Source organism: Pelophylax lessonae (genome assembly GCF_965119305.1).
Source record: "Pelophylax lessonae genome assembly, contig: HAP1_SCAFFOLD_108, whole genome shotgun sequence".
NCBI classification, from domain to species: Eukaryota; Metazoa; Chordata; class Amphibia; order Anura; family Ranidae; genus Pelophylax; species Pelophylax lessonae.
In genome coordinates this window covers 402,993-475,081 of record NW_028120139.1, presented here as the reverse complement: position 1 = coordinate 475,081, position 72,089 = coordinate 402,993, and the positions used below count along the sequence as shown (strand labels likewise).

Below are 72,089 nucleotides of genomic sequence, written 5' to 3'. Positions count from 1 at the left end.
TGGTGAACATAGAAGTAGGAGACATTTGGTGAACATAGAAGTAGGAGACATTTGGTGAACATAGAAGAAGGAGACATTTGGGGAACATAGAAGAAGGAGACATTTGGGGAACATAGAAGAAGGAGACATTTGGTGAACATAGAAGAAGGAGACATTTGGTGAACATAGAAGAAGGAGACATTTGGTGAACATAGAAGAAGGAGAAATTTGGGGAACATAGAAGAAGGAGACATTTGGTGAACATAGAAGAAGGAGACATTTGGTGAACATAGAAGAAGGAGACATTTGGGGAACATAGAAGAAGTAGACATTTGGTGAACATAGAAGAAGGAGACATTTGGTGAACATAGAAGAAGGAGACATTTGGTGAACATAGAAGTAGGAGACATTTGGTGAACATAGAAGAAGGAGACATTTGGTGAACATAGAAGAAGGAGACATTTGGTGAACATAGAAGAAGGAGACATTTGGTGAACATAGAAGAAGTAGACATTTGGTGAACATAGAAGAAGGAGACATTTGGTGAACATAGAAGAAGGAGACATTTGGTGAACATAGAAGAAGGAGACATTTGGTGAACATAGAAGAAGGAGACATTTGGGGAACATAGAAGAAGGAGACATTTGGGGAACATAGAAGAAGGAGACATTTGGTGAACATAGAAGAAGGAGACATTTGGTGAACATAGAAGAAGGAGACATTTGGTGAACATAGAAGAAGGAGACATTTGGGGAACATAGAAGAAGGAGACATTTGGGGAACATAGAAGAAGGAGACATTTGGTGAACATAGAAGAAGGAGACATTTGGGGAACATAGAAGAAGGAGACATTTGGGGAACATAGAAGAAGGAGACATTTGGTGAACATAGAAGAAGTAGACATTTGGTGAACATAGAAGAAGGAGACATTTGGTGAACATAGAAGAAGGAGACATTTGGTGAACATAGAAGAAGTAGACATTTGGTAGACATAATTATGTGGCAAACATTTGGTGAACATAGAATTAGACATTCAGTGGTCATATAAGAAGTAGACATCTGGTAGACATAATAAGGTGGTGGACATTTGCTGAACATAGGAGAAGCAGACCTTTGGTAGACATAATAAGGCTGTGGACTTTTGGTGAATATAGAAGAAGTAGTAGACATGTTGGTGCACATAGAAGAAGGAGACATTTGGTGAACATAGAAGAAGTAGACATTTTCTTAGACGTAATAAGGTGGTGGACATTTAGTGAACATAGAAGGAGAAGTAGACATCTGGTAGACACAATAAAGTGGTGGACATTTGGGGAACATAGAAGAAGAAGCAGACGTTCCTTAGACATGTTGGTGAACATAGAAGAGATGTAGACATTTGGTAAATATAATAATGTGGCGAACATTTGGTGATCATAGAATTAGACGTTCAGTTGTCATATAAGAGGTAGACATGTTGTAGACGTAATAAGGGGATGAACGTTTGATGAACACAGAAGTAGACATTTGGTAGACATAATAAGTTGGTGGACATTTGGGGAACATAGAAGAAGTAGACAAAATAAGGTGGTGGACATTTGGCGAACATAGAAGTAGATATTTGATAGACATAAGGTGGTGGACTTTTGCTGAACACAGAAGTAGACATTTGGTAGACATAATAAGGCTGTGGACTTTTGGTGAACATAGAAGAAGTAGACATTTGGTGGACTTTTGGTGAACATAGAAGGAGAAGTAGAAGCCCAGAAAGTGTCTCATCAACAACGTTGAAAAAGAATTAAGAAAAAAGGTGCTCAAATCAGCCCAGGGGGAAGGTTGTGGAGCCGTTGTGGTGCTACCATAATGCCACTCTCTTTTCTACTGGACATTCCAGGCCCGGAATCTTCCCTCTTCAGCCCTTGGTCAACCACTTATGATGTACTATAAGTGTGTGTGCTGGATCCCTGATCTTAGGAGTACACTGAACTGTAACAACTTTGATCACACTTCTAAATTCTGGTCCATGCTATCGATAGTTATATTTTAGTTTAGCTTTAAGCAGCTTTTCATCCCTCTGGCGTCACTGACCCCATTACACCTCCATAGCGGGTCATCTTATGGCAAGTATTTCATCCCGTGCTTTCCTCCTCTCACACACCTTCACTGGTTGGAGCCACCTGATATTCTTTTGCCTTTATACATTTTCTATGTGCTTTGTATATGTGTTGCACAAGTATGCGATAAAATACTACAGTGTGGATGGGGCCTTAAGTGTTCGCCACTTCCCACTAAAATATGTGACCTCCTCTATGGACTCGTACACGCGGCCTTCAGCTTGTATAAGGGTGGTGCCTACAGCCAGATTTTTCAACCATTACCAAAGTATTCAGCCAGGATCACGCAGCGACGTTTTTAAGCTTCTGTTGCGGTGCGTTAAAGCACACGCATTATTGTGCACAATGGCATGCATTAACATACGTTGCGTTAAGGCAGTCCAATCAACCAACCTGCAGTATAACCCCTCCTCTACCCAACATGCCTTGGTTTTTGCTAGCGCCCTAGGAGGTTGGATGCCTTTTCTTCACCTCTGCTAGAATCGTTTTTGCCAGCCTTCAGCCAAGATTCATCACTGTCATTGCTGCCTGAGCTGGGCTCTGTATAGCAGATTCTGGATCTTCCCCAGCCTAACCTGGAATATGACTTCGAGGCACTGGTCTCACTGGTCTCAGCATGGTGGTGCATTCCAGACCTGAGTGTATGGTGTTAATCAGCTGTGGAGCTCTCTCCAGGTGCAGAGCTTTGGCACAGTCCCAGGTGTGACGCTGGAAGATTATTCCAGTAGAAGCTACCTTGCTGTTTACATCACTGGGTGCATTTTAAAAACTCCCATCACTGCCAGCTTTACTGTGGTGAGGGTTGAGGCTGATGGACCGAGTGCTGACATCATCCAGTGGGTGGTCAGGGTGCGCATTTGTGTGCTCAGGACCAGGGGCAGACTGGCAACTTTAGGCCCAGGGGGCAAGTACAAACCAGTGGCCCATGGTGCAGCGACTCGGCCCCCCCACCCACTCTCCCTCTTCCCATCCTCCTCCTGACCCCCATTCCAAGGTGAATCGCTGCTCCAGGTACTCTCTACTTACTGGCTGAATCAGGGGGCAGTTGGGGGGAGCTGGGACAGCTCGGTCAGGGCTTTTTACTTCTCTTCACCAGGAATCTTTTAGGCATGTCTGGGGTAGAAGTGGTGCAGCCTTTTTACCGGGCATCAGAGCGGCCCAGGGGGCAATTGCCCCCCCTGCCCCCTGGCCCAGTCCTCTCCTGCTCAGGACACCCTTTTTACCCCACAGGGTTACTCCTTGTGTTTAGCACTTCTTCAGTTCTGTCCTTCACTATCTTTCTTGTGCTACTGTACAAACCAATGCAGCTTCCCAGATCTTCCTGGGCTCCTTGCACCCTGGGACCCCTTGTCCCTTTGACCCCTTGACCCTGTATGAGTGGGGACTCTGCTTCTGCAGTTGGATTCGATAAAGTACCAATAGGGGCTTCCACCTCCTTCTACTGGAGAATTCTGTATCTTTTTCCAGGGTAAACCTATGTCCAGAAGTTCAATCGTTCTCCTGAACAGATGGTTCCCTCCTCATTGGAGATCCAACTGTGAGTTGGACATCACTTAGGTGTTGCAGGAACATCACCTCCAAGAAGGTATAGAAGTTCCCCCTGTGATAGGTCAAGTGTCCTGGTCCCTACATTGGATGACACTGAGAACACTACTTTCACCTGCACTGTCTTGATTAGAGACAACCCATTGGCATTTGGCTCTCCTCCGTGGGTGGCTCTCCTCCGTGGGTGGCTCTCCTCAGTGGGTGGCTCTCCTCCATGGGTGGCTCTCCTCAGTGGGTGGCTCTCCTCAGTGGGTGGCTCTCCTCAGTGGGTGGCTCTCCTCCATGGGTGGCTCTCCTCAGTGGGTGGCTCTCCTCAGTGGGTGGCTCTCCTCCGTCGGTGGCTCTCCTCCGGGGGTGGCTCTCCTCAGTGGGTGGCTCTCCTCAGTGGGTGGCTCTCCTCCGTGGGTGGCTCTCCTCAGTGGGTGGCTCTCCTCAGTGGGTGGCTCTCCTCAGTGGGTGGTTCTCCTCCATGGGTGGCTCTCCTCAGTGGGTGGCTCTCCTCAGTGGGTGGCTTTCCTCCGTGGGTGTCTCTCCTCCGTGGGTGTCTCTCCTCAGTGGGTGGCTCTCCTCAGTGGGTGGCTCTCCTCAGTGGGTGGCTCTCCTCCGTGGGTGGCTCTCCTCCGTGGGTGGCTCTCCTCAGTGGGTGGCTCTCCTCAGTGGGTGGCTCTCCTCAGTGGGTGGCTCTCCTCCGTGGGTGGCTATCCTCAGTGGGTGGCTCTCCTCAGTGGGTGGCTCTCCTCAGTGGGTGACTCTCCTCCGTGGGTGGCTCTCCTCAGTGGGTGGCTCTCCTCAGTGGGTGGCTTTCCTCAGTGGGTGGCTCTCCTCAGTGGGTGGCTCTCCTCAGTGGGTGGCTCTACTCAGTGGGTGGCTCTCCTCAGTGGGTGGCTTTCCTCAGTGGGTGGCTCTCCTCAGTGGGTGGCTCTCCTCAGTGGGTGGCTCTCCTCAGTGGGTGGCTCTCCTCAGTGGGTGGCTCTCAGTGGTGGCTCTCCTCAGTGGGTGGCTCTCCTCAGTGGGTGGCCCTCCTCAGTGGGTGGCTCTCCTCAGTGGGTGACTCTCCTCAGTGGGTGGCTCTCCTCAGTGGGTGGCTCTCCTCAGTGGGTGGCCCTCCTCAGTGGGTGGCTGTCCTCAGTGGGTGACTCTCCTCAGTGGGTGACTCTCCTCAGTGGGTGGCTCTCCTCAGTGGGTGACTCTCCTCAGTGGGTGGCTCTCAGTGGTGGCTCTCCTCAGTGGGTGGCCCTCCTCAGTGGGTGGCCCTCCTCAGTGGGTGGCTCTCCTCAGTGGGTGACTCTCCTCAGTGGGTGGCTCTCCTCAGTGGGTGGCTCTCCTCAGTGGGTGGCTCTCCTCAGTGGGTGGCTCTCCTCCGTGGGTGGCTCTCCTCAGTGGGTGGCTTTCTTCAGGGTGCTCCTCATCTCCTACACTGCAAAGATAAATTGTCCCTGTAAGAGATCTCTGCTCCCCTGGCTTGTCAGAACATGCTCTAACCCTCCTGGAGGTACTCCCTGTTACGGATAGAGCAGATCTGGAAGCATTCATGGAACTCGATCGCCTGGAGATAAGTCCCCCCCCCCCCCTCTCTCTCCGTGGCCAATCCACGATCTCTTGAGGAAGTTCCTCCAGATCCCTTCCTCAGTTCTGCTCTGAACCAGGTGGATGTTTTTCCCGTGAAAGGCTAAGGTCCCTTCCCTTCATTCCTAGACTACAGACACTTCGCTGGATCGGTGTGGGATTCTTAGCGCCATTGTCTGTGCTCTGGGTCAGGGGATTCTTAGCACCATTGTCTGTGCTCCAGGTTAGGAAGGCCTTGCAGAGTTTCCATGTCGGGCCCTTCACACACCTCGGGTTGGTAAAGTGGATGGGTTTTGCTCCTCTTGTTCTTCTGGTATCTTTTTCACCAGTCTGGGGGTTGCTTTATACCAGGGGTCTTCAAACAATGGCCCTCCAGTTGTTAAGGAACTACAATTCCCATCATGCCTAGTCATATCTGTGAATGTCAGAGTTTTACAATGCCTCATGGGATGTGTAGTTCTGCAATAGCTGGAGGGCCATAGTTTGAGGATCCCTGCTGTATACCTTTATCCCTGCCCTGGCCCAGGACAAGGGATGGGCAGGAGGGGCAGCTGCCCTGGGCACAATGGAGCAATAGGAAAGACAATGGACAAAGAGCAGTAGACCCATTTGAAAGCATGCATTAAATTTGGGGAAGGGGGTTCAGTTTCTCATCCTTGCCTTGGGCGCTAGACCAGCCTGTCCTGGGACTGTCTCTGTCTACCATCATAGGGGTACTTTTCATGCACCCTACCCCCTGTTTTAGTCAGGCTGACTTCAGGGTTGGTTTTCCACCAGTCCGGGGGTCACTTGGCTATCCTATGTATATATGAGGGCTTTTATGTTTCTTGGATATTGCCTTTATTTGGTTGCCTGGTCAGGATCCCTGAATTCTTCCTTACCTAAATTCTAAGGTTTGGGAATGTAAGGCTTGGGCTTTCACATGTAGACTGGCTGGTCTTCTCTTATGGACTTATTTGTGTGTAGAGTTCCCTGTGGAGACCTGGTTCTTCTCGTATCCCTTGCCTCAGTCTTGAGTTGCAGGTTACCTTTTAACCCTGACTAGCATCGTAGGGGCACTTCTCATGCATCCTACCCCCAGGGTGACTTCAGGGTTGGTTCTCTACCAGTCCTAGGGGTCACTTCGCTATCCTAATAAGATCATACGCTGATAGGACTTTCATATATCTTGGATATCTCCAATATGAGATTGGTTGCATGGCCAGAACTCTTCCTTGCTTAAATCCAAGTGTTGGGAATGTAAGGCTTGGGCTTTCACATGTAGACTGGTCTTCTCTTGTGGACTTATTTGTGTCCAGATTTCCCTCTGGAGACCTGTTTCTTCTGGTATCCCTTGCACCAGTCTTGAGTTGCAGGATACCCTTTATTTCTGACAACCATTTGTAGGGGTACTTCTCATGCAACCTACCCTGTTTTCAGTCATTGTGAATTCAGGGTTGGTTTGCCACCAGTCCTAGGGGTCACTTAGCTATCTTGATGGGATCAAACGCTGATAGGACTTTCATAATTCTTGGATATCTCCATTGTGAGATTGGCTGCCTGGCCAAGATCCTTAGATCCTTCTTTGCCTGAATCCAAGGGCTGGGAATGTAAGGCTTTTACATGTAGACTGGCTGGTCTTCTCTTGTTGACATAGTTGTGTCCAGAGTTCCCTCCGAAGACCTGTTCTCCCAGGGTTTTACATGTAGACTGGCTGGTCTTCTCTTGTTGACGTAGTTGTGTCCAGAGTTCCCTCCGGAGACCTGTTCTCCCAGGGTTTTACATGTAGACTGGCTGGTCTTCTCTTGTTGACGTAGTTGTGTCCAGAGTTCCCTCCGAAGACTGGTTCTCCCAGGGTTTTACATGTAGACTGGCTGGTCTTCTCTTGTTGACGTAGTTGTGTCCAGAGTTCCCTCCGGAGACCTGTTCTTCCAGGGTTTTACATGTAGACTGGCTGGTCTTCTCTTGTTGATGTATTTGTGTCCAGAGTTCCCTCCGGAGACCTGTTCTTCCAGGGTTTTACATGTAGACTGGCTGGTCTTCTCTTGTTGATGTATTTGTGTCCAGAGTTCCCTCCGGAGACCTGTTCTCCCAGGGTTTTACATGTAGACTGGCTGGTCTTCTCTTGTTGATGTATTTGTGTCCAGAGTTCTCTCCGGAGATCGTTTCTCCCAGGGTTTTACATGTAGACTGGCTGGTCTTCTCTTGTTGACGTATTTGTGTCCAGAGTTTCCTCCGGAGACCTGTTCTCCCAGGGTTTTACATGTAGACTGGCTGGTCTTCTCTTGTTGACGTATTTGTGACCAGAGTTCCCTTCGGAGACCTGTTCTCCCAGGATTTTACATGTAGACTGGCTGGTCTTCTCTTGTTGACGTAGTTGTGTCCAGAGTTCCCTCCGGAGACCTGTTCTCCCAGGGTTTTACATGTAGACTGGCTGGTCTTCTCTTGTTGATGTATTTGTGTCCAGAGTTCCCTCCGGAGACCGGTTCTCCCAGGATTTTACATGTAGACTGGCTGGTCTTCTCTTGTTGATGTATTTGTGTCCAGAGTTCCCTCCGGAGACCGTTTCTCCCAGGGTTTTACATGTAGACTGGCTGGTCTTCTCTTGTTGACGTATTTGTGACCAGAGTTCCCTCCGGAGACAGGTTCTCCCAGGGTTTTACATGTAGACTGGCTGGTCTTCTCTTGTTGACGTATTTGTGTCCAGAGTTCCCTCCGGAGACCTGTTCTCCCAGGGTTTTACATGTAGACTGGCTGGTCTTCTCTTGTTGACGTATTTGTGTCCAGAGTTCCCTCCGGAGACCTGTTCTCCCAGGGTTTTACATGTAGACTGGCTGGTCTTCTCTTGTTGACGTATTTGTGTCCAGAGTTCCCTCCGGAGACCTGTTCTTCCAGGGTTTTACATGTAGACTGGCTGGTCTTCTCTTGTTGATGTATTTGTGTCCAGAGTTCCCTCCGGAGACCGTTTCTCCCAGGGTTTTACATGTAGACTGGCTGGTCTTCTCTTGTTGACGTAGTTGTGTCCAGAGTTTCCTCCGGAGACCTGTTCTCCCAGGATTTTACATGTAGACTGGCTGGTGTTCTCTTGTTGATGTATTTGTGTCCAGAGTTCCCTCCGGAGACCGTTTCTCCCAGGGTTTTACATGTAGACTGGCTGGTCTTCTCTTGTTGACGTAGTTGTGTCCAGAGTTTCCTCCGGAGACCTGTTCTCCCAGGGTTTTACATGTAGACTGGCTGGTCTTCTCTTGTTGACGTATTTGTGACCAGAGTTCCCTCCAGAGACCTGTTCTTCCAGGGTTTTACATGTAGACTGGCTGGTCTTCTCTTGTTGACGTAGTTGTTTCCAGAGTTTCCTCCGGAGACCTGTTCTTCTGGTATCCCTTGCACCAGTCTTGAGTTGCAGGATACCCTTTATTCCTGACAGCCATTGTAGGGGCACTTCTCATGCATCCTACCCTGTTTTTAGTCAGGGTGAATTCAGGATTGGTTTGCCACCAGTCCTAGGGGTCCCCTCCGGAGACCTGTTCTCCCAGGGTTTTTCCCCAGTGTTTTCTGCTGTGGACCACATCACCTTGTTGGTCTATTTCTCACAAATCCGGTATTTCTTCCACCGGCTTTGGTTGGTTGCTGGTTCAGACTTGGTGCTCCTCTAGTGTCCTTCTTCTTGGCATTGATCCCTTCTCTCCTGGTCTTTACCATTAGGGTGACCCTGTCTTCTTTGGTTGGTCATTGGCATCTTCTCCTATTTTGGCTTCAGATTCGGGCGTTGATCCTTCATGTAATCCTGAACAGTTCCCAGTCCCTTTTTATGGGCCTATCGGCTTTTTCCCGTGCCTCAGTTGGGACTTCTCCTGGACATTCCTCCTTTTTCTGAAGTCTTGTGTTCCTCAAGGGACAGAATGAGGATAATATTTTTGTATTCGCTATAAAATCTTATTTCTTTGAGTCCTTCGAGGGACTCGGGTCCCAACCCCTCTAGGTTTTTTTCCCTTTGGCCTTATTACTGCTTTTCCACAAAACTGAGGCATGCTGGGAAGAGGAGGGGTTATATAGGCTTATGCTGTACATTTTTGGTTTTTCCAGTGTCTCAGACTCCTGTAGGCGGCACTTTAACCTGTTTTTGAATCCCTGCGTCCCTCAATGGACTTAAAAAACAACAAAAAAATGTGAGTACAAAAATCCTATTATTTTTTCAACTCTCCTCTTTCCTGCAGAGAAGTTCTACACGAGGTTTGTGGAATTGCTGCACGCTCCACTCTGATTGGACGGAGATATTCCAGTCATTAAACAAGAAGACCGTTCTCCAAATTCAAAGAACAGCAGAAGGGAAAGAGACCGCGATGGTGGAAACTTCCAAGCCTCAACCCGTTATTACAGCCATAGACCCTGAGACGGTTCTACTGCCACCGTCAGATGAGAATAGATTGTCTATAGGGAGCGCTGAGCAGGGGATCTACAGACCGCTAAAGTGACCCTGGCAGCCTGTCTTTTAATAAAAGAGAAAATGTATTCACCTCCGGTGTCCTGTGTCTCCTACCTCCCCTCCATTCCCTGTAATAGAAGAGGTATTATACCCCCCTCTCCGGTGTCCTGTGTGTCCTACCTCCCCTCCATTCCCTGTAATAGAAGAGGTATTATACCCCCCCTGTCCTGTGTCTCCTACCTCCCCTCCATTCCCTGTAATAGAAGAGGTATTATACTCCCCTCTCCGGTGTCCTGTGTCTCCTACCTCCCCTCCATTCCCTACAATAGAAGAGGTATTATACCCCCCTCTCTGGTGTCCTGTGTCTCCTACCTCCCCTCCATTCCCTGTAATAGAAGAGGTATTATACCCCCTCTCCGGTGTCCTGTGTCTCCTACCTCCCCTCCATTCCCTGTAATAGAAGAGGTATTATACCCCCTCTCCAGTGTCCTGTGTCTCCTACCTCCCCTCCATTCCCTGTAATAGAAGAGGTATTATACCCCCCTCTCCGGTGTCCTGTGTCTCCTACCTCCCCTCCATTCCCTGTAATAGAAAAGGTATTCTACCCCCCTCTCCGGTGTCCTGTGTCTCCTACCTCCCCTCTATTTCCTGTAATAGAAGAGGTATTATACTCCCTTCTCCGGTGTCCTGTGTCTCCTACCTCCCCTCCATTCCCTGTAATAGAAGAGGTATTATACCCCCCTCTCCGGTGTCCTGTGTCTCCTACCTCCCCTCTATTTCCTGTAATAGAAGAGGTATTATACTCCCTTCTCCGGTGTCCTGTGTCTCCTACCTCCCCTCCATTCCCTGTAATAGAAGAGGTAGTATACCCCCTCTCCAGTGTCCTGTGTCTCCTACCTCTCCTCTATTTCCTGTAATAGAAAAGGTATTATACCCCCCTCTCCGGTGTCCTGTGTCTCCTACCTCCCCTCCATTCCCTGTAATAGAAGAAGTAATATACCCCCCTCTCTGGTGTCCTGTGTCTCCTACCTCCTCTCCATCCCCTGTAATAGAAGAGGTATTCTACCCCCCTCTCCGGTGTCCTGTGTCTCCTACCTCCTCTCCATCCCCTGTAATAGAAGAGGCATTATACTTCCCTCTCCGGTGTCCTGTGTCTCCTACCTCCCCTCCATTCCCTGTAATAGAAGAGGTATTATACCCCCTCTCCGGTGTCCTGTGTCTTCTACCTCCCCTCCATTCCCTGTAATAGAAGAGGTATTATACCCCCTCTCCGGTGTCCTGTGTCTCCTATCTCCCCTCCATTCCCTGTAATAGAAGAGGTATTATACCCCCCTCTCCAGTGTCCTGTGTCTCCTACCTCCCCTCCATTCCCTGTAATAGAAGAGGTATTATACCCCCCTCTCCGGTGTCCTGTGTCTCCTACCTCTCCTCTATTTCCTGTAATAGAAGAGGTATTCTACCCCCCTCTCCAGTGTCCTGTGTCTCCTACCTCCCCTCCATTCTCTGTAATAGAAGAGGTATTATACCCTCCTCTCCGGTGTCCTTTGTCTCCTACCTCCCCTCCATTTCCTATAATCTAACACCAAGCACTTCTGTATACTTCCCTTTCTTGTGATTTAAATCACTGACTTTCTGTCCTCCAGTGTGTCCATCCAATCTGTCCTCCAGTGTGTCCATCCAATCTGTCCTCATGCCTGCCCATACAATCTGTCCCCAGCGTTTCCATCCATATATGTCCCCAGTGTGCCCATACAATCTGTCCCCAGAGTTTCCATCCATATATGTCCCCAGTGTGTCCATCCATATATGTCCCCAGTGTTTCCATCCATATATGTCCCCAGTGTGTCCATCCATATATGTCCCCAGTGTTTCCATCCATATATGTCCCCAGTGTTTCGATCCATATATGTCCCCAGTGTGCCCATCCATATATGTCCCCAGTGTGTCCATCCATATATGTCCCCAGTGTGTCCATCCATATATGTCCCCAGTGTGTCCATCCATATATGTCCCCAGTGTGTCTATCCATATATGTCCCCAGTGTGTCCATCCATATATGTCTCCAGTGTTTCCATCCATATATGTCCCCAGTGTGTCCATCCATGTATGTCCCCAGTGTGCCCATCCATATATGTCCCCAGCGTGTCCATCCATGTATGTCCCCAGTGTGCCCATCCATATATGTCCCCAGCGTGTCCATCCATGTATGTCACCAGCGTGTCCATCCATATATGTCCCCAGCGTGTCCATCCATATATGTCCCCAGTGTGCCCATCCATATATGTCCCCAGTGTGTCCATCCATATATGTCCCCAGTGTGTCCATCCATATATGTCCCCAGTGTGCCCATCCATATATGTCCCCAGTGTGTCCATCCATATGTGTCCCCAGTGTGTCCATCCATATGTGTCCCCAGTGTGTCCATCCATATATGTCCCCAGTGTGTCCATCCATATATGTCCCCAGTGTGTCCATCCATATATGTCCCCAGTGTGTCCATCCATATATGTCCCCAGTGTGTCCATCCATATATGTCCCCAATGTGTCCATCCATATATGTCCCCAGTGTTTCCATCCATATATGTCCCCAGTGTTTCCATCCATATATGTCTCCAGTGTTTCCATCCATATATGTCCCCAGTGTTTCCATCCATATATGTCCCCAGTGTGTCCATCCATATATGTCCCCAGTGTGTCCATCCATATATGTCGCCAGTGTGTCCATCCATATATGTCCCCAGTGTGTCCATCCATATATGTCCCCAGTGTGTCCATCCATATATGTCCCCAGTGTGTCCATCCATATATGTCCCCAGTGTGTCCATCCATGTATGTCCCCAGTGTGTCCATCCATGTATGTCCCCAGTGTGCCCATCCATATATGTCCCCAGTGTGCCCATCCATGTATGTCCCCAGCGTGTCCATCCATGTATGTCACCAGCGTGTCCATCCATGTATGTCACCAGCGTGTCCATCCATATATGTCACCAGCGTGTCCATCCATATATGTCCCCAGTGTGTCCATCCATATATGTCCCCAGTGTGTCCATCCATATATGTCCCCAGTGTGTCCATCCATATATGTCCCCAGTGTGTCCATCCATATATGTCCCCAGTGTGTCCATCCATATATGTCCCCAGTGTGTCCATCCATGTATGTCCCCAGTGTGTCCATCCATGTATGTCCCCAGTGTGCCCATCCATATATGTCCCCAGTGTGCCCATCCATGTATGTCCCCAGCGTGTCCATCCATGTATGTCACCAGCGTGTCCATCCATGTATGTCACCAGCGTGTCCATCCATATATGTCACCAGCGTGTCCATCCATATATGTCCCCAGTGTGTCCATCCATATATGTCCCCAGTGTGTCCATCCATATATGTCCCCAGTGTGTCCATCCATATATGTCCCCAGTGTGTGGATCCAATCTGTCCCCAGTGTGTCCATCCATATATGTCCCCAGTGTGTCCATCCATATATGTCCCCAGTGTGTGGATCCAAATCTGTCCCCAGATTAATATTCTCTGTGCAGCCAATTCTGGAACTTGCACACTTTTTACTTTGTTCCCCCTGTAAAGTGTTTGTGTCCCACGTTGTACCGGCAGCATTTATACTACAACATCCAGTATTCCAGCATGTCTGCATTACCTAACCCTAGCGCCATGCAGAGTTTGACACCGCGCTGTATAAAGGGGACCTGTCAGAGCCGCGTTGATGATATGCTGACACAGGGGCCAAGGTCAGTGCCCCCCCACCCACAACTCTTGCAGCCACGTCTATGGGACAATTGTTAATAAACCGGATTGCTGGTGGTTGGGACAATGAGGGCCTGTGAGGTGCAGATACAGATCTGCCACATCAAGGCACCCCGGGGAGAGGGGCGGAGAGGGGGACCAGGATTGGGCTTGGCACACGCAGATGGCAGAAGACCTCAGAATTGGCTCCAGTCCCGTAAATGACACAATTATGGTCCTCATTCTTTCCACCCGTCTCCGGTGCTCTCTGACCGCAGCCCATTCACTGAAATGTGTGAATAATCCCAAATAATTACAGCGATTGTTCAACTCTGAGCAAAGTGCGCCAAACTCAAACCCAAGGAAAGAGAGGAAGGGAGGAAAGAGAGAGAAGAAAGAAAGAGAGAAGGGAAAGGCGGGAAGAAGAAATGGGAAAGGAGAGAAAGGATGGGACAGAAACAAGAGAAGGACGAAAGGAAATGGGGCGACAGAGAGAAGGGAAAGGAGGGAAGAAGAAATAGGAAAGGAGAGACGAAGGAAAGGGAGAGAAGGGAAAGGCGGGAAGAAGAAATGGGAAAGGAGAGACGAAGGAAAGGGAGAGAAAGAATGGGACAAAGCAAAAGAAGGACGAAAGGAAACAAAGTGACAGAGAAGGGAAAGGAAGTACAAATATATAGAAAAGGAGAGAAAAAGGAAAAGAAAGAAAAAAGAGTAAGGGAGGAGAGAGAGAGAAGGGAGAGAAGAAAGAAAAGGCGGGAAGAAGAAAAGGGAGAGACAGGATGGGACAGAAGTAAAAGGATGAGAGGAAAGGAAAAGACAGAGAGAAGAAAGATGGGAGGGAAGAAGGAAAAGGAGTAAGGGAGGGAAGAAAGAAAGGGAGAGAAGGGAAAGGCGGGAAGAAGAAATAGAAAAGGAAAGGAAAAGAAAGACAAAAGAGTAGGGAGAGAAGAAAGAAAAGGAGGGAAGAATGAATAGGAGAAAGGAGAGAAAAAGGAAAGGGAGAGACAGGAAGGGACAGAAGCAAAAGGATGAGAGGAAAGGAAAAGACAGAGAGAAGAAAGAAAGGGAGAGAAGGGAAAGGCGGGAAGAAGAAATAGGAAAGGAGAGACGAAGGAAAGGGAGAGAAAGAATGGGACAAAGCAAAAGAAGGACGAAAGGAAACAAAGTGACAGAGAGAAGGGAAGGAAGTACAAATATATAGAAAAGGAGAGAAAAAGGAAAGGAAAAAAAAGAAAAGAGAGGAAAGAGAGAGAAGAATGAATAGGAGAAAGGAGAGACAAAGGAAAGGGAGAGACAGGATGGGACAGAAGCAAGAGGATGAAAGGAAAGGAAAAGACCGAGAGAAGAAAGAAGAGAGAGAAGGAAAAGGAGTAAGGGAGGGAAGAAGGAAAATTATGGAAGAATAAAAGAGATAAAAACAAGGCAAGAATGTAAGGAAAGAGGAAGCGAAGGAAGAAGGACAGGGAGAGAAGAAGAAAACAGAGAGAATAAAAGAGAAGAGACACAAGCAAGCCGAGGAAGCAAAAATGTAAGAAAGATGGAAGAATCCTCTATAGACTCCAGGAAACGAATTATGAAATCCTCTGAAGATAGTACAGAACCCCTGAACCCCGATATTCCCCATACCTGCTGGTGTCACCGCTCGGAGAAGGGCTCGCTCCTCTGCATATTTTGGTCTTGCCGAAACTGGCCCATTTCTGGACCAAAGTATAAGAGATCTCCCAGAACTTCATGGATTTCACTCTTCAGGACGATGCGACCTTCTTTCTGTATCGTCATTCTTCAATTCCCGCCATACCCAAAATCTATCCTCCGTCATCACTCGAATGCTTCTTCTAAGTCATGCATCGTTTTAAAATGGGAAGACACCAATCCTTCTATGGTCTCCCCTTAGTTATGAAGAGTTAATATTTTTAATATGGAGTTCTTTATTGTCTCCTCCCAGAATAAATATGAAGCCTTCTAGAAGACCTGGTTTTCCTGGCTAGACTTCCCATTTACAGAAGAAGGTAAAGCTCCCATGTTAGAATCTGCTCTTTATCTATCCCACCACCGGGGGAGGTGTTTTTTTTTTCTTTTCCTTCTCATCCTGACCCCTGTAATGCCTTATATTTACACTCCTTATCACTTACATAGATGGCCCTCCTTTCCCCTTTCCATTGTACCCCATGTCCTTTTTTCCATTCCTCTCCCCCCCCCCCCCCCCCGTCTTGGTCAATTTTTAAGGCACCTCCCCGTTTGATCGCTTATTAGATATTCATGGCATTTGTGATTGATGCCATCATCTATGCAGAATGTGATTGTTCTGGACTTTCTTGCTTGGTATACCCTTCATAAAAGGAACATCTTACCTTTCTGGTGTACTGTGTAAAAATTATTGTTTTTGAAAATAAAGAATTAAAAAAAATAGAAATAAAAGAAGGTAGAAAGAGGGACAAGAAGAGAAGGATAGGGGAGAGGAGAAGAGAGGGGTCAAGAAAAGGATGGAAGGAAGAGGGATGGTGGACTGGGTGTGCAAGGAGGAAGTTATGAAGTCCAGGTTTCATGTTTTGGGTGTTCACCCCCCCCCCCTTCATTTAAGGATGGTACTACTGAACAAAGTGTGTACTGGATTGATGCAGTTAGAGGGATCCTGAGGGGTAATTCGTTTGATGATCCAGATACCGGCACAATCATCCGACTAATCACCAATTCTGGCTCCAGATACCGGCACAGTCATTAGACTGATGACCAATTATGGCTCCTGATACCGGCACAACGATCAGACTGATCACCAAGTATGGCTCCAGATGCCGGCACAACGATCAGACTAATGAGAAATTCTGGCTCCAGAGACCAGCACGATCATCAGACTGATCACTAAATATGGCTACTGATATCGGCATGATCATCAGACTGATCACCAATTATGGCTCCTGATACTGGGACAATCTTCAGACTGATCACCAGATATGGCTCCAGATACCGGCACAGTCATCAGACTGATCACCAATTATGGTTCCAGATGCCGGCACAGTCATCAGACTGATCGTCAATTAAGGCTCCATATACCGGCACAACGATCAGACTGATGAGCAATTATGGCTCCAGAGACCAGCATGATCATCAAACTGATCACCAGTTGTGGTTCCTGATACCGACACAATCATCAGACTGATCACCATATATGACTCCAGATACCGGCACGACGATCAGACTGATCACCAATTATGGCTCCAGATACCGGCACAGTCATCAGACTGATCATCAAATATGGCTCCATATGCCGTCACAGTCATCAGACTGATCCACTAATTATGGCTCCTGATACCGGCACAGTCATCAGACTGATCATCAATTATGGCTCCAGATACCGGCACAGTCATCAGACTGAACACTAATTTATAAAGACTTCATGAGTAGAATTGGATTTTTTGCCTGGAGTTCAGGGTTCAAACCCATAATCCTTCTATAATATAAACATTCTTTATTTGGTGTACCCTAATCAGAGACACAATGATATATTAATATTCTTTATTAGGAAATCATGATAGAGAAAACAGCGGCTACGAGGCGAATAACAGGAACACAGCGATCTGAATGCGGACAATACACAAACCATGGAACCCTGAGTTAGATGCTGATGGATGAGTGGATAAAATATCGGACTTCTTTCGTCTTCTGCTATAACACCTTCCTTTCATACTTCTTTTATTCTAATCCTCTCCTCAACATTTTTAAAGTGCCCATAGATGTAAGACCATTGTGGACCAATCTCGTTAACAGTCTTATCGGGAAAGGACTGTATGTCTATGGACTTCCCCAATTTGTCCAGACACCCCCAGGCTAAGTGGGAAGGTTTCTTTTGTTTGCCAGAACTAAGCCGGGCCATGGGATGTCTGCGATAGGTAAACCGGTATGCTTGACCGATGTGTATGTTAATGTCACCTTCTGTCCATAGAAAATCTTACAACTACGGGCACCTACATGTATTTATCCATGAATACTATTAATGCCTCACTTACACAGATCTATAAAAATATACATAGTGGTCTTTACACCAGAAAGAGATGTGTGTGTTCAAAAAAGTGTAACAAACAGACAGCTGTATTCCTGTGGTCTGACATATCAAATAAAACATAAAAATTCGGCAAACTAGGCCAAGCGACATGAGCAATCCATGAGGGTTTCATGAGAATTTAATGAGAGAGGTCCATGGCCCTTCTTTGAGACTTCCACTAAGATTCCTTGAGGGTACGCTGAAGGTTTTATGAGGCTTCCACAAGGATTTCATGAAGGTTTTTTGAGGGCTCCCTAATGATTCCATGAGGGTTTACTAAAGATTAGATGAGGGTTTTATGAAAGTTCCTCATGAGGGTTTTTATAGGGGTTGCACAAGGATTTCGAGAAGGTTTTATGAGGGTTCTACAGTGATTCTATGAGGGTTTTATGAAATTTCCACAATTATTTCATAAATGTTTTATGAAAGTTCCATGACGATTCTTTGAGGGTTTTTATGAAAATTCATGGAGGGTTTTATTAAATATTTCATGGGGATTCATTGAGGCTTTTGTGAGTAAGTTCCTTAAAGATTTCATAAGGGTTTTATGAAAGTTCCGCAAATATTTCATAAGGATTAGATAAAAGTTCCATAAATCTGTCATGAGGGTTTTATGAAAGTTCAATGAGGATTCCTTGAGGGTTTTATGAAAATTTCATGAGGATTTATTGAGGGGTTTATGAAAGTTCCCCAAGGATGTATTGAGGGGTTTGTGAAAGTTCCATGAAGATTCCTTGAGGATTTTATGAAAATTCCATGAGGATTCTTTGGGGGTTTTATGGAAATTCCATGAGGATTCCATGAGGGATTTATGAAAATTCCACGAGGATTCATTGAGTGATTTATGAAAATTCCACGAGGATTCATTGAGGGATTTATGAAAATTCCACGAGGATTCATTGAGGGATTTATGAAAATTCCACGAGGATTCATTGAGTGATTTATGAAAATTCCATGAGGATTCCATGAGGGATTTATGAAAATTCCACGAGGATTCATTGAGTGATTTATGAAAATTCCACCAGGATTAATTGAGGGATTTATGAAAATTTCACGAGGATTCATTGAGGGTTTACTGAAGATTCCATGAGGATTTTATAAAAGTTCCTCAAAGATTTCATGAGGGTTTTTGTTTGAGTTCCACAAGGATTCCAAGGTTTTATGAGGATTTCACAATGACTCCATGAGGGTTCCCTGAAGATTTCATAAAGGTTTTATAAAAGTTCCTAAAAAATTTTGATATTTGTTTTCCTGAAAGTTCCACAAATATTTTCATGAGGGGTTTATGAAAGTTCCATGAGGATTCCTTGAGGATTTTATGGAAATTCCATGAGGAGTCATTGAGGATTTTATGGAAATTCCACGAGGGGTCATTGAGGGATTTATGAAAATTCCATGAGGATTTTATAAAAGTTCCTCATAGATTTCATGAGGGTTTTTGTTTAGGAGGTGCACAAGGATTCCAAGGTTTTATGAGGGTTCCACAATGACTCCATGAGGGTTCCCTTGAAGACTCCATAAGGGTTTTATAAAAGTCCCATGAGGTTTCATTGAGGGTTTTATGAAAGTTCCAGGAGGATTCATTTGGGATTTATGAGGGCTCATAAAAATTCCTGGAGAGAACCTAGACGGTTTTATTACATGATGGATAAAGTAGCTTATCAGTGACACCCCCAATAAATATCTTTTATCTGATGACGCTTGTTAAGCAGTGAGAAAGTCACTTCTCATCTCTTTCTCCTAAGTCCAGAATCCACTTGTCTTTAGATGTGCTCAAAGAATTGGCCTTGATTTTTGCACTCCATATTAATGAAAGACAATTTTTCTGTTGTATCATCTTGAATGCGTACAAGAGAACTGTGATGGTATTTCAGTTTTCTGTTCCCTTGGAAAGTGCCTGCCGACTCCTTGTAGAGCCCCGTGTATGGTAATACAAGTCACTCTAATTGCTAGATGCCAACTGTGTTTGGTAGCCTGAGATAGAAGTCATTCATTGCTCTACTTTCGTACTTCAAACTTGGGCTGAGACCAAATGGGTAGATTGGAATCACTGCCACTGATTTAGTATTTGGCACCAGTTGGGAAATGCCTGCTCTCAATAGTGCACACGTGTTGTAACAGAGTACCTGTATCTATGGTTAGTACCTGGTGCTTCTTCGGTAAGACCCCCCTAAATGCCCTGAAGTTAGACAGTATGTACATTTCTATGTCGGAGCTGTGGAACCCCTAACCCCCCTCCTGTGTCCTTCAAAAGGAACACCTCTCTATAAATCACCATGCAGTATACATATTGTGGGCTATTAAACATTTTATTGTGGCCGATTAGCTCTCTACCAATGGCTGGCTCACTTTAGAGAAGGACTCCTATGTAAGCAAAATTCGTCCTATTCGTCCTGGGTATTTTATTTATGGAAATGTTAAAATAGTTATTTATATGCAGTTACTAGTTTGGTTTAATTTTCTTTAGCTGAGGAAGCCACTAACATTCCAGACTCAGATATAGACTCCTACTGCCTTGTCGCTGGGGGGTAAGGACACTCGATCTGTGCACCCTTACCTCACCTCCATAGACAGCTGAGCACCAGGCCAGTGACACTGTGAGATGTACATGCAAGAAGTCGATAGGAGCTGCTGTTCCATGAAATCCATCAGGCGTAGCTTTCTGGAGTCCCCTTCATCCCAATATTTGTGGAGCGCAATATCACATAAAAGCAGAAGAAAGTCCCTTTTGTGCCTTCTAAACTTGACTGGTGAGGAAAACCGAGGAGCCATGATGGAGGGATACCGAGGGTGGACAATTCTTTGTTTGGTATACCAGGAGCAAGAGGAGCTCATAAGTTCTCTTCTTCATACCTGATCACTTACGGCATGCTGTACACAGGTAGTGGCCATTCTGATGTTAGAATTCTTCCTCATAAATCTTGAGTGTTGGAGCCATAGGGACCCCCAAACTACAAGCAGTTTTTCACGGGTTGTTTTTTGCATTGGAGTTACAATATATGACTAGTTTAGATGCAAATAGCGTCAAGCAGAGTTCTTCCAGGTCTTCAAGCTTCACATATTGTAATATGGCTGCTGGTTTCTTCAAGAAGCAAAAAATAGTACTTAAAAAGAAAACACAATTTATGTTGAAAAAAAAATTGTAAAAATGCGGCATTGCGATAAAAATTTCTCATAATGTAAGAAGAATTTGCATAGTTCTGTACTTTCTATAACCTCAGCAATCTCAGGTGGTGTCACACAAGACAGGAGACATCTTCTTATATTCCAGGAATGTTCTGAGGTGCGAAATTTCGTGCCCAACACCGGAACAGACAAAACCCTTTGGTGGTGTCTGAAATATTAAGCTCCATCTGGGGTATCTTTGGTCTAATGAACATTTTATATAAGGAACACATAGAAGAGTCTTTCATTTCAATCCTTGAGGTCTACGTAGGTTGTGGTTCTTCGGGACAAAGTCACGTAATCTGAGATCAACACAAGGAGGTCACAGCGACCAGATTTTCATCTTTGAAGACATTTCTTTTCACAGTAAGAAGCATGGACTCTTCTTTTTTACTGGATTTGGGTTGAGAACGGCTCTCACTGACTCTGAGAAAACTTCTTTGATGCCTTCTTGGTTCAGCGCTGAGCACTCCATGTACTTCACTGCGTGGATTTGCTTGGACAAGCTGACCCCTTGTTGGTGGGTGATCGGTAGCTGGTTCTGCTCTTTTAGCTTTTTGATGACATCCGGGTTGGTTCTTAGATCCTTCTTGGTGCCCACCAGGAGGATGGGAACATTAGGACAATGGTGGCCCACTTCAGGATACCACTTGTGCTTGACGTTCTCGTAAGATGGCGGACTCGCAATGGAGAAGCAGATGATGAAGACATTGGTCTGGGGGTAAGACAATGTCCTTAGTCGATCGTACTCTTCTTGGCCAGCTGTGTCCCACAAGTTCAGGCTCACGGTTTTTCCATCCACTGTACTTTGGGCACTGTAGTTGTCAAACACTGTGGGGATGTACTCCTTGGGGAAAGCATTGGTTGTGTAACAGATGAGAAGACAAGTTTTCCCTACAGCTCCGTCCCCGACTACCACACACTTAATGCTCTGCATGGTTTCTGTTGTGTCCAATTTCAGCAACCTGGAAAAGAAACAAAATAAGTCAGACGTACGAAACTTCAACATCGAACAAATCTGTCAAGGAAAGAAATACCTAAAACCAATTTTTCATTTAGGCGGGGGATGGACAACCAACTGTCTTCCTTATAACCATCAAGGACACCAGCTGCAAGATCTCCCCAAATGACTGCAGAGACTTTTGCCTCTTGTAGAATTCTGAATAATCTAAATAAAGGAGAACCCCAACTCTTCAAAGACAGGAGAAGACCCCATCATAATGGCTTCAGCTTTTAGCTGGAAGACCAGAGCTTTGTAGAAAATTTTACCAACCTTCATCCATCAGTTTGGGTGTACGGACTCTTGAACATGCGTTCTGTTTAAGCTGACGTTCATATCATAGATTTATACAGTACCACCGCTAAAAAGACTTAACATTAAACCTTGGCAACAATACAAATTTTCAGTAGTAAAAAATGTATCGGCACTTCCATGGATAAAATTTCAACATCGTTGACTTGGATTTACGGATTCATCAAGGACAAGGAGATAGAAGCGCTGGTGATTGTCATTTACAGGCTGTGTAATGTTCTGGTACCTCTGGTACCCTTTATTTCACTTCCTATTCATGTATGCGTCCCACCATTCTCTTCTGGTAGGTGCGCATACACCTTTAAGACTGATGCTGTCATCACTGAGCGCCGCAGAGCGGCTATTTCAACCGCCGGCGTTCTCACTCACATGTTCGTTCAACCTGCCTTGAAGCTCATATGCTCACAAGCATACCTCGCTGTTGGAACCTCGCTACTGATCCCTGTATCCCGCTACCGGATCACTCGCTCATACCGAACCTCTCTACTACTGCTTGCTATTAGTGATAAGTATCCCGCAGGGGAATCCTTCATAACCTTCCTACTAAGCTTACACTATCTAGCTCTGCATATTAAGGACTGTTACTATCATCTGCACTATTATTTAGATTGCTAGCTCTTGAGCCTACTTACATCTATCCTTGCACTGGGTTAGTCTCTCCTGTATGTCATCTGCTATCCTACCACCTACTACCATACATGATTGCTAACCTATCTGCATCCTACCTGTTACCATCTATACTCTCATGAACATTTCTCTCAAGTGCTGTTCACCTATTGTCACTGTTCATACCTGTCTCTTCAGCTCATCACCACTATACTGCTATATACATCTATCACTCCAGGAACATCTTATTGAGTGTGTATATTTGTATGCTGAATCAGACAGACCACAGTGATGAGTCTTGGGAGTTGGAATTGGTATTTCAACGTATCTCTACATGACTACTGAGTGGAGTTTTTCTGCAGCTGCAAATCCATCTTGTTTCAGAAAACGCAGGAGCGTTACAGATTGAACGAACCTAAAATGGATTTAGCAGATTTACCCACTCAAGTGACACAATTAAAACAACAAGTGACTGCGTTAATACACGCTCTTACTGAATTAAAAGAAGACAATCAGGCTCTGAAGCAGCAGGTAACCCGTCTATCACAACTTGCCGCTGCTCAGCCCCCTGAACCCAAAATAAATCCTCCTCTAGTGTTTACAGGTGATCGCAAAAAATTTCGTGAATTCAAAAATGCCTGTCAGTTACTTTTCTTGCTAAAACCTCGTACCTACCTTACTGATCATATCAAAGTCTGTACTATTATTTCATACCTAACGGGTGATCCACAGGCCTGGGCAGACTCTCTCTTTGAGAAAGATGATCAGATTCTCAACTCCTATGCTTTATTCCTAACGGAACTCGCTAGTTTATATGATGACCCCAATAGGCAGAGTACTGCCGATATTCAATTGAGGTCCTTGAAACAAGGTGGGAGACCTGTAGAAGACTTTCAGAGTTCAAAAGATGGACCCTTGATTCAGGGTGGAATGATACATCTCTGAGAACTCAATTTAGACTCGGCCTATCAGAAGCCGTTAAAGACGAGCTCGCCCGAGCGGATTTACCGGACACCCTGGATGCTTTGATACAACTCAGTATCAACATAGACAGGAGGCTGCGAGAAAGAAAGGCTGAAAAAATGGGAATGGCATTGTCCAGTCCTTCTCGGATTTCGGCCGTTGACCCTACTCCTATGGAGGTAGGAACCATACGCCCACCTTTATCAACTACTGAAAGAGCTAGGAGACGATCCAGTAATCTTTGCTTGTACTGCGCATCCCCAGATCACATGATAAGCGTCTGTCCCCTTGTCCGCAAAAAAGAGGGTGAGTGTTCACATGTCCTCCTAGGGGGATTGACAACTTCATTTACTAAACCTTATCTTTTTGTTCGTTTGACATTGCAGTGGGACCAGACTAGGATTACCACTAAGGCCATGATCGACACAGGATCTTGCGGAAATTATATCGATATACGTTTTGCTACTTTAAATAAAGTACCTATTATTTCAAAACCTAAGCCTGTCTCTGTGAGTCTTATTAACGGTATTCCGTTATCTTCTGGCCCAATCACTAATCAGACACAAGCACTCCTAGTCACCACTAACGAGTCTCATACGGAGACCACTACCTTCGACCTATTATCTTCGCCCCACTTTCCCATTGTTTTGGGACTTCCCTGGTTACACACACATCAACCAACCATAGATTGGAAGAAACGGACCCTGGCCTTCCTCTCTTACTATTGCGAGAGTACGTGTAACCTCCCGTCTTATGGAAAGATCCTGTCTGTGGTGTCAGATGAGATTGCACCACTATGCTATCAGGATCTGTCTGAAGTTTTTCTTGAGAAAAATGCTCAAATACTGCCTCCCCATAGGGATTATGATTGCACTATCGATCTACTCCCAAATAGTAAACTACCTTTTGGTCATGTTTATCCTCTTTCGCAGGATGAACTTTCCCATCTCAAGGAATACTTGGATGAGAATTTGACAAAAGGTTTTATTAGACCTTCCACTTCTTCCACAGCTGCAGGACTTTTTTTTGTCCGCAATAAAGACTCAAGTCTCAGGCCTATTATCGACTATAGGCAATTGAACGCCATTACAGTAAAAGATCGCTATCCTTTGCCGCTTATCCCTGAACTCATTGAACAAGTGCGTGGAGCTACCTACTTTTCAAAATTGGACCTGAAAGGGGCATACAATCTAATCCGAATCCGTGACGGAGATGAGTGGAAGACTGCATTCAGAACCAGATACGGATTGTTCGAATATCTTGTAATGCCATTCGGGCTATGCAACGCCCCTGCAGCCTTTCAACGATTCATAAACGATATCCTTAGAGACTTACTAGATGTCTGTGTTGTGGTATATCTGGACGATATACTTATTTATTCACGATCCTTGTCTGAACATATAAAACATGTAAGACTTGTGTTATCCAGATTACTCACACACAATCTATACGTGAAACTAAAAAAATGCTTATTTCATAAAGAAGAAGTATTATTCCTAGGATACATCATATCCAAAACAGGAATCAAGATGGATATGAGTAAGATATCCTGTATTCAGGATTGGCCTACACCAACTACACGCAAAGCACTACAGCGATTCCTTGGATTTTCAAACTTCTATAGGAAGTTCATCAAGAACTTCTCTGCCATTGTGAGACCCCTCACACAACTCACAAGTATTAAGAAACCATTTAAATGGTCAGATGAAGCAAATGAAGCTTTTCGCTTGTTAAAAACAAACTTTACCTCTGCTCCCATACTACGCCATCCAGACCCATCCCTCCAATACATTCTGGAAGTAGATGCGTCAAATATGGCAGTAGGAGCAATACTCTCCCAACGACCAACAAATACTTTACCACTCCACCCAGTCGCCTTCTTCTCTAAATCTCTAAGCAGCCCAGAGGTGAATTACCCCGTGGGTGAAAAGGAACTGCTTGCTATAAAACTGGCTCTGGAGAATTGGCGACATCTACTTGAAGGCACCCGATTACCAATACTCATATATACAGATCATAAAAATCTTCAATATCTTCAGACTAACAAAACCCTCTCCCACCGGCAGGTACGATGGTCACTATTCTTCCTAAGATTTAACTTCCTAGTGACCTACACACCTGCAGACAAGAATAAAAAAGCGGATGCGCTATCACGATTAACTGAAGATAATTGCTCCGAAATCCCTTCCGTTCCTATAATACCCTACAAGCGTATTATTGGGGTTGTCCGTTCCTTGAAAGAAGAGATTCTGCACAGTATAGGTTTGGATTCACCTCCACCACAACTAAGTGCTGATGCAGAAGGCTTCCTCTACTACAACGACAAACTCTACATAATCCCTACTATGCGCACCAAGATCTTGGAATTGTCACATGATGTGCCTATGGCAGGACATATGGGTATGACGAAAACCCTTAATTTGCTTACCAGGCAGTTTTGGTGGCCTGATATGAAGACATCTATACAAAAATTTGTCTCTTCATGCAACGTCTGTGCCAGGTCCAAAATTGACACTACAAAACCATCCGGTCTACTATGCAGTCTACCAATACCCCAGACTCCATGGGAAGTTGTGTCCTTGGACTTTATAGTAGAACTACCACCTTCCAAAGGATTTAATACCATTTTAGTGTCAGTGGACCATCTGACAAAGATGGCACATTTCGTTGCTATTCGCAGACTACCTTCGTCCAAACAAACAGCGGAACTACTGATGAAACATGTCTTTAAGTTACATGGTATTCCAAAAACTCTTTTGTCTGACCGTGGATCACAATTCATCTCCAAGTTTTGGCAAGAACTATGTCACATACTACGAATTGAGCGAAAGCTCACTTCTCCCTACCATCCTTAGACTGAAAGAGTCAACCAGTGCATCGAGCAATATTTAAGTTGCTATACATCATACCTACAGGATGATTGGGTGGATCTCCTCCCTCTGGCAGAATTTGCCTACAACAACGCAACCCACAGTACGACCAAACAGAGTCCGTTCTACTTGAACTATGGGTTTCATCCCACTATTCTTCCACCACGCATCCTTCCATCAAGTAACCCAGTAGCCTCAGACTATCTTACCCAAATAAAAGACTCTCTGGGTTTACTTAATACCACTATATCACACGCTCATAGTCAACAAAAAAAGTACTATGACCTTCGTAGAAGACCTTCTCCTCAGTATGCTATTGGGGACCTCGTTTGGCTATCAACAAAAAACTTAAGATTAAAGATCCCTAGCAAAAAGCTTGGGCCTCTATTCTTGGGACCCTTCCCAATCAGGAAACTTATTGGAAAAGCTGCAGTACAGCTCACATTACCAACAGACCTCAAGATACATCCCATCTTCCATGTGTCGCTACTGAAGCCCCATGTTCCTGACCAAGGAATAAGGCCTACCATCCCACCTCCACCTCCTGTACAAGTTGAAGGCGGAGAAGAATATGAGATAAAGGAGATTCTGGATTCTCGTATCCACAGAAGAAGACTCCAATATCTAGTACGATGGAAGAACTATGGGCCCCAAGACGACACCTGGCTGGATACCTCTGATATACATGCCCCTAGACTGATTCGCAATTTTCATGCGAAATACCCGGAAAAACCAGCTCTAGAGGCCTTCAGGAGCCGGCCTTAAGGGGGGGGGGTACTGTAATGTTCTGGTACCTCTGGTACCCTTTATTTCACTTCCTATTCATGTATGCGTCCCACCATTCTCTTTTGGTCGGTGCGCATACACCTTTAAGACCGATGCTGTCATCACTGAGCGCCGCAGAGCGGCTATTTCAACCGCCGGCGTTCTCACTCACATGTTCGTTCAACCTGCCTTGAAGCTCATATGCTTACAAGCGTACCTCGCTGTCGGAACCTCGCTACTGATCCCTGTATCCCGCTACCGGATCACTCGCTCATACCGAACCTCTCTACTACTGCTTGCTATTAGTGATAAGTACCCCGCAGGGGAATCCTTCATAACCTTCCTACTAAGCTTACACTATCTAGCTCTGCATATTAAGGACTGTTACTATCATCTGCACTATTATTTAGATTGCTAGCTCTTGAGCCTACTAACATCTATCCTTGCACTGGGTTAGTCTCTCCTGTATGTCATCTGCTATCCTACCACCTACTACCATACATGATTGCTAACCTATCTCCATCCTACCTGTTACCATCTATACTCTCATGAACATTTCTCTCAACTGCTGTTCACCTATTGTCACTGTTCATACCTGTCTCTTCAGCACATCACCACTATACTGCTATATACATCTATCACTCCAGGAACATCTTATTGAGTGTGTATATTTGTATGCTGAATCAGACAGACCACAGTGATGAGTCTTGGGAGTTGGAATTGGTATTTCAACTTATCTCTACATGACTGCTGAGTGGAGTTTTTCTGCAGCTGCAAATCCATCTTGTTTCAGAAAACGCAGGAGCGTTACAGGCTGCTACTACAGAGACGTAGGGGAAGGGAAGTAACCAAGTTTTTGTGGAAGGTAGAAGATGGCAGAGCCCTGTATGCCTTGTTGTCTTCATTAGTGAGCCAGTTATAGTGTAGTAATTGGTCATTTGTGTCACATGGGGGGCATCAATCCAGGTCCAATCACTGTTACTGCCCAAACTGAATTCTTAAAATGTTACATAGTTACATAGTGAGGTTGAAAAAAGACATCAGTCCATCCAGTTCAACCTATGATGTGTGTGTTTGCTGTTAACCACACATTGTATACCCCTGTATGTTGTATATTGTATACCCCTGTATGTTGTACATTGTATACCCCCTGTATGTTGTACATTGTATACCCCTGTATGTTGTACATTGTATACCCCCTGTATGTTGTACATTGTATACCCCTGTATGTTGTACATTGTATACCCCTGTATGTTGTACATTGTATACCCCCTGTATGTTGTACATTGTATACCCCTGTATGTTGTACATTCTATACCCCTGTATGTTGTACATTCTATACCCCCTGTATGTTGTACATTGTATACCCCCTGTATGTTGTACATTGTATACCCCCTGTATGTTGTACATTGTATACCCCCTGTATGTTGTACATAGTATACCCCCTGTATGTTGTACATTGTATACCCCTGTATGTTGTACATTGTATACCCCTGTATGTTGTACACTGTATACCCCTGTATGTTGTACATTGTATACCCCCTGTATGTTTTACATTGTATACCCCTGTATGTTGTACATTGTATACCCCTGTATGTTGTACATTGTATACCCCTGTATGTTGTACACTGTATACCCCTGTATGTTGTACATTGTATACCCCCTGTATGTTTTACATTGTATACCCCTGTATGTTGTATATTGTATACCCCTTTATGTTGTACATTGTATACCCCTGTATGTTGTACATTGTATACCCCCTGTATGTTGTACATTGTATACCCCTGTATGTTGTACATTGTATACCCCCTGTATGTTGTACATTGTATACCCCTGTATGTTGTACATTGTATACCCCTGTATGTTGTACATTGTATTCCCCTGTATGTTGTACATTTTATACCCCTGTATGTTGTACATTGTATACCCCTGTATGTTGTCCATTGTATACCCCTGTATGTTGTACATTGTATACCCCCTGTATGTTGTACATTGTATACCCCTGTATGTTGTACATTGCATACCCCCTGTATGTTGTACATTGTATACCCCTGTATGTTTTACATTGTATACCCCCTGTATGTTGTACATTGTATACCCCTGTATGTTGTACATTGCATACCCCCTGTATGTTGTACATTGTATACCCCTGTATGTTTTACATTGTATACCCCCTGTATGTTGTACATTGTATACCCCTCTATGTTGTACATTGTATACCCCTGTATGTTTTACATTGTATACCCCCTGTATGTTGTACGTCGTATACCCCTGTATGTTGTACGTTGTATACCCCTGTATGTTGTACATTGTATACCCCTGTATGTTGTACATTGTATACCCCTGTATGTTGTACGTTGTATACCCCCTGTACGTTGTACATTGTATACCCCCTGTATGTTGTACATTGTATACCCCTGTATGTTGTGGTTTCTAACGTGCCCATCTAATCGTTTTTTGAAACTATCAATGCTCCCTGCTGATACGACTGCTTGTGGAAGAGAATTCCACATCCTCACCGCTCTTACAGTGAAGAACCCCTTACGCACTTTAAGGTTAAACCGTTTTTCCTCTAGTTTTAGTGAGTGGCCACGTGTCTTATTGTATCTCCTTTCTCTGAATAGTTTGTTCCTTATGCTAGGGTCACCAGTACAGTATTTGTACATTGATATCATATCCCCCCTCAATCGTCTCTTCTCCAGAGAGAATAAGTTCAGTGCTTGTAGTCTTTCCTCATAGCTGATGTCCTCCATTCCCCTAATTATTTTTGTTGCCCTTCTCTGGACTTTCTCCAGTTCCAGCACATCCTTCCTGAGGACCGGTGCCCAGAACTGGACAGCATACTCCAGATGTGGCCGGACCAGAGTCTTGTAGAGTGGGAGAATAATCTCTTTATTTCTGGAGTGAATCCCCTTTTTTATACATCCCAGTATTCTGTTGGCTTTGCTTGCAGCGGCTTGGCATTGCATGCCACTGCCAAGCCTGTTGTCTACCAGTACCCCCAGGTCCCTTTCCATCCTAGACTCACCCAGAGGTTCCCCCCCTAGTGAGTAGCTTGCTTTCTGGTTTCTGGCCCCCAAGTGCATTACTTTACATTTTTCAACATTAAACCTCATCTGCCATGTAGTTGCCCCTCCCCACCCCATTATTTTGTTCAGGTCTGCTTGTAAGGTTTCCACATCCTGCATAGAAGATATTGGCATGCTTAGTTTAGTATCATCTGCAAATACTGAGATTGTACTAGATATCCCCTCCTCTAGATCATTTATGAATAAATTAAACAGGATTGGTCCCAGGACAGAACCCTGGGGGACCCCACTTTCCACACCCGCCCAATCCGAGTACTCCCCATTAATCACCACCCTCTGTACTCTCCCCTGGAGCCAGTTCTCTATCCAGGTACTCACCTTATGGTCCATACCTACCTTCCTTAGTTTGTACAGTAAGCGTTTGTGGGGAACGGTGTCAAAGGCCTTTGCAAAGTCCAGATACACCACATCCACAGGCCTTCCTTTATCCAGATACACCACATCCACAGGCTTACCTTTATCTAGGTGGCAGCTCACTTCATCGTAGAAGGTTAATAGATTGGTTTGGCATGAACGATTTTTCATGAATCCATGCTGATTACTACTTATAATACCGTTTTCATTACTAAAGTCTTGTATGTGGTCCCTTAACATCCCCTCCAAAATCTTGCAGACTACTGATGTTAGGCTGACCGGCCTATAGTTACCCGGGATATATCTCGGCCCTTTTTTAAATATTGGTACCACGTTGGCTTTTTTCCAATCAGCTGGCACCATACCCGTCTGTAAACTATCCTTAAAGATCAAGAATAACGGTCTGGCAATCACCTGGCTGAGCTCTTTAAGAACCCTCGGGTGCAAGCCATCCGGTCCCGGGGATTTATTTATGTTAAGTTTCTCTAGTTTAGTTCTAAGTCTATCTTCTGTTAGCCATGGCGGCACTTCCTGAGGTGTATTATTTAGTTCGGCCTTACAAGCTGGGTTCGTGTAGCCCCCCGATTCTTTTGTGAAGACTGAAGAGAAGAAATTATTTAACACTTTCTCTGTCCTCAGTGGCCAAAACTCCCTTATCGTCTTTTATGGGGCCAATGTGTTCTGGCCTCGCTTTCTTACTGTTTATTTACTTAAAGAATTTCTTGGGGTTCTTTTTACTCTCCTCCGCTATATGTCTCTCGTGTTCTATTTTAGCTGCCCTGATTTCATCTTTACATTTCTTATTACACTCTTTGTAATGCTTGAATGCTGCCAATGACCCCTCAGTCTTGTATTTTTTGAAGGCCTTTTCTTTAGCACTAATATACATTTTTATGTTGGAGTTTAGCCACCCAGGGTTTAGTTTTGCTCTTTTAAATGTATTTCCCTTTGGAATGCACTGGCCAATCCCTTTGTTTAGTATGCTTTTGAAGCACTCCCATTTTTCCTCCGTGTTCTTTGTTCCCAGGGTTCTATCCCAATTGATATTTTCTAGCAGTGAGCGCAGTTTTGGGAAATTGGCTCTTTTGAAATTCAGTGTCCTTATATTACCCTTGTGTTTCCTATTACTGTAATTAATACTGAAACTAATTAACCTATGGTCACTGTTCCCTAAGTTGTCCCGTATTTCTATATATCCGTGAGCAGGTCTGTATTGTTGGTAATCAGTAGGTCAAGTACCCCATTGTTTCTTGTCGGTGCATTCACCATCTGACCCATGAAATTGTCCTGCAAAACATTTAGGAACTGCCGAGCCTCTGCTGAATGAACTGTGTCATTCATGGTTGGGAGATCCTGTGCTATCCTGGGATTGAGGGGGGGGGGGGGGTCGTTGAACTGTGTCATTCATGGTTTTGAGAACCTGTGGTGTCCTAGCCATGGGGGTCAGTGAACTCTCTCATTCATGGTTGGGAGATCCTGTGGTGTCCTGGGATTGGGGGGGTCAGTGAACTCTCTCATTCATGGTTGGGGGATCCTGTGGTGTCCTGGGATTGGGGGGGTCAGTGAACTCTCTCATTCATGGTTGGGAGATCCTGAGGTGTCCTGGGATTGGGGGGGTCAGTGAACTCTCTCATTCATGGTTGGGAGATCCTGTGGTGTCCTGGGATTGGGGGGGTCAGTGAACTCTCTCATTCATGGTTGGGAGATCCTGAGGTGTCCTGGGATTGGGGGGGTCAGTGAACTCTCTCATTCATGGTTGGGGGATCCTGTGGTGTCCTAGGATGGGGGGTCAGTGAACTCTCTCATTCATGGTTGGGAGATCCTGTGGTGTCCTGGGATTGGGGGGGTCAGTGAACTCTCTCATTCATGGTTGGGAGATCCTGAGGTGTCCTGGGATTGGGGGGGTCAGTGAACTCTCTCATTCATGGTTGGGAGATCCTGAGGTGTCCTGGGATTGGGGGGGTCAGTGAACTCTCTCATTCATGGTTGGGAGATCCTGTGGTGTCCTGGATTGGGGGGGTCGTTGAACTGTGTCATTCATGGCTTTGAGAACCTATGGTGCCCTGTAACTCGGTTTCATCAGTTCAGCTTTCCAGAAATGTTTTACCAGTAAAGAATGTGAAGAAATTCCCTTCACTATTTCCTGACAACCACAAAGAGGAAGTTCCATGTGACTCTTCCTCATTTCACACAACTTCCTCCTGGCTATCGCCTTTACCCGTCACACCAGATCTTCCTGACTCTTCAAAAATAGAATCTCCAGCTCTATATATAAAACCATGGAGGAAACCCCCATCCGCCCGTCTCCTTGTGATGGCAGCTTTGGTGGATCTTGCTTAGTGGTTGGTATGCTTGCCTTGCTGCACTGGGTTCCTAAACTCAGTTCCCAGCAGGAATCATGAAACATCGATGATGTGGCATTGACGCCAGTGGTCACTGTGCAGGCTAACATGATTACTATTTCTCCTTGTATTTAGGTGTCGGGGGGTCAGAGGACATCTGCTGCCCCATCTCTTGACTGAATTGGAAGATGGTGTGTAAGTTCTGCCAGCTGATAGGCCAGTTATTGTGACCTCTGACCCTCTGATTGGCTACAGTAGTATTATTAAAAAAATTAATTCTTTATAAGTGAACCTTTCAGAAAAATCTGTGAACACCCTTCCATACTTCTTACCCTCCGGTGCCCATACTTACCTTTACTGCCTTTCCTTTATCATCACATTCCTCGCAGAGTTGTCGACAATCATCATCAATGGCTAACTTCCATTGGGCCAATGAATGGCCTCCCATCCCCGTGTGAAAACACTTGCCTAGGATTTGGTTCTTGGGCCCCAACTGATGAATTTGTGGTGGAGATGGGTCACGTGGTCCCAAATGGAGACGGGTCACAGATGGAGATGGGTCATGTGATCAAGGTCACATGGTCACAGATGGAGACCGCTTATGTGGTCGGGGTCACAGATGGAGACGGGTCATGTGGTCACCGATGGAAATGGGTCATGTGGTCACAGGTTGAGGTGGATCACAGATGGAGATGGGTTATGTAGTAACAGATGGAGATAGGTCATGTGATTACCGGTGGAAACAGGTCACAGATGGAGCTAGAGATGGATCACGTGATCACAGGTGGAGACGGGTCACAGATGGAGATGGGTCACAGATGGAGATGGATCACATGGTCACAGGTGGAGACGGGTCACAGATGGAGATGGATCACATGGTCACAGGTGGAGACGGGTCACAGATAGAAATGGGTCATGTGATCAGGGTCACAGATGGAGACAGGTCATGAGATCAGAATCACATGGTCACAGATAGAGACAGGTCACATGGTCCCAGATGGAGACGGGTCACAGGATTAGGGTCACGTGGTCACAGATGGAAATGGGTCACGTGGTCACATTTTTAGGTGGATCACAGATGGAGATGTATCATGTGGTCAAAGGTGGAGACGGGTCATATATGGAGATAGGTCAAGTGGTCACAGATAGAAATTGGTCAGGTGATCAAGGTCACAGATGGAGATGGGTCACGTGGTCACAGGTTGAGGTGGGTCACATGATCACACATGGAGACAGGTCACAGATGGAGATGGGTCACGTGGTCAGGGTCACATGGTCACAGATAGAGGCGGGTCATGGATGGAGATGGGTTACATGGTCACAGGTTGAGGCGGGTCACATGATCACACATGGAGACAGGTCACAGATGGAGGCGGGTCACGTGGTCAGGGTCACATGGTCACAGATGGAGATGGGTCACGTGGTCAGGGTCACATGGTCACAGATAGAGGCGGGTCATGTGGTCACAGATGGAGATGGGTTACATGGTCACAGGTTGAGGCGGGTCACATGATCACACATGGAGACAGGTCACAGATGGAGATGGGTCACGTGGTCAGGGTCACAGATGGAGGCGGGTCACGTGGTCAGGGTCATGTGGTGACAGATGGAGGCGGGTCATGTGGTGACAGGTGGAGATGGGTCCGGCAGTCACAAGCTCCACCATGAAGTAGGAGGATTGGTGGTTGTGGTAAGTTTAGATGCCGAGGATCTGGTGAGTTGGAGATTTTTCAGGGGTTCACTTTTAGGGAAGCTTTTAGAAGAGAACGTGGAAGCTTCCACTGTTGGCTATTTTTTTTTTTTTCATTTTTCAGGAAGGGTGGAAATTGGGGGGCCGAACGAATCTTCACCTGTCCTCATCTACCTGTAGGAAGTATGACGGTCGTCCTGAAGCTTGATTGGCCGCAGTCACTTTAACTGCAAACCCCACATCTGCTCCCGGGAAATCCATGGCACCCGCCGTGTGCCATTCCGAGGTCATGTGACTTTCCGGGAGGCTTTGATCCTTGTGAGCAGAATTGGGTGGTCAGGAAGTTTGCAGAGATTTCGGTCCCTCTGAAGTGATTGGAATGTGCTGGAAGCTCCGGAACCCGCTGGGAAGATTCCGGAATTCACATTTAAAGGAAGAGTTGCTGGTGGGAGGCGGTGGAAGGTCATACATGGAGGATATTATAAATGGGACTTCCAGTAGTCGGGAATCATGGACCTGGAAGAATGTTTGGTGGCGGTCGCCTTCCACGATCTTCCATGATGATTATATAATTCTTGACAGTGAAGAGATAATTGTGAACTCCAGACAAGCAGCAATCCGTGTACTGCACATGTGGAGGCACCCCTATCACCCTCTACAGCCAGGTCCCTCACCTCCCTATAGAGACCCTGACCTCCCTATAGAGACCCTGACCTCCCTATAGACTGCTCCTACAGAGACCCTGACCTCCCTATAGACTGCTCCTACAGAGACCCTGACCTCCCTATAGAGACCCTGACCACCCTATAGCGACCCTGACCTCCCTATAGAGACCCTTACCTCCCTATAGAGACCCTGACCTACCTATAGACTGCTCCTACAGAGACCCTGACCTCCCTATAGACGGTTCCTACAGAGACCCTGACCTCCCTATAGACTGATCCTACAGAGACCCTGACCTCCCTATAGACTGCTCCTACAGAGACCCTGACCTCCCTATAGACTTCTCCTACAGAGACCCTGACCTCCCTATAGACTGCTCCTACAGAGACCCTGACCTCCCTATAGACCTCCCTATAGACTGCTCCTACAGAGACCCTGACCTCCCTATAGACCTCCCTATAGACTGCTCCTACAGAGACCCTGACCTCCCTATAGACTGATCCCTGTCACGGCACATTTGGGCATTAGGGTCCGGTGATTTGTCTACACACAGCCAACCCCTGCAGGGACACATACATACCCAGCCACCTCCCCCCACTGCTAGATCTTATTATAAAGGGGCTCAGCTTCCAGTTATGGGAGAGCACATGACCGCCCCATCCTGAGCAGCCAATTACCAGGCCCAAACACTGTCACATGGAGGGAGGGGGCGCAATCACATCACCTGTTCTCGTATTGGGGTTAGAGTCAGCATTAGTGTTGGGGTTTTAGGGAGGGTTATGGTTTGGGTTACAGTCGGGTCAGTGTTGGGGTATGGGAGGGGTCAGTGTTGGGGTTATAGTCAGGGTCAGAGTTGGGGTTATACTCAGGGTCAGTGTTGGGGTTATAGTCGGGGTCAGTGTTGGGGTTATAGGCGGGGTCAGTGTTGAGGTTATAGTCGGGGTCAGTGTTGGGGTTATAGGCGGGGTCAGTGTTGGGGTTATAGTCAGGGTCAGTGTTGGGGTTATAGTCAGGGTCAGTGTTGAGGTTATAGTCAGTGTTGGGGTTATTGTCGGGGTCACTGTTGGGGTTATAGTCGGGGTCAGTATTGGGGTTATGATCAGGGTCAGTTTTGGGGTTATAGTCAGGGTCAGTGTTGGGGTTATGGGAGGGGTCAGTATTGAGGTTATAGTCGGGGTCAGTGTTGGGGTTATAGGCGGGGTCAGTGTTGGGGTTATAGGCGGGGTCAGTGTTGGGGTTATAGTCGGGGTCAGTGTTGGGGTTATAGGCGGGGTCAGTGTTGGGGTTATAGTCGGGGTCAGTGTTGGGGTTATAGGCGGGGTCAGTGTTGAGGTTATAGTCGGGGTCAGTGTTGGGGTTATAGGCGGGGTCAGTGTTGGGGTTATAGGCGGGGTCAGTGTTGGGGTTATACTCGGGGTCAGTGTTGGGGTTATAGTCAGGGTCAGTGTTGGGGCTATAGGCGGGGTCAGTGTTGGGGTTATACTCGGGGTCAGTGTTGGGGTTATAGTCGGGGTCAGTGTTGGGGTTACAGTCGGGGTTAGTGTTGGGGTTATAGTCGGGGTCAGTGTTGGGGCTATACTCGGGGTCAGTGTTGGGGTTATACTCGGGGTCAGTGTTGGGGTTATAGTCGGGGTCAGTGTTGTGGTTATAGTCAGGGTCAGTGTTGGGGTTATAGTCAGGGTCAGTGTTGGGGTTATAGTCGGGGTCAGTTTTGGGGTTATAGTGGGGGTCAGTGTTGGGGCTGTGGGAGGGGTCAGTGTTGGGGTTATAGTTGGGGTCAGTGTTGGGGTTACAGTTGGGGTCAGTGTTTGGGTTATAGTTGGGGTCAGTGTTGGGGTTATAGTCGGGGTCAGTGTTGGGGTTATAGTCAGGATCAGTGTTGGGGTTATAGGCGGGGTCAGTGTTGGGGTTATAGGTGGGGTCAGTGTTGGGGTTATGGGAGGGGTCAGTGTTGGGGTTATGGGAAGGGTCAGTGTTGGGGTTATACTCTGTGTCATTGTTGGGGTTATAAGCAAGGTCAGTGTTGGGGTGATTGTCGGGGTCACTGTTGGGGTTATAGTCAGGGTCAGTTTTGGGGTTATAGTTGGGGTCAGTGTTGGGGTTATAGTCGGGGTCAGTGTTGAGGTTATGGGAGGGATCAGTGTTGGGGTTATAGTCGGGGTCAGTGTTGGGGTTATAGTCGGGGTCAGTGTTGGGGTTATAATCGGGCTCAGTGTTGGGGTTATAGTCAGTGTCAGTGTTGGGGTTATAGTCGGGGTCAGTGTTGGGGTTATAGTCAGGGTCAGTGTTGGGGTTATAGTCGGGGTCAGTGTTGGGGTTACAGTCGTGGTCAGTGTTGGGGTTATAGTCGGGGTCAGTGTTGAGGTTATAGTTGGGGTCAGTGTTGGGGTTATAGTCGGGGTCAGTGTTGGGGTTATGGGAGGGGTCAGTGTTGGGGTTATGGGAGGGGTCAGTGTTGGGGTTATAGTCGGGGTCAGTGTTGAGGTTATAGTGGGGTCAGTGTTGGGGTTATAGTCAGGGTCAGTGTTGGGGTATAGTCAGTGTCAGTGTTGGGGTTATAGTTGGGGTCAGTGTTGGGGTTATAGGCAGGGTTAGTGTTGAGGTTATAGGCGGGGTCAGTGTTGAGGTTATAGTCCGGGTCAGTTTTGGGGTTATAGGCGGGGTCAGTGTTGAGGTTATAGTCGGGTCAGTGTTGAGGTTATAGTCGGGGTCAGTGTTGGGGTTATGGGAGGGGTCAGTGTTGGGGTTATAGTCGGGGTCAGTGTTGGGGTTATAGGCGGGGTCAGTGTTGAGGTTATAGTCTGGGTCAGTGTTGAGGTTATAGTTGGGGTCAGTGTTGGGGTTATAGTCGGGGTCAGTGTTGGGGTTACAGTCGGGGTCAGTGTTGGGGTTACAGTCGGGTCAGTGTTGAGGTTATAGTCGGGGTCAGTGTTGGGGTTACAGTCGGGGTCAGTGTTGAGGTTATAGTCGGGGTCAGTGTTGGGGTTATAGTCGGGGTCAGTGTTGGGGTTATAGGCGGGGTCAGTGTTGGGGTTATAGTCGGGGTCAGTGTTGGGGTTACAGTCAGGGTCAGTGTTGGGGTTACAGTCGGGGTCAGTGTTGGGGTTACAGTCGGGGTCAGTGTTGAGGTTACAGTCGGGGTCAGTGTTGGGGTTATAGTTGGGGTCAGTGTTGGGGTTACAGTCGGGGTCAGTGTTGGGGTTACAGTCGGGGTCAGTGTTGAGGTTATAGTCGGGGTCAGTGTTGAGGTTATAGTCGGGTCAGTGTTGAGGTTACAGTCGGGGTCAGTGTTGAGGTTATAGTCGGGGTCAGTGTTGGGGTTACAGTCGGGGTCAGTGTTGAGGTTATAGTCGGGGTCAGTGTTGGGGTTACAGTCAGTGTTGGGGTTATAGTCGGGGTCAGTGTTGAGGTTATAGTCGGGGTCAGTGTTGGGGTTACAGTCAGTGTTGGGGTTATAGTCGGGGTCAGTGTTGAGGTTATGGGAGGGGTCAGTGTTGAGGTTATAGTCGGGGTCAGTGTTGGGGTTATAGTCAGTGTCAGTGTTGAGGTTACAGTCGGGGTCAGTGTTGAGGTTATAGTCAGGGTCAGTGTTGAGGTTATAGTCGGGGTCAGTGTTGGGGTTATAGTCGGGGTCAGTGTTGGGGTTACAGTCAGTGTTGGGGTTATAGTCGGGGTCAGTGTTGAGGTTATAGTCGGGGTCAGTGTTGGGGTTACAGTCAGTGTTGGGGTTATAGTCGGGGTCAGTGTTGGGGTTACAGTCAGTGTTGGGGTTATAGTTGGGGTCAGTGTTGGGGTTATGGGAGGGGTCAGTGTTGGGGTTACAGTCAGTGTCAGTGTTGAGGTTAAAGTCGGGGTCAGTGTTGGGGTTATAGTCGGGGTCAGTGTTGGGGTTATAGGCGGGGTCAGTGTTGGGGTTATAGTCGGGGTCAGTGTTGGGGTTATAGTCGGGGTCAGTGTTGGGGTTATAGGCGGGTCAGTGTTGAGGTTATAGTCGGGGTCAGTGTTGAGGTTATAGTCAGGGTCAGTGTTGGGGTTATAGTCGGGGTCAGTGTTGGGGTTATAGGTGGGGTCAGTGTTGGGGTTATAGTTGGGGTCAGTGTTGGGGTTATAGTTGGGGTCAGTGTTTGGGTTATAGTCGGGGTCAGTGTTGGGGTTATAGGCGGGGTCAGTGTTGGGGTTATAGTCGGGGTCAGTGTTGGGGTTATAGGCGGGGTCAGTGTTGAGGTTATAGTCGGGGTCAGTGTTGAGGTTCTAGTCAGGGTCAGTGTTGGGGTTATAGTCGGGGTCAGTGTTGGGGTTATAGGTGGGGTCAGTGTTGGGGTTATAGTTGGGGTCAGTGTTGGGGTTACAGTCAGTGTCAGTGTTGGGGTTATAGTTGGGGTCAGTGTTGGGGTTATAGTTGGGGTCAGTGTTGGGGTTATGGGAGGGGTCAGTGTTGGGGTTACAGTCGGGGTCAGTGTTGGGGTTACAGTCGGGGTCAGTGTTGGGGTTATAGTTGGGGTCAGTGTTGGGGTTATGGGAGGGGTCAGTGTTGGGGTTATAGTCGGGGTCAGTGTTGGGGTTATAGTTGGGGTCAGTGTTGGGGTTATGGGAGGGGTCAGTGTTGGGGTTACAGTCGGGGTCAGTGTTGGGGTTACAGTTGGGGTCAGTGTTGGGGTTATAGGCGGGGTCAGTGTTGGGGTTACAGTCGGGGTCAGTGTTGGGGTTATAGTTGGGGTCAGTGTTGGGGTTATAGTTGGGGTCAGTGTTGGGGTTATGGGAGGGGTCAGTGTTGGGGTTACAGTCGGGGTCAGTGTTGGGGTTACAGTCGGGGTCAGTGTTGGGGTTATAGTTGGGGTCAGTGTTGGGGTTATGGGAGGGGTCAGTGTTGTGGTTATAGTCGGGGTCAGTGTTGGGGTTATAGTTGGGGTCAGTGTTGAGGTTATAGTCGGGGTCAGTGTTGAGGTTATAGTCGGGGTCAGTGTTGAGGTTATAGTCAGGGTCAGTGTTGGGGTTATAGTCGGGGTCAGTGTTGGGGTTATAGGTGGGGTCAGTGTTGGGGTTATAGTTGGGGTCAGTGTTGGGGTTACAGTCAGTGTCAGTGTTGGGGTTATAGTTGGGGTCAGTGTTGGGGTTATAGTTGGGGTCAGTGTTGGGGTTATGGGAGGGGTCAGTGTTGGGGTTACAGTCGGGGTCAGTGTTGGGGTTACAGTCGGGGTCAGTGTTGGGGTTATAGTTGGGGTCAGTGTTGGGGTTATGGGAGGGGTCAGTGTTGGGGTTATAGTTGGGGTCAGTGTTGGGGTTACAGTCAGTGTCAGTGTTGGGGTTATAGTTGGGGTCAGTGTTGGGGTTATAGTCGGGGTCAGTGTTGAGGTTATAGTTGGGGTCAGTGTTGGGGTTATAGTCGGGGTCAGTGTTGGGGTTATAGTTGGGGTCAGTGTTGGGGTTATGGGAGGGGTCAGTGTTGGGGTTACAGTCGGGGTCAGTGTTGGGGTTACAGTTGGGGTCAGTGTTGGGGTTATAGGCGGGGTCAGTGTTGGGGTTACAGTCGGTGTCAGTGTTGGGGTTATAGTTGGGGTCAGTGTTGGGGTTATAGTTGGGGTCAGTGTTGGGGTTATGGGAGGGGTCAGTGTTGGGGTTACAGTCGGGGTCAGTGTTGGGGTTATGGGAGGGGTCAGTGTTGGGGTTACAGTCGGGGTCAGTGTTGGGGTTATAGTTGGGGTCAGTGTTGGGGTTATAGTTGGGGTCAGTGTTGGGGTTATGGGAGGGGTCAGTGTTGGGGTTACAGTCGGGGTCAGTGTTGGGGTTACAGTTGGGGTCAGTGTTGGGGTTATAGGCGGGGTCAGTGTTGGGGTTACAGTCGGTGTCAGTGTTGGGGTTATAGTTGGGGTCAGTGTTGGGGTTATAGTTGGGGTCAGTGTTGGGGTTATGGGAGGGGTCAGTGTTGGGGTTACAGTCGGGGTCAGTGTTGGGGTTATAGTTGGGGTCAGTGTTGGGGTTATAGTTGGGGTCAGTGTTGGGGTTATAGGCGGGGTCAGTGTTGGGGTTACAGTCGGGGTCAGTGTTGGGGTTACAGTCGGGGTCAGTGTTGGGGTTATAGTTGGGGTCAGTGTTGGGGTTATGGGAGGGGTCAGTGTTGGGGTTATGGGAGGGGTCAGTGTTGAGGTCACTGTACTAATGACTCTGGCAGGGAAGGGGTTAACTTTATTAGAGATGCAGGGGTTAAGTGTGTCCCTAGGGGTGTGATTCTAACTGTGGGGGGGCGTGGCTTGTGATGTAACCACAGAGACATACAATCCTACATAGCAGGACCATATGATCTCTGCAGTTACACCAGGGAGAATGACAGTTGGTTGTGATTACATCATCCGCCTGTCTTCCTCCCTCTCCAGCGGGAGATCGCAAGTGACCGGCGGACATCGGAGCCTCCGTTCACTCGCGTGGGGAATGACAGTGAACGAACGGGGGTGGGAGCACGCCCTCGGTGACGCACGCTCGCCCCCTATTGGCTCACGGGTGAGTGACGTATATATACATCAATTTGCCCGGGGGGGGGGGGGGCTGACTGCTGCAGTAAATGTAGTTGCGGCAGTTGGCAGGTGGTTAATGTTTAAACATGGATTGCACCATAAACATAGGAAGGGGGCGCTACTGAGTGCTGACAGAGAAAATCAGAGGAAAACGACTTTTCTTATATTATTTCTAATATTTAATGTTGGTAATATGATGACATCACAGAGTGTTTGTTGTATTTTAAATTTCCACTTCTGTTTGTTAGGGAAACTCGGTTTTATTTATAAAGATATTATTTAGTACAACGGCAATCTGTGTCTGTGGTCAATACCCATAATAATAACATAACATAACATAATAACATAACATAACATAATAATAATAACATAACATAATAATAACATAATACACATAAGATACACTATAACATAATATAAGATACATAATAACAGATTATTCGATTTTTACTCCAGCAGTATAATAATTTGTTTGGAAATTCTAGAGAAATGTTTAAATAAAGCGTTACAATTTACCTCATCCCATTCCATTTGTAGTTGATGAAATTGTATGAGATTTTAGTCGACTAAAATATGACTAAAACTAAATCGAAATTTGCTGCCGAAATTAACACTGCCCATAATACACCCCTATCTCAGGAGTGCAGTTAGGGGCCCCATAATACACCCCCCATCTCAGGAGTGCGGTCAGGGGCCCCATAATACACCCCCATCTCAGGAGTGCGGTCAGGAGCCCCATAATACACCCCCCATCTCAGGAGTGCGGTCAGGGGCCCCATAATACACCCCCATCTCAGGAGTGCGGTCAGGGGCCCATAATACACCCCCCATCTCAGGAGTGCGGTCAGGGGCCCCATAATACACCCCCCATCTCAGGAGTGCGGTCAGGGGCCCCATAATACACCCCCATCTCAGGAGTGCGGTCAGGAGCCCCATAATACACCCCCCATCTCAGGAGTGCGGTCAGGGGCCCCATAATACAACCCCATCTCAGGAGTGCGGTCAGGGGCCCCATAATACAACCCCATCTCAGGAGTGCGGTCAGGAGCCCCATAATACACCCCCCATCTCAGGAGTGCGGTCAGGGGCCCCATAATACACCCCCCATCTCAGGAGTGCGGTCAGGGGCCCCATAATACACCCCCCATCTCAGGAGTGCGGTCAGGGGCCCCATAATACACCCCCATCTCAGGAGTGCGGTCAGGGGCCCCATAATACACCCCCCATCTCAGGAGTGCGGTCAGGGGCCCCATAATACACCCCCATCTCAGGAGTGCGGTCAGGAGCCCCATAATACACCCCCCATCTCAGGAGTGCGGTCAGGGGCCCCATAATACAACCCCATCTCAGGAGTGCGGTCAGGGGCCCCATAATACAACCCCATCTCAGGAGTGCGGTCAGGAGCCCCATAATACACCCCCCATCTCAGGAGTGCGGTCAGGGGCCCCATAATACACCCCCCATCTCAGGAGTGCGGTCAGGGGCCCCATAATACACCCCCCATCTCAGGAGTGCGGTCAGGGGCCCCATAATACACCCCCATCTCAGGAGTGCGGTCAGGGGCCCATAATACACCCTCCATCTCAGGAGTGCGGTCAGGGGCCCCATAATACACCCCCCCCATCTCAGGAGTGCGGTCAGGGGCCCCATAATACACCCCCTATCTCAGGAGTGCGGTCAGGGGCCCCATAATACACCCCCATCTCAGGAGTGCGGTCAGGAGCCCCATAATACACCCCCATCTCAGGAGTGAGGTCAGGGGCCCCATAATACACCCCCATCTCAGGAGTGCGGTCAGGGGCCCCATAATACACCCCCCATCTCAGGAGTGCGGTCAGGGGCCCCATAATACACCCCCCATCTCAGGAGTGCGGTCAGGAGCCCCATAATACACCCCCCATCTCAGGAGTGCGGTCAGGGGCCCCATAATACAACCCCATCTCAGGAGTGCGGTCAGGAGCCCCATAATACACCCCCCATCTCAGGAGTGCGGTCAGGGGCCCCATAATACACCCCCCATCTCAGGAGTGCGGTCAGGGGCCCCATAATACACCCCCCATCTCAGGAGTGCGGTCAGGAGCCCCATAATACACCCCCCATCTCAGGAGTGCGGTCAGGAGCCCCATAATACAACCCCATCTCAGGAGTGCGGTCAGGAGCCCCATAATACACCCCCATCTCAGGAGTGCGGTCAGGGGCCCATAATACACCCCCCATCTCAGGAGTGCAGTTAGGGGCCCCATAATACACCCCCCATCTCAGGAGTGCGGTCAGGGGCCCATAATACACCCCCCATCTCAGGAGTGCGGTCAGGGGCCCCATAATACACCCCCATCTCAGGAGTGCGGTCAGGGGCCCATAATACACCCCCCATCTCAGGAGTGCGGTCAGGGGCCCATAATACACCCCCCATCTCAGGAGTGCGGTTAGGGGCCCATAATACACCCCCCATCTCAGGAGTGCGGTTAGGGGCCCCATAATACACCCCCCATCTCAGGAGTGCGGTTAGGGGCCCCATAATACACCCCCATCTCAGGAGTGTGGTCAGGGGCCCCATAATACACCCCCATCTCAGGAGTGCGGTCAGGGGCCCCATAATACACCCCCCATCTCAGGAGTGCGGTCAGGAGCCCCATAATACACCCCCATCTCAGGAGTGAGGTCAGGGGCCCCATAATACACCCCCATCTCAGGAGTGCGGTCAGGGGCCCCATAATACACCCCCCATCTCAGGAGTGCGGTCAGGGGCCCCATAATACACCCCCCATCTCAGGAGTGCGGTCAGGAGCCCCATAATACACCCCCCATCTCAGGAGTGCGGTCAGGGGCCCCATAATACAACCCCATCTCAGGAGTGCGGTCAGGGGCCCCATAATACAACCCCATCTCAGGAGTGCGGTCAGGAGCCCCATAATACACCCCCCATCTCAGGAGTGCGGTCAGGGGCCCCATAATACACCCCCCATCTCAGGAGTGCGGTCAGGGGCCCCATAATACACCCCCCATCTCAGGAGTGCGGTCAGGAGCCCCATAATACACCCCCCATCTCAGGAGTGCGGTCAGGAGGCCCATAATACACCCCCCATCTCAGGAGTGCGGTCAGGGGCCCCATAATACAACCCCATCTCAGGAGTGCGGTCAGGGGCCCCATAATACAACCCCATCTCAGGAGTGCGGTCAGGAGCCCCATAATACACCCCCATCTCAGGAGTGCGGTCAGGGGCCCATAATACACCCCCCATCTCAGGAGTGCAGTTAGGGGCCCCATAATACACCCCCCATCTCAGGAGTGCGGTCAGGGGCCCATAATACACCCCCCATCTCAGGAGTGCGGTCAGGGGCCCCATAATACACCCCCATCTCAGGAGTGCGGTCAGGGGCCCATAATACACCCCCCATCTCAGGAGTGCGGTCAGGGGCCCCATAATACACCCCCCATCTCAGGAGTGCGGTCAGGGGCCCCATAATACACCCCCCATCTCAGGAGTGCGGTTAGGGGCCCATAATACACCCCCCATCTCAGGAGTGCGGTTAGGGGCCCATAATACACCCCCCATCTCAGGAGTGCGGTTAGGGGCCCCATAATACACCCCCCATCTCAGGAGTGCGGTTAGGGGCCCCATAATACACCCCCATCTCAGGAGTGTGGTCAGGGGCCCCATAATACACCCCCATCTCAGGAGTGCGGTCAGGGGCCCCATAATACACCCCCCATCTCAGGAGTGCGGTTAGGGGCCCCGGTGCTACAAAGGGCGTTACACCGACTATTACAGAAAACGCCATTTCATAATCCGCCCCTCCCCCACTTCCTCCATCACCACTTCCTCCAGTCAGGGCCCCGCCATTAACCCCTTCATCTCCAGCAATTCTACAACGGCTCCCAGGGTCCCCCCCCCCCCCCCCGCACTCTCAGGATATCAATCATCTCCATAAAAATCCCCCCATATGGGAACATGAGTGACAATACCGATTTCCTGGCTGTGACTCCCAACAGCAGCCAGGCAAACTGCATTTCACCACAAGGGGACGCCACGCGGGTCACCAATACATCAATACACCGATATCAATATAATTATTATTATTATATTATTATATTATTATTATTATATTATTATTATATTATTATTATATTATTATTATTATTATATTATTATTATATTATTATTATATTATTATTATTATTATATGATTATTATATTATTATTATTATATTATTATTATTATATTATTATTAGTATATTATTATTATTATTATTATATTATTATATTATTATTATATTATTATTATATGATTATTATTATTATTATTCTGAGGATGGAAGAAACAACAATGTAACAATGAGAGGATCAGATTACGGCTCCACCCCCTCACACCTCATGGAACATTCAGCCAATCCCTCGCTCTGATTTCAGTTCAGGATTTTCTTCTGTCTGCTGATCTCCTGCAGCCTCTTTGCAGCCACTTCATGTTCACAACCCCCCCCCCCCCCAATCAGATTGTAAGGTGTGTGGTCAGCATGGTGGAGATTGTACAATCAGATTGTAAGGTGTGTGGTCAGCATGGTGTAGATTGTACAATCAGATTGTAAGGTGTGTGGTCAGCATGGTGGAGATTGTACAATCAGATTGTAAGATGTGTGGTCAGCATGGTAGAGATTGTACAATTGGATTGTAAGGTGTGTGGTCAGCATGGTAGAGATTGTACAATCAGATTGTAAGATGTGTGGTCAGCATGGTAGAGATTGTACAATTGGATTGTAAGGTGTGTGGTCAGCATGGTAGAGATTGTACAATCAGATTGTAAGATGTGTGGTCAGCATGGTGGAGATTGTACAATCAGATTGTAAGGTGTGTGGTCAGCATGGTAGAGATTGTACAATTGGATTGTAAGGTGTGTGGTCAGCATGGTAGAGATTGTACAATCAGATTGTAAGATGTGTGGTCAGCATGGTAGAGATTGTACAATTGGATTGTAAGGTGTGTGGTCAGCATGGTAGAGATTGTACAATCAGATTGTAAGATGTGTGGTCAGCATGGTGGAGATTGTACAATCAGATTGTAAGGTGTGTGGTCAGCATGGTGGAGATTGTACAATCAGATTGTATGGTGTGTGGTCAGCATGGTGGAGATTGTACAATCAGATTGTAAGATGTGTGGTCAGCATGGTAGAGATTGTACAATCAGATTGTAAGGTGTGTGGTCAGCATGGTAGAGATTGTACAATCAGATTGTAAGATGTGTGGTCAGCATGGTGGAGATTGTACAATCAGATTGTATGGTGTGTGGTCAGCATGGTAGAGATTGTACAATCAGATTGTAAGATGTGTGGTCAGCATGGTGGAGATTGTACAATCAGATTGTGCAGTGAGTCTGTAATATATGGGTGGGGATCTCTGATCTGGAAGGCTCACCCCTCCCCCTTTTCGCAGTCACATAGCGGGGGAAGGGCAGGAAGTCACACCAATTGTTTCTCGTTGTTTTCTTGCGGTTTTTCTTCTGCTGAGAATTTCATTTCTGTCACTTCCTGCGCTAAAGAGGAACTCCGACCAACGGGACATCTTCTGACTCCCCCGAAATATCAGATCTAACCCCCCCCCACATGTGTGATAATAATTCCATCCAGTGGGATCAGTGCTGGGACTCAGAGGGGTCACCCCGGGCTTCTCACTCATACATGTTAGGGGGAGATCGCTAAGCAAGTTCTGGAGCCCGGAGTCTCTGTATAGACTGGGGAGGGTGGAGCCTCTAATTCCGGGATTTGGGTTCTGGAGCCCAGAGTCTCTGTAGAGCCTGGGGAGGGATGGAGCCTCTAATCCCGGGATCGGGTTCTGGAGCTGGAAAGTCTCTGTATAGACTGGGGAGGGGTGGAGCCTCTAATACCGGGATCGGGTTCTGGAGCCCAGAGTCTCTGTAGAGCCTGGGGAGGGATGGAGCCTCTAATCCTGGGATCGGGTTCTGGAGCCCGGAGTCTCTGTATAGACTGGGGAGGGGTGGAGCCTCTAATCCCGGGATCGGGTTCTGGAGCCCTGAGTCTCTGTATAGACTGGGGAGGGGTGGAGCCTCTAATACCGGGATCGGGTTCTGGAGCCCGGAGTCTCTGTAGAGCCTGGGGAGGGATGAAGCCTCTAATCCTGGGATCGGGTTCTGGAGCCGGGAGTCTCTGTATAGACTGGGGAGGGATGGAGCCTCTAATACCGGGATCGGGTTCTGGAGCCAGAAGTCTCTGTATAGACTGGGGAGGGGTGGAGCCTCTAATACCGGGAACGGGTTCTGGAGCTGGGAGTCTCTGTATAGACTGGGGAGGGATGAAGACTCTAATCCTGGGATCGGGTTCTGGAGCCCGGAGTCTCGGTATAGACTTGGGAGGGATGAAGGACGAAGCCTCTAATCCCGGGATCGGGTTCTGGAGCCAGGAGTCTCTGTATAGACTGGGGAGGGGTGGAGCCTCTAATCCTGGGATCGGGTTCTGGAGCCCGGAGTCTCTGTATAGACTGGGGAGGGGTGGAGCCTCTAATCCCAGGATTGGGTTCTGGAGCCAGGAGTCTCGGTATAGACTGGGGAGGGGTGGAGCCTCTAATCCTGGGATCGGGTTCTGGAGCCCGGAGTCTCTGTATAGACTGGGGAGGGGTGGAGCCTCTAATACCAGGAACGGGTTCTGGAGCCAGGAGTCTTGGTATAGACTGGGGAGGGATGAAGGATGAAGCCTCTAATCCCAGGATCAGGTTCTGGAGCTGGGAGTCTCTGTATAGACTGAGGAGGGGTGGAGCCTCTAATCCTGGGATCGGGTTCTGGAGCCCGGAGTCTCTGTATAGACTGGGGAGGGATGAAGACTCTAATCCTGGGATCGGGTTCTGGAGCCCGGAGTCTCGGTATAGACTGGGGAGGAGTGGAGTCTCTAATCCCGGGATTGGGTTCTGGAGCCTAGAGTCTCTGTAGAGCCTGGGGAGGGGTGGAGCCTCTAATCCTGGGATCGGGTTCTGGAGCCCAGAGTCTCTGTATAGACTGGGGAGGGATGAAGACTCTAATCCTGGGATCGGGTTCTGAAGCCAGGAGTCTCTGTATAGACTGGGGAGGGATGAAGCCTCTAATCCCTGGACCGGTTCTGGAGCCCAGAGTCTCTGTAGAGTCTAGGGAGAGATGAAGCCTCTAATGCCGGGACCGGGTTCTGGAGCCCAGAGTCTCTGTAGAGTCTGGGGAGGGATGAAGCCTCTAATCCCGGGATTGGTTTCTGGAGCCCGGAGTCTTTGTATAGACTGGGGAGGGGTGAAGTCTTTAATCACAGGATCAGGTTCTGGAGCCCAGAGTCTCTGTATAGATTGAGAGGGATGAAGCCTCTAATCCCAGGATCAGGTTCTGGAGCCCAGAGTGTCTGCATAGACTGGGAAGGGATGAATCCTCTAATCACAGGAACGGATTCTGGAGCCCGGAGTCTCTGTAGAGTCGGGGGAGGGATGAAGCCTCTAATCCCGGGATTGGGTTCTGGAGCCGGGAATCTCTGTATAGCCTGTGGAGGTGTGAAGCCTCTGATCCCAGGGTCGGGTTCTGGAGCTGGGAGTCTCTGTAGAGTCTGGGAAGGGATGAAGCCTCTAATCCTGGGATCGGGTTGTGGAGCCCTGAGTCTCTGTATAGAGTGAGGAGGGATTAAGCCTCTAATCCCGGGAGCGGGTTCTGGAACCCAGAGTGATTGTATAGACTGGGGAAGGATGAACCCTCTAATCCTGGGATCGGGTTCTGGATCCAGGAGTCTCTGTAGAGTCTAGGGAGGGATGAAACCTCTAGTCTCGGGATCAGGTCCTGGAACCCGTAGTCTCTGTATAGACTGGGGAGGGGTGAAGCCTCTAATTACAGGCTCGGGTTCTGGAGCCCGGAGTTTCTGTAGAGTCTGGGGAGGGGTGGAGCCTCTAATCCCAGGATCAGGTTCTGTAGCCCGGAGTCTTTGTATAGACTATGGAGGAATGAAGCCTCTAATCCCGGGATCAGGTTCTGGAGCCCAGAGTCTCTGTATAGACTGGGGAAGGATGAAGCCTTTTATCCTGAGATAGGGTTCTGGAGCCCGGAGTCTCTGAATTGAATGGGAAGGGGTGAAGCCTCTAATCATAGGTTTAGGTTCTGGAGCCCGGAGTCTCTGTAGAGTCTAGGGAGGGATAAAGCCTCTAATGCCAGGATCAGGCCCTGGATCCCGGGGTCCCTGTATAGACTGGGGAGGGGGTGGAGCCTCTAATCACAGGTTTGGGTTCCGGAGCTCAGAGTCTCCATAGATTCTGGATAGGGATGAAGCCTTCGAATCCTGGGATTGGGTTCTGGTGCCCAGAGTCTCTGTATAGACGGGGGAGGGATGAAGTCTCTAATCCTGGGATTAGGTTCTGGAACCCAGAGTCTCTGTATAGACTATGGAGAGATGAAGCCTCTAATCCTGGGATCAAGTTCTGGAGCCCGAAATCTCTGTATAGACTGGGGAGGGATGAAGTCTCTAATCCCAGGATCCGGTTCGGGAGTCCAGAGACTCTGTAGAGTCTGGGGAGGGATGAAGCCTCTAATCCCGGGATCTGGTTTTGGAGCCCAGAGTCTCTGTATAGACTGGGGAGGGATGAAGCCTCTAATCACAGGTCGGGTTCTGGAGCCCGGAGTCTCTGTATAGAATGGGGAAGGATGAAGCCTCTTATCCTGAGATAGGGTTCTGGAGCCCAGAGTCTCTGAATAGAATGGGAAGGGGTGAAGCCTCTAATCATAGGTTTGAGTTCTGGAGCCCAGAGTCTCTGTAGAGTCTAGGGAGGGATGAAGCCTCTAATGCCAGGATCAGGCCCTGGAGTCCGGGGTCTCTGTATAGACTGGGGAGGGGGTGGCGCCTCTAATCACAGGTTTGGGTTCCGGAGGTCAGAGTCTCCATAGATTCTGGGGACGGATGAAGCCTTTGAATCCTGGGATTGGGTTCTGGTGCCCAGAGTCTCTGTATAGACTGGGGAGAGATGAAGTCTCTAATCCCGAGATCCGGTTCGGGAGTCCAGAGTCTCTGTAGAGTCTGGGGAGGGATGAAGCCTCTAATACCGGGATCGGGTTTTGGAGCACAGAGTCTCTATAGAGCCTGGGAGGGATAAAGCCTCTATTGCCAGGATTGGGCTCTGAAGCCTGAAGTCTCTGTATAGACTATGGAGGGATGAAATCTCTAATCCTGGGATTGGGTTCTGGAGCCCTGAGTCTCTGTAGATTCTGGGAAGAGATGAAGCCTTGAATCCCTGGATCAGGTCCTGGAACCCAGAGTCTCTGTATAGACTATGGAGGGATGAAGCCTCTAATCCTGGGATCAAGTTCTGGAACCCGGAGTCTCTGTATTGACTATGGAGGGATGGAGCCTCTAATCCTGAGATTGGGTTCTGGAGCCCAGAGTCTCTGTATAGACTGGGAAGGAATGAAGCCTCTAATCACAGGTCAGGTTCTGGAACCCAGAGTCTCTGTATAGACTGGGGAGGGATGAAGCCTCTAATCACAGGTAGGGTTCTGGAGCCCAGAGTCTCTGTATAGACTGGGGAGGGATGAAGTCTCTAATCACAGGTCGGGTTCTGGAGCCCAGAGTCTCTGTAAGGACTGGGGAGGGGTGGAGCCTCTAATCCCTAATCCACATTTTATAGGAAAGCCATATCCTGACTGTACAGGTGTGCACAGATCTTTTGGTCAATGGGCTGTCTATGGTTCAGTTCACCTTCACGGAGACACAGAGCACTCTATGGTTCAGGGCTCCTTCCTCTGGAGACAAGGGGCTGTGTATGGTTCAGGGCTCCTTCCTCTGCAGACAAGGGACTGTGTATGGTTCAGGGCTCCTTCCTCTGCAGACAAGGGGCTGTGTATGGTTCAGGGCTCCTTCCTCTGGAGACAAGGGGCTGTCTATGGTTCAGGGCCCCTTCCTCTGCAGACAAGGGGCTGTGTATGGTTCAGGGCTCCTTTCCCTGCAGACAAGGGGCTGTGTATGGTTCAGGGCTCCTTCCTCTGGAGACAAGGGACTGTGTATGGTTCAGGGCCCCTTCCTCTGCAGACAAGGGGCTGTGTATGGTTCAGGGCTCCTTCCTCTAGAGCCAAGGGGCTGTGTATGGTACAGGGCTCCTTCCTCTGCAGACAAGGGGCTGTGTATGGTTCAGGGCTCCTTCCTCTGGAGACAAGGGACTGTGTATGGTTCAGGGCCCCTTCCTCTGCAGACAAGGGGCTGTGTATGGTTCAGGGCTCCTTCCTCTAGAGCCAAGGGGCTGTGTATGGTTCAGGGCTCCTTCCTCTGCAGACAAGGGGCTGTGTATGGTTCGGGGCTCCTTCCTCTGCAGACAAGGGACTGTGTATGGTTCAGGGCCCCTTCCTCTGCAGACAAGGGGCTGTGTATGGTTCGGGGCTCCTTCCTCTGCAGACAAGGGACTGTGTATGGTTCAGGGCTCCTTCCTCTGCAGACAAGGGGCTGTGTATGGTTCAGGGCTCCTTTCCTCTGCAGACAAGGGGCTGTGTATGGTTCAGGGCCCCTTCCTCTGCAGACAAGGGGCTGTGTATGGTTCAGGGCTCCTTCCTCTGCAGACAAGGGGCTGTGTATGGTTCAGGGCTCCTTTCCTCTGCAGACAAGGGGCTGTGTATGGTTCAGGGCCCCTTCCTCTGCAGACAAGGGGCTGTGTATGGTTCAGGGCTTCTCCCTCTAGAGCCAAGGGGCTGTGTATGGTTCAGGGCTCCTTCCTCTGCAGACAAGGGGCTGTGTATGGTTCAGGGCTCATTCCCCTGGAGACAAGGGGCTGTGTATGGTTCAGGGCTCCTTCCCCTGGAGATAAGGGGCTGTGTATGGTTCAGGGCTCCTTCCCCTGGAGATAAGGGGCTGTCTAAGGTTCAGGGCTCCTTCCTCTGCAGACAAGGGGCTGTGTATGGTTCAGAGCTCATTCCTCTGCAGACAAGGGGCTGTGTATGGTTCAGGGCTCATTCCTCTGCAGATAAGGGGCTGTGTATGGTTCAGGGCTCCTTCCTCTGCAGACAAGGGGCTGTGTATGGTTCAGGGCTCCTTCCCCTGGAGATAAGGGGCTGTCTATGGTTCAGGGCTCTTTTCCCTTGAGACAAGGGGCTGTCTAAGGTTCAGGGCTCCTTCCTCTGCAGACAAGGGGCTGTGTATGGTTCAGGGCTCATTCCTCTGCAAATAAATGGCTGTGTATGGTTCAGGACTCAATCCTCTGCAGATAAGGGGCTGTGTATGGTTCAGGGCTCATTCCCCTGGAGACAAGGGGCTGTGTATGGTTCAGGGCTCCTTCCCCTGGAGATAAGGGGCTGTCTATGGTCCAGGGCTTCTTCCCCTGGAGACAAGGAGCTGTCTAGGGTTAAGGGCTCCTCCCCCTGGAGACAATGGGCTGTCTAAGGTTCAGGGCCCCTCCCCCTGGAGACAAACGGGCTGTCTAGGGTTAAGGGCTCCTTTCCCTGCAGACAAGGGGCTGTCTATAGTTCAGGGCTCCTTTCCCTGGAGACAAGGGGCTGTCTATGGTTCAGGGCTCTTTTCCCTGTAGACAAGGGGCTGTGTGTGGTCCAGGGCTCCTTTCCCTGGAGACAAGGGGCTGTGTGTGGTCCAGGACTCCTTTCCCTGGAGACAAGGGGCTGTGTATGGTCCAGGGCTCCTTTCCCTGGAGACAAGGGGCTGTGTGTGGTCCAGGGCTCCTTTCCCTGGAGACAAGGGGCTGTGTGTGGTCCAGGGCTCCTTTCCCTGGAGACAAGGGGCTGTGTATGGTCCAGGGCTCCTTTCCCTGGAGACAAGGAGCTGTGTGTGGTCCAGGGCTCCTTTCCCTGGAGACAAGGGGCTGTGTATGGTCCAGGGCTCCTTTCCCTGGAGACAAGGGGCTGTGTATGGTCCAGGGCTCCTTTCCCTGGAGACAAGGAGCTGTGTGTGGTCCAGGGCTCCTTTCCCTGGAGACAAGGGGCTGTGTGTGGTCCAGGGCTCCTTTCCCTGGAGACAAGGGGCTGTGTATGGTCCAGGGCTCCTTTCCCTGGAGACAAGGAGCTGTGTGTGGTCCAGGGCTCCTTTCCCTGGAGACAAGGGGCTGTGTATGGTCCAGGGCTCCTTTCCCTGGAGACAAGGGGCTGTGTATGGTCCAGGGCTCCTTTCCCTGGAGACAAGGGGCTGTGTATGGTCCAGGGCTCCTTTCCCTGGAGACAAGGGGCTGTGTATGGTCCAGGGCTCCTTTCCCTGGAGACAAGGGGCTGTGTATGGTCCAGGGCTCCTTTCCCTGGAGACAAGGGGCTGTCTATGGTTCAGGGCTCTTTTCCCTGTAGACAAGGGGCTGTGTGTGGTCCAGGGCTCCTTTCCCTGGAGACAAGGGGCTGTGTGTGGTCCAGGACTCCATTCCCTGGAGACAAGGGGCTGTGTATGGTCCAGGGCTCCTTTCCCTGGAGACAAGGAGCTGTGTGTGGTCCAGGGCTCCTTTCCCTGGAGACAAGGGGCTGTGTGTGGTCCAGGGCTCCTTTCCCTGGAGACAAGGGGCTGTGTATGGTCCAGGGCTCCTTTCCCTGGAGACAAGGAGCTGTGTGTGGTCCAGGGCTCCTTTCCCTGGAGACAAGGGGCTGTGTATGGTCCAGGGCTCCTTTCCCTGGAGACAAGGGGCTGTGTATGGTCCAGGGCTCCTTTCCCTGGAGACAAGGGGCTGTGTATGGTCCAGGGCTCCTTTCCCTGGAGACAAGGGGCTGTGTATGGTCCAGGGCTCCTTTCCCTGGAGACAAGGGGCTGTGTATGGTCCAGGGCTCCTTTCCCTGGAGACAAGGGGCTGTGTATGGTCCAGGGCTCCTTTCCCTGGAGACAAGGGGCTGTGTATGGTCCAGGGCTCCTTTCCCTGGAGACAAGGGGCTGTGTATGGTCCAGGGCACCTTTCCCTGGAGACAAGGGGCTGTGTATGGTCCAGGGCTCCTTTCCCTGGAGACAAGGGGCTGTGTATGGTTCAGGGCTCCTTTCCCTGGAGACAAGGGGCTGTGTATGGTTCAGGGCTCATTCCTCTGCAAATAAATGGCTGTGTATGGTTCAGGACTCATTCCTCTGCAGATAAGGGGCTGTGTATGGTTCAGGGCTCATTCCCCTGGAGACAAGGGGCTGTGTATGGTTCAGGGCTCCTTCCCCTGGAGATAAGGGGCTGTCTATGGTCCAGGGCTTCTTCCCCTGGAGACAAGGAGCTGTCTAGGGTTAAGGGCTCCTCCCCCTGGAGACAATGGGCTGTCTAAGGTTCAGGGCCCCTCCCCCTGGAGACAAACGGGCTGTCTAGGGTTAAGGGCTCCTTTCCCTGCAGACAAGGGGCTGTCTATAGTTCAGGGCTCCTTTCCCTGGAGACAAGGGGCTGTCTATGGTTCAGGGCTCTTTTCCCTGTAGACAAGGGGCTGTGTGTGGTCCAGGGCTCCTTTCCCTGGAGACAAGGGGCTGTGTGTGGTCCAGGGCTCCTTTCCCTGGAGACAAGGGGCTGTGTATGGTCCAGGGCTCCTTTCCCTGGAGACAAGGAGCTGTGTGTGGTCCAGGGCTCCTTTCCCTGGAGACAAGGGGCTGTGTATGGTCCAGGGCTCCTTTCCCTGGAGACAAGGGGCTGTGTATGGTCCAGGGCTCCTTTCCCTGGAGACAAGGAGCTGTGTGTGGTCCAGGGCTCCTTTCCCTGGAGACAAGGGGCTGTGTGTGGTCCAGGGCTCCTTTCCCTGGAGACAAGGGGCTGTGTATGGTCCAGGGCTCCTTTCCCTGGAGACAAGGAGCTGTGTGTGGTCCAGGGCTCCTTTCCCTGGAGACAAGGGGCTGTGTATGGTCCAGGGCTCCTTTCCCTGGAGACAAGGGGCTGTGTATGGTCCAGGGCTCCTTTCCCTGGAGACAAGGGGCTGTGTATGGTCCAGGGCTCCTTTCCCTGGAGACAAGGGGCTGTGTATGGTCCAGGGCTCCTTTCCCTGGAGACAAGGGGCTGTGTATGGTCCAGGGCTCCTTTCCCTGGAGACAAGGGGCTGTGTATGGTCCAGGGCTCCTTTCCCTGGAGACAAGGGGCTGTGTATGGTCCAGGGCTCCTTTCCCTGGAGACAAGGGGCTGTGTATGGTCCAGGGCTCCTTTCCCTGGAGACAAGGGGCTGTGTATGGTCCAGGGCTCCTTTCCCTGGAGACAAGGGGCTGTGTATGGTCCAGGGCTCCTTTCCCTGGAGACAAGGGGCTGTGTATGGTCCAGGGCTCCTTTCCCTGGAGACAAGGGGCTGTGTATGGTCCAGGGCTCCTTTCCCTGGAGACAAGGGGCTGTGTATGGTCCAGGGCTCCTTTCCCTGGAGACAAGGGGCTGTGTATGGTCCAGGGCTCCTTTCCCTGCAGACATGGGGCTGTGTGTGGACTCCAGGGCTCATTCCTCTGAAGACAAGGGGCTGTGTATGGTTCAGGGCTCATTCCTCTGAAGACAAGGGGCTGTGCATGGTCCAGGGGAATTGGAGGGGGTTCTTGCTGCAGAGGCAGATTGGTGCCATGGAAGGCAGATGGTGCTGCAGAGGGGGGTTTGTGCCATGAAGGGGGATTGGTGCCATGGAGGATGGTTGATGCCATGGGGGCAGTTGGTGCCACAGGGGGCATTAGCACTGAGGAGAAGGATTGGTGCAGCGGAGTGTGGTTGGTGCTGCAAAGGGGTATCGGTGCCATGGATGGTGGTTGGTGGCCTGTAGGGGTGTTAGTGCTGCAAAGGGGTATTGGTGCCGTAAAGAGAAGTTGCTGCTGTTGAGGGATGTTGATGCAGAGGGCGTTTATTGCCACGAAGGGAGGTTGGTGCTGCGGAGGGGGGTTGGTGCTGCAGAGGGGGATTGGTGCTGCGGAGGGGGATTGGTGCTGCGGAGGGGGGTTGGTGATGTGGAGGGGGGTTGGTGCAGTGGAGGGGGGTTCATTCCACAGAGGTGAGTTGATGCCATGGAGGGTGGCTGATACTATGAAGGGAAATTGGTGCTGTGGAGGGGAATTGGTGCTGTGGAGGCGAGTTGGTGCCATGGAGAGCGGTTGGTGCTAAGGAGGGGAATCGGTGCTGAGGAGGGCGGTTGGTGCTGTGGAGGGGAATTGGTGCTGTGGAGGGCGGTTGGTGCCATCGAGGGCAGCTGGTGCCATGGATTGTGGTTGGTGCTGTGGAGGGCGGTTGGTGCAATGGAGGGAAATTTTTGTCAGGGAATTGGTGCTGTGGAGGGTGGTTGGTGCCACAGAGGGCGGTTGGTGCCATGGATTGTGGTTGGGGCTATGGAGGAAGATTGGTGCTGTGAAGGGGGGTTGGTGCCATGACTACAATACCTGGTTACAGCTGGATCAGGGTGGAGTAAATTCCAATAATAGATCATTGTCACTATGAATGGTATGAGTGACTGATCACTGGAATCCATGAATAAAGGAGTCATCTCATCCACCATATATAATGACATCACAGAGCCCGCCGCCGGTGATTGGCTCCTTCCACTCCACCATCACATGGAGCAATCAACCTGTAACATCACTTCCTCAAACCATCTCCTGGTGACACCGAGACCAATAATACCATTATGAGGGGTTCCCCCCATCCCTGTGCTGAGTTCCTGGGTCTGTACCCCCGCTGTGCCCATTATGAGGGGTTCCCTCCATCCCTGTGCTGAGTTCCCGGGTCTGTACCCCGCTGTGCCCATTATGAGGGGTTCCACCATCCCTGTGCTGAGTTCCCGGGTCTGTACACCTGCTGTGCCCATTATGAGGGGTTCCCCCCATCCCTGTGCTGAGTTCCCGGGTCTGTACCCCCGCTGTGCCCATTATGAGGGGTTCCACCATCCCTGTGCTGAGTTCCCGGGTCTGTACACCTGCTGTGCCCATTATGAGGGGTTCCCACCATCCCTGTGCTGAGTTCCCGGGTCTGTACCCCCGCTGTGCCCATTATGAGGGGTTCCACCATCCCTGTGCTGAGTTCCCGGGTCTGTACCCCGCTGTGCCCATTATGAGGAGTTCTCACCATCCCTGTGCTGAGTTTTTGGTGGGAACATTAGAGTGTAAGCTCCTCTGGTACAGAGACTGATGTGACTGGGGGAGGGGACATTAGAGTGTAAGCTCCTCTGGTACAGAGACTGATGTGACTGTGGGGGAGGGGACATTAGAGTGTAAGCTCCTCTGGTACAGAGACTGATGTGACTGTGGGGGAGGGGACATTAGAGTGTAAGCTCCTGTGGTACAGAGACTGATGTGACTGTGAGGGAGGGGACATTAGAGTGTAAGCTCCTCTGGTACAGAGACTGATGTGACTGTGGGGGAGGGGACATTAGAGTGTAAGCTCCTCTGGTACAGAGACTGATGTGACTGTGGGTGAGGGGACATTAGAGTGTAAGCTCCTCTGGTACAGAGACTGATGTGACTGTGGGGGGAGGGGACATTAGAGTGTAAGCTCCTCTGGTACAGAGACTGATGTGACTGTGGGGGAGGGGATATTAGAGTGTAAGCTCCTCTGGTACAGAGACTGATGTGACTGTGGGGGAGGGGACATTAGAGTGTAAGCTCCTCTGGTACAGAGACTGATGTGACTGTGGGGGAGGGGACATTAGAGTGTAAGCTCCTCTGGTACAGAGACTGATGTGACTGTGGGGGAGGGGACATTAGAGTGTAAGCTCCTCTGGTACAGAGACTGATATGACTGTGGGGGAGGGGACATTAGAGTGTAAGCTCCTCTGGTACAGAGACTGATGTGATTGGCCCAGTGGTATATGGCAGAGCTTTTTCCATAGAATTCGGCAGTTTTGGGGGGAAAGGGTGCAGTAGAATGAATATTTGTGGTGATTGGAGGGAGGGGTCACCTCTGATGGAGGATTCTTGGGACTCCGCCCCCCGGTTTCGGTATTAGTCAGGGTGGAAGAGCTCAGAGAGAGGACCTCCACCCAGATTCATACCAGAGAGAATCATGCTGGGAACTACAACCCTCAGCATGTTCAACCAGTTTCCTTCTGTTGGGGAGCGCTGGGTCTCCCCAGTGAGGGACAGAAGATCAATAAACCAACATCTGCCAGCAGCAGAAACACAAATTCCAGGCGGAGTCACCCTTTAAGTCTGAACCAAAAAAAAATAGAAGACACTCACCGCTCATATCTCTGGGGGCAGCGGGGGGCTCCTTCGGGCGCTGGAGTAGAACTCAGGGGTCCCTTGGGTGTCCAAAGAGGTCCCCAAACAAGTGGCGGCTCTTGGAGGTTTTGGGAGATCTGTGGTCTGGAGCGGTCCTATGGGTATTGGGAGGTCCTGGATAGATCAGGAGATGTCCTCTGGGTATTGGGAGGTCCTGGATAGATCAGGAGAGGTCCTCTGGGTATTGGGAGGTCCTGGATAGATCAGGAGAGGTCCTCTGGGTATTCGGAGGTCCTGGATAGATCAGGCGATGTCCTATGAGTATTGTGACGTGCGGCAGTGACCTGGAGCGGTCCTCTGGGTATTGGGAGGTCCTGCAATAGCCAGGTGCGGTTCTTTGGACTTTGTGAGTTCCTGCAGGGGTCAGGAGAAGTCCTCTGAGTATTGGGAGTTCAGAATTCAGATTTAGAATACTTTATTAATCCCAAAGGGAGGTCCTGTGGGTATTGTAAGGTCCTGGATAGATCAGGAGAGGTCTGGCAGTGGTCAGGAGATTTCCTCTAGGGAATTGAGAGGTCCAGCAGAGATCAGGAGAGGTCCCTGGGGTATTGTGAGATCTTGCAGTTTCCAGGAGAGGTCTTCTGAGTATTGTGAGGTCCTGAAGTTGTCAGGAGAGGTCCTTTAAAGTTTGGGAAGTCCTACGGTGGCCAGGAGAGGTTCCCTGGGTATTTGGAGGTCCTTCAGTGGTCAGCGGAGATCCTTTGGGTATTGGAAAGTCCTGCAGTGGCCAGAAGAGGTTCTCTGTGTATTGTGAGATCCTGCAGGGGTCAGAAGAGGTCTTTTGGATACTAGGAGGTCCGGCAGTGGTCAGGAGAGGTCTTCTGGATACTAGGAGGTCCGGCAGTGGTCAGGAGAGGTCTTCTGGATACTAGGAGGTCCGACAGTGGTCAGGAGAGGTCCTCTAGGTATTTGGAGGTCCGGCAGTGGTCAGGAGAGGTCCTCTAGGTATTTGGAGGTCCGGCAGTGGTCAGGAGAGGTTCTCTAGGTTCTGGGTGGCCAGGAAAGGTCTCCTGAGAACTATAAGGTCCGGCAGTGGCCAGGAGAGGTCCTGCGGGTATTGAAATGTCCTGAAGTGGCCAGGAGAGGTCCTCTGGGTATTGAAATGTCCTGAAGTGGCCAGGAGAGGTCCTGTGGGTACTGGGAGGTCCTGAATTGGCCAGGAGAGGTCCTCTGGGTACTGGGAGGTCTTGTGGTGGCTATGAATAGTCCTCTGGACTGAGGAGGGCACTGCGCGCTTGCCGGGTCCTCAGGGATGTTGGCGAGAAAGCGGATGAAGTATTTTAGGGCGTATGAAGGCGAGAGAGCAATGCAGAAGTGAGTTTAGCAGAAGGAAGTGACTGGGAGGAAGTTGAGACACAGCACAGCTCGTTCTTCTGCTGCTCCCCCTCTCTCTGCACACATTGGAGGGATTCCAGGAACAGGGCCGGGGTCTGTGCTGAGGGACGATGGGGGCCACAGGTCACATCTGGAGAAGATCAGAAGGAGGAAGAGGGGACATTGCAGGGACTATAAGGAGCCCATCCCACCACAATCCTCCCAGACTAAGCCCAATATCTGATATTTGCTAGTTCCTGTTCTGAGCTGACAGTCCCTATTATTCCCCTCAGTCCCTACTCTAGGTCTGATCAATAAATAGACCCGAATAATACAATGTAGGGATGGGAGGGATGAGCAGCTCAGTGACCCCCCCTCCCCCCCTCTATAATTCGGCAACCTCAGTGAGAAATCCAAACTCAAAAGAAAAATTCAGACTTCACAAAGGGGGGCAGAGATAGGAAGATTCGGGGGTCCTCCTGAAATAACCCCAAGGGGCAAAAAGGGGGAAAAATACAACTTAATAATCAAAAAACATAAAAAAACAAAACAAACCCCGAAATCCACAGAAAGAGGCAATGGCGGGAAATTAATTTCTGTTTTTTTTGGTTTTGTATTTTACCAATAAATGTAAATATGATCATAATAATAATAAAAATAATAATAATAACAATAATGATAATAAAAATACAAATAATAATAATAATAATAATAATAACATAATAATAATAATAATAACACTACAAATAATAATACAAATAACGGGTGGCACAGTGGTGTAGTGGTTGGCACTTTCACCTAGCAACAAGAGGGTCACTGGTTCGAATCCCAACCCACGACACTACCTGCCTGGAGTGTTTGAAAAATGACTTAAAATTTTTTTTTTTTTTTTTACACAAAGTTGTCATTGAAATGATATATTGCTCACACATGCCATGGGTATATGTGTAATTACACCCCAAAATATATTCTGCTGCTTCTCCTGAGTACAGGGATACCACATATGTGAGACTTTTTGGGAGCCTAGCTGTGTACGGGAGCCCGAAAACAAATCACCACCATCAGAATTTCAAAGGGCGTACATTTTTCATTGCATTTTCTCACTACCTATAACGGTTTAGGAGGCCCTGAAATGTCAAGATACCACAAAACCCCCCCAAATGACCCCATTTTGGAAAGTAGACACCCCAAGCTGTTTGCTGAGAGGCATGGTGAGTCCATGGAATATTTTATATTTTACTACAAGTTTGGGGAAAATTACTATTTATATATTTTTTTTTTTTTTTACACGTTGTCACTAAAAGATAAAATTTTCACACATGACATGGGTATATGTGGAATGACACCCCAAAATACATTCTGCCGCTTCTCCTGAGTACAGGGATACCCCATGTGTGAGACTTTTTGGGAGCCTAGCTGTGTACAGGACCGCGAAAACCAATCAACACTCTCAGGTTTTCTAATGGCGTAAATTGTTCATGTCACCTCTGCACTACCTGTCACAGTTTCGGAGGCCCTAAAATTCCAAGATAGCACAAAACCCCCCCAAATGACCCCATTTTGGAAAGTAGACACCCCAAGCTATTTGCTGAGAGGCATGGTGAGTCCATGGAATATTTTATATTTTGCCACAAGTTCCGGGAAATATATATATTTATTTATTTTTTTTTCACAAAGTTGTCAGTAAATGATATATTGCTCACACATGCCATGGGTATATGTGAAATGACACCCCAAAATACATTCTGCTGCTTCTCCTGAGTACAGGGATACCCTATGTGTGAGACTTTTTTGCAGTCTAGCCGAGTACAGGACCCCGAAAACCAATCATCGCCTTCAGGCTTTCCAAGGGCGTAAATTGTTGATTTCACTCCTGACTACCTATCACAGTTTCGGAGGCCATGAAATGCCAAGACAGAACAACCCCCCCCCCCCCCCCCAAATGACCCCTTTTCGGAAAGTAGACACCCTAAGCTATTTGCAGAGAGGCATGTTGAGTGTTTTGCAGATCTCACTTTTTGTTTTGGAAATTGAAAAAAGAGGAAAAAAATGAATTTCCCTGTTTTTTCTTCATTTTCCGAAAAAAATGAGAGCTGCAAAATACTCACCATGCCTCTCAGCAAATAGATTGGAGTGTCTACTTTGCAAAATGGGGTCATTTGGGGGGGGGGGGGGGGTTGTGCCATCTTGGCTTTTTATGGACTTCAAAAGCGTGATAGGTAGTAAGGAGTGAGATCAACAATTTACGCCCTTAGAAAGCCAGAAGGTGCGGATTGGTTTTCCGGGTCCTGTACTCGGCTAGACTGGCAAAAAGTCTCACACATGGGGTATCCCTGTACTCAGGAGAAGCAGCAGAATGTATTTTGGGGTGTCATTTCACATATACCCATGGCATGTGTGAGCATTATATCATTTACTGACAACTTTGTGTAAAAAAAAAATTAAAAAAAATTATTTTCCCGAAACTTGTGGCAAAATATAAACTATTCCATGGACTCACCATGCTTCTCAGCCAATAGCTTGGGGTGTCTACTTTGCAAAATGGGGTCATTTGGGGGGGTTTTGTGCTATCTTGAAATTTCAGGGCCTCTGAAACTGTGACAGGTAGTCAGGGGTAAAATCAGCAATTTACGCCATTAGAAAACCTGAAGATGTGGATTGGTTTTCGGGGTCGCGTACACAGCTAGGCTCCCAAAAAGTCTCACACATGTGGTATCCCTGTACTCAGGAGAAGCAGCAGAATGTATTTTGGGGTGTCATTTCACATATTCCCATGGCATGCATGAGCAATATATCATTTAGTGACAACTTTCTGTAAAAAAACAACAAAAAAAAAAAAAATAATAATTTTCCCGAAACTTGTGGCAAAATATAAAATACTCCATGGACTCACCATGCCTCTCAGAAAAAAGCTTTGGGTGTCTACTTTTCAAAAAGGGGTCACTTGGGGGGTGTTTGAACTGTCCCGGCATTTTATGTTCAATCTTAGCCACACATCACCCACTCTTCTAACCACTTGAAAACCAAGCCTTTTCTGTGCCTTTTTGTTTACATGAAAAAATTTTTTTTTTTACTAGAAAATTACTTTGAACCCCCAAACATTATATATTTCCTTAAAGCAGAGGCCCTATAGAATAAAATGGTGGATGTTGCAAATTTTTTTGTCACATGGTATTTGCGTACAGATTTTCCAAACGCAATATTTGCGAAAAAAATATTTTTGTTTTTTAATTTATTGCACAAATACACTATATAATTCCAATTTTTTTGCTAAAATTTAAAAGATGATCTTATGCTGAGTACATAGATACCAAACATGACATGCTTTAAAAATTGCGCATGCCTGCGCAGCGGCAACAAAGTACGTACATTTTTAAAAACCTTTAAAAGTCTCTACAGGTTACCACTTTAGACTTACAGAGGAGGTCTACTGCAAGAATTACTGCACTCGACCTGGCGTTCGCAGCGATACCTCACATGCATGCTGAAATTGTGGTTTACATATGACAGTAGACCAAGGCTTGGGTGCGCCATTGCGCGCAAGCACGGGGGGAAAGGGGGGGGGCTTGATTTTTTTTTTTTTTTTTTAATTTTGCTTTTTTATGTTATTTTGACACCTTTCCTTTAATTTTTTTTTTTTTTTTAATCATTTTTATTGTTATCACAGTGAATCTAAATATCCCCTATGATAGCAATCTGTGGTGACAGGTACTCTTTTTAAAAAAAATTGGGGTCTTTTAGACTCTAGATCTCTCCTCTGACCTTAACGCATCTGACCACGCCAAAATTGGTGTGATAAAATACTTTCCCAATTTCCCAATGGCGCTGTTTATTTCTGGCGAAACAGAAGTCATGAAATGCTCGTAGCCTCCGGTATCTTAGGCCATAGAGATGATTGGAGCCATTCTCGTCTACAATCAGCTCTATGGTTAGATAATTGAACCACCGGCTGCACTCTCAGGTTAACCGGTGGGACAGGAGAGCCCGAGAAAAACCACGGAAGGCTGCGGAAGGTGGCGTGGGGGGGGGAGGCCCCTCCCACTGCATGTAAAAGCAGTCTAGCGGCCAATTACCTGCTAGGATTACTTTTACATGTAAGCCGACCGCTGGCTGTAAAAAACGATACCAAGATGATGCCTAAATCTGCAGGCATCATCCTGGTATAACCACTCAAAGTCCAGCAACGTACCAGAACATTGCTGGTCCTTGTTTGGCATATAGGTTTTTATTTTTTTCATGCAGCCTGTGGGCTGAACGGAAAAAAAGAGAACCTATCAGAAATCAGCACAGGAATAATGCGTAGTATTACTCATCATTAACCGCCCAAACATCCACCCACTGAATTTAATGATGGGTATACACGACACTATCCACGTATACCAAAATAGGATTTTAACTGCAGTGCTGAAATCAGAAAATCACCACAGCTGCTATCAGCAAAGGTATCCATATATGCTGAGCGCAAACGCTGTTTGTGTCAGAATATATAAAATCAATGCGTGGTAGCCGACGAGTACCTGCAAGAGAAACAGGTCACAAAAGAATGAAAAAACAAACAAAGTACATTACAGTAGGAAGAGTAGAAGAACATATAAAATGACTGACACAACAACAGTTTTTGGATCCTTTTATTTTTCTTTCTAACTGTTTCTTCATGTCTTGATTTGGGACTGCGATCTTCTCTTCCAGCTTGGGTCTCTCAAAATGTCGATGGACATCCAACATCCTTCGAGACCCTGTGTTTATGTGCCCTACACTGTGTCGTGCTGTACCCTACACTAAAACTCCACTAGTGTATGGTAGCGCTCGAAACATTCCCCGATGCAGAGACCAGGTTGGTCAGGACATTTGGGACAATAATAGTGGGTGTCACGCCTAAATCCGCGCCTGCTACAGACACGACATCTTCTTTGGGGCCATCTTTGGGTAGGGGTACTCGGGAGGACATGTGAAAAATGTCTCTCATGCAGCCGGCTCACTGCATCTGGAAGGGGAAGTAAAAGTTGTCCACGTACAAATGGTACCCCTTTCCGGAATAGGGTGACACCAAGTCCCAAACGATCTTACCGCTGCTCCCTATGTAGTCTGGGCAGTTGGGGGGCTCCACACAGCTATCTTTTCCCTCATAGACCCGGAAACTAACTGTATAGCCTGTGGCCCCATCACACAATTTATACAGTTTGACCCCGTACTTGGCACGCTTGCTGGGGAGGTACTGTTTCATAGCAAGACGGCCAGTAAATTTAATCAGGGACTCGTCAACGCAGACAACTTGTTCGGGGGTAAACAAGGCTGCAAACCGCTGATTGAAGTGGTCTATGAGGGGCCGAATTTTGTGGAGCCGATCGTATGCAGGGTCTCCTCGAGGACGACAGAGTTCATTGTCGCTGAAATGCATAAATCGCAGAATTTGCTCGTATCTCGTCCTGGACATAGAGGCAGAGTACATGCGCATATGGTGAAGTGGGCTAGTGGACCAATATAGCCGCAATTCACTCTGTTTAGTTATGCCCATGTGGAGGGAAAGGCCCAGAAAGATTTTAAATTCGGAAACCGTTATAGGTTTCCAGCCGAATGGTCTGGCAAGGTGTGAATTTGGGTTGGCGGCGATGAACTGTTGTGCATATAAATTTGATTGATCCACAATAGATCTGTAAAGATCTTCCGTGAAGAAAAGCTCATAAAAGTTCAGGGGCGTAAAACCAGCTGTCTCCACGTGGATTCCAGGTTGGGCGGTGAATGGGGGAAGTACTGGCGCTGTAGAATCAGTGGGTTGCCAATTGGGATATGCCAGCGCATCAGGGAGGGCACTATGGGCTCTACGGGCCTGTCTACGAATACGCGGTGGCTGCGGGCCACTACTTGTGCTAGCCACAGCACCAGCTTCAACTGCACTTAGGGGACTCGCCACGTCACCAGGTGATACTGCAGTGCTGGTTGTACTAGGTCCAGGTTGTAATAGGCCGCATGGCGCTTGCCAGGTCGCCAGAAAAATGAGCGGCACTAGTACCCACACTCTGCTCCATACGAGCACCCTGCGATTCCTGCATCTCAACAACTTCAGAATGGGGTCGGGTACGCCTGGGTCTAACAGGGACCCATCTGTCGTCGGAGCTATCTGTCAGGGAGCCGCTGCTGTCATTTGGTTCGTATACTGACCCTGATTCTGCCGGTGAGGCTTCCCCATCGCTCTCACCTGGCATGGTCATTATACTGTAAATAGCTTCATCACTGTACACACGTTTGGTCATTTTGGTAACTAAATTTACCCGTACAGTGATGCGACTCACAGGTTGTCAAGGACTATTTCAAGCGCTACCAAAAAAAACTGCTAATGCTAGCAGGGATCAGGCCTGACTCTGCTAACACAGCGGTTTTGTGTCTTGTGTTTTTTTGCAAGTGACAGTAATCTATTGATTACTACACTTACCTGGGTGAAAGGGTTAAACGCAGGTGCTGGCCGGAATCAGTGCTGATCGTGCAAACACTGCGTTTTGGGAACCCTAAACTATGGGGGCGCTAGTATAGCTCTGATCAGATCAGATATTGATCTGTTCAAACACTATACTAGAAATGGAAGTGTGTGTGTGTGCGTGTGCGTGTGGTAATCAAGGGGTTATTTCTAACTATGCGCCGGGGATCTGGGGGGGGGGGGGGTGGCGGGGACCCTAAACCTCCTTTGGGATAGAAGCTAACTCGCTAGCGCAACCTCAAGTCACAATGACACCAACACAAAATACAGTAAAAACAGTATATTATGTGTGTATTAGTGCTAATGTGACAGGGGGAAGGGGTTAACTGGATGTGATCAGGGGGGGATCAGGGGGTTAAATCTTTATTGGGAGGGGCTGGCGGGTATCCTAAGGATAAAAGAAACGGTGGCAAGCGCTAAACCTGGTCACAAGTCACACTTATACGGGTATATAGAAAATGCTATATACTGTATACAGTGTGTGTTGTGGCAGGGGGTGTAGGGGTGATCAGGGGGGGGAGGGGGTCAGGGGGTTAAATCTTTATTGGGCGGGTGGCGGGGACCCTAAACCTCCTTGGGACACAAACTTAGTCGCCTGCGCTAATTCTGATCACAATCACACTAATACAAAAATACAAAAACACAGTATATTACGTTTGTATTAGTGCTGATGTGACAGAGGGTGTAGGGGTTAACTAGCGGTCATTAGGGGGGGATCAGGGGGGATCGAGTGGTTAAATCTTTATTAGGGGGGGTGGCGGGTAATTCAAGTGGAAAAGAGGGGGCCGCAAGCGCTAAACCTGACCACAAATCACACTTATACAGGTATATAGGTAACTGCTATATGCTGTATACAGTGTGTGTTGTGTCAGGGACTGTAGGGGTTAATCGGGGGGGCGATTGGGGGTGAAATGTGCCTATCTACCTGTGTGTGGTGTGCTTGGTGCAGTACTCACAGTTAGAAGTGCTCTCCTCTCACGCTGGATCCAAAAAGGACGTTGTGAGGGGAGGGCACATCTCCTCTAAGCCTGTGTTTACATTTCACAGGCTTAGAGTGCCATTTGATTGGCCTGGACCTGATGACTGATCAGTTCTGAACCCAATCAAGCCATCGGCGGTGGCGGGGGGGGGGGGCGCGGGAGCGCGCACAGGACCGGCGGGAAGTGCTGACGTAGCCCTACGTCAGTTTGCCTGGCCGGGGCTGAGTGCCGACGTAGATCGTCGTGCGCCGGTCGTAAAGTGGTTAATTGGATCCTGTATAAAAAAATAAATAAAAAATTGGCCCTACTGCATATGTAAAGTGGGTACGGAAAGTATTCAGACCCCCTTACATTTTTCACTCTTTGTTATATTGCGTTGATTCTTCTTCCTCATGAATGTACACATAGCACCCCATACTGACAGAAAAACACAGAATTGTTGACATTGTTGCAGATTTATTAAAAAAGAAAAACTGAAATATCACATGGTCCTAAGTATTCAGACCCTTTGCTCAGTATTTAGTAGAAGCCCCCTTTTGATCTAATACAGCCAGGAGTCTTTTTGGGAAAGATGCAACAAGTCTTTCACACCTGGATTTGGGGATCCTCTGCCATTCCTCCTTGCAGATCCTCTCCAGTTCTGTCAGGTTGGATGGTAAACGTTGGTGGACGGCCATTTTTAGGTCTCTCCAGAGATGCTCAATTGGGTTTAAGTCAGGGCTCTGGCTGGGCCATTCAAGAACAGTCACAGAGTTGTTGTGAAGCCACTCCTTCGTTATTTTAGCTGTGTGCTTAGGGTCATTGTCTTGTTGGAAGGTAAACCTTCGGCCCAGTCTGAGGTCCAGAGCACTCTGGAGAACGTTTTTGTCCAGGATATCCCTGTACTTGGCCGCATTCATCTTTCCCTCGATTGCAACCAGTCGTCCTGTCCCTGCAGCTGAAAAACACCCCCACAGCATGATGCTGCCACCACCATGCTTCACTGTTGGGACTGTATTGGACAGGTGATGAGCAGTGCCTGGTTTTCTCCACACATACCGCTTAGAATTAAGGCCAAAAAGTTCTATTTTAGTCTCATCAGACCAGAGAATCTTATTTCTCACCATCTTGGAGTCCTTCAGGTGTTTTTTTAGCAAACTCCATGCGGGCTTTCATGTGTCTTACACTGAGGAGAGGCTTCCGTCGGGCCACTCTGCCATAAAGCCCCGACTGGTGGAGGGCTGCAGTGATGGTTGACTTTCTACAACTTTCTCCCATCTCCTGACTGCATCTCTGGAGCTCAGCCACAGTGATATTTGGGTTCTTCTTTACTTCTCTCACCAAGGCTCTTCTCCCCCGATAGCTCAGTTTGGCCGGATGGCCAGCTCTAGGAAGGGTTCTGGTCGTCCCAAACGTCTTCCATTTGAGGATTATGGAGGCCACTGTGCTCTTAGGAACCTTAAGTGCGGCAGAAATCTTTTTGTAACCTTGGCCAGATCTGTGCCTTGCCACAATTCTGTCTCTGAGCTCTTCAGGCAGTTCCTTTGACCTCATGATTCTCATTTGCTCTGACATGCATTGTGATCTGGAAGGTCTTATATAGACAGGTGTGTGGCTTTCCTAATCAAGTCCAATCAGTATAATCAAACACAGCTGGACTCAAATGAAGGTGTAGAACCATCTCAAGGATGATCAGAAGAAATGGAAAGCACCTGAGTTAAATATATGAGTGTCACAGCAAAGGGTCTGAATACTTAGGACCATGTGATATTTCAGTTTTTCTTTTTTAATAAATCTGCAACAATGTCAACAATTCTGTGTTTTTTGTCAGTATGGGGTGCTATGTGTACATTCATGAGGAAGAAGAATGAACTTAAATGATTTTAGCAAATGGCTGCAATATAACAAAGAGTGAAAAATTTAAGGGGGTCTGAATACTTTCCGTACCCACTGTATGTGAGTTAGGGTCCTTAGATTGTAAGCTACTTGAGGGCAGGGACTGATGTGAATGTGTAATGTATATGTAAAGCGCTGCGTAAATTGACAGTACTATATAAGTACCTGAAATAAAAATAAATAAAATAAATAATAATAAGTCCCGGTTCACACTAAGGCGACATGGTCGCCTCACAGGTCGCCGTAGGTCGCCTCCCATAGGGAAGCTGCGGACCCGTTCTAATAGGAGTGACACAAGTCGCTCCGACTTAGAAAAAGGGTCCGGAGCTTCTTTGGGGCGACCCGGAGGCGACCGCCATAGACTTCAATGTTATGAAGTCCATGGCGGCCGCTCCGAGGTCGCGGCGCGCTGCTCGCACCACAACCTCGGAGGTCGCGGTGCGAAGTAGCGTCGCCCCTTTGTGAACGGGGCCTAACAGTAATAATAAAAAGACAAATAATAATGATAATAACAACAATAATAATAATAATAAATAATACAATTAATAATAATGATAATAATGTAGCACTACTCCCATGGGATCTGCTGGTTACGGATTCCCCTGGGTTACCCATAGCAACAACATGACAATTTAGCGTATTCTAAGTGCTTTGCTCAGTCAGAGAACAGTCCGGGAGTTTTTGTTAATTTATTTGAGAGCTGGGATAGGAGGAGGGATGAGTGGGACACTCCAACTATGAACCATGCACGATGGCTGGGACTTCTATGTAACGATGAGTGCTGCAAGGCCGCTGCTTCACCTTGCCACATTAGTGATGAAGAAATACTGTACTGCACTGTGAATCGCTCTTCAGGGTCCTACTTGGCACCCCCTTTGTCCCTACCCTTCAGGGCTCTGAAACTGGCACCCCCTTTACTGTAACACTCTGCGTGAGCCGACCCCTTTATCCCCTGACTTCCTTTGAGTGGTCCCCCTTCCTGGGCAGACCCTTTGGTAGGTCCCTCAGTACTCACAGACAGTGTTTTTCCTGGAAGACTCTGCCAGCAGCTCCACCGTCAGCACTCCGGATCCTCTGCAGCTCAGCTCCACACCTGGCTCACCAAGCCGACTGCCTGTGACCACTTTCCTCATACAGCAGGAGGAAAGACAGCCCTCACCCTCCTCCTGGGACTCTGCTTCCCGCCAAAGACGCCCTGTCACATGTCCCCCTGGCTATTATCATCAATCCCAGGATGCACTGCAAGAATGCCCTCCCACTGGGGCTCCCATAAAAGCCAATGTGTGACTGGTTAGGTTTCCTCCACTGTCCAACATGCTCCCCTATTGGATGCACCGGGGACACTCCCTCAGACCCAGCAAATCACACCTGGGAACATGTGACAGGCCAAACTAATAGATCAGATTCCCCTGATAGGCAGATGGAGAATAACAATGATTTGAACCTAGCACCTAACAAGGAGGGTGCTACATCCACCCCCCACCAAAAATGAGCCAAGTCCCATTGGCTCTGGGGCAGCCGCACCCTACCAAAAATTCCACAAAAATCAGGAGTATCTGAACTCGAAGAACCTTCATTCTTGCTCTGTCCAGTTCCGGACATAGGCCAGCCAGCCATTTCTTTCTTTGAAAGTTCTCTTTAGATATAGAAGTCAGGATGGGGAATCCTTACCAACTTCCCCTTATCATCTCTGATGCGGATCGACCAGGCCTGGCCAGATCCGTCTGGGGGGCGGACCTCCACTCGGTCCAGGTAGATGGACCGCCCATGGTTCCACTGGGTCTTGACTGACAAAAAGTTCTTCCAGAGCTCCATCCTGGAGGAATCTCTATATGGTTTGGGGACAAACCGGCAGCCCCATATGGCTTCGTCACACCAGGACTCTCTTTTTGCCTCGATCTCTAACATAACCTCCCGTGGAGCATAGGGGATAGTCATACCCATATTCCATAGCCACTTTCTTCTGCAGCCACCGCTGCACCCTTGAGAACCTGGGAAGGGTTTTCCGCTTCCCTCTCCCAGCTGGAGAAAATGGGGTCTCTTCCCGCCTGATCAAAGAGCCATAGGCCTCATTTTGGTCCCGAGCCTGGGCATAGTTCTTGGGTGGGGTTAGGTCTGGGACCCGACTGACATAGGCCTCACAGAACCCCAGACTCTTGGTACGCTCTTCCCACACCACAGAGTCCCAAGTCTCTTCATCCGGCATTTCAGGCAGGTCAGGACAGGGTGGACCGCTCCGCTCCTCGGATCCCCAGTTCCACTCAGTGTCATCTTCAGATCTCCAGACATCTATTCCTTCTTCTAAGGACCCAAACCGATTCTGGAAACTACGAGACCCCACATTGATGACCAAGGCTTCTTCCTCACTTAGCAGCCCTGGTCACCGCTGACCATCTTTTCTCCTTAATTTGTATGGGAGCAGACTTAGCTTCTACTGCTGCAGTTTTCTATGCATCAGGTGGCCACTCCTTGGCCTGCACTACCTGCATGCATCCTGGTTCAGACATTCGGGTCTCCTTCCATGAGCATACTGGACCAACCGACAGGTTGCATGGCCTCCAGCTGCATCATTACTCTCAGCACACCTCTCCCACGACCCTGGAGAGGCCCCGATTCCAAAGCCGACAAGGCCCAAGTGACTCCGGTCTCCCACAGCACACACAAC

At 48.6% G+C, this 72,089-nt stretch overlaps 1 protein-coding gene across 1 annotated transcript; it reads right to left on the bottom strand.

Moving 5' to 3' along the window:
* Positions 1–19,674: 19,674 nt before the first annotated feature.
* On the bottom strand, positions 19,675–58,833 carry LOC309543490 (rho-related GTP-binding protein RhoG-like). The gene is made up of 2 exons (XM_082275967.1): positions 58,742–58,833; positions 19,675–21,490 (listed from the first exon to the last, which is right to left on the bottom strand). The coding sequence occupies exon 2, from the start codon at positions 21,460–21,462 to the stop codon at positions 20,887–20,889; it is 576 nt and encodes a 191-aa protein (XP_082132093.1). The 5' UTR covers positions 21,463–21,490; positions 58,742–58,833; the 3' UTR covers positions 19,675–20,886.
* Between the last annotated feature and the right edge of the window lie 13,256 nt (positions 58,834–72,089).

Excerpts from the sequence above, each read along its gene's own strand:
- LOC309543490 (XM_082275967.1), bottom strand. The coding sequence starts at position 21,462 with ATGCAGAGCATTAAGTGTGTGGTAGTCGGGGACGGAGCTGTAGGGAAA.